General features: G+C 49.3%; 2 protein-coding genes across 2 annotated transcripts in view; one reads left to right on the top strand and one right to left on the bottom strand.

Moving 5' to 3' along the window:
- Window positions 1-18,752: 18,752 nt before the first annotated feature.
- On the top strand, window positions 18,753-21,785 carry ELFN2 (extracellular leucine rich repeat and fibronectin type III domain containing 2). The gene has a single exon (XM_058805823.1). The coding sequence runs from the start codon at window positions 18,753-18,755 to the stop codon at window positions 21,177-21,179; it is 2,427 nt and encodes an 808-aa protein (XP_058661806.1). The 3' UTR covers window positions 21,180-21,785.
- A 48,827-nt stretch (window positions 21,786-70,612) lies between these two features.
- The window catches only part of CYTH4 (cytohesin 4), a 20,385-nt gene continuing 20,257 nt past the window's right edge, over window positions 70,613-70,740 (bottom strand). The window contains exon 13 of the mRNA XM_058805060.1: window positions 70,613-70,740. This exon is cut by the window's right edge and continues 905 nt beyond it. The gene's annotated coding sequence lies outside the window, so the exon portion shown is untranslated.

Below are 70,740 nucleotides of genomic sequence, written 5' to 3'. Positions count from 1 at the left end.
ATGGAAACTAAGGCTGGTGTCTTTCTGTAATCCTGAATGTCTTGGCTGTTTTTTCCTCTATGGTCAGAAGAGGCTGATGATCAGTTCTGTTCTCCCATTGGATTTTGATCTTTTGTGGGTTTCCTTGTAAAGTTTTAGCAGCTGATGGGAAGTGTTTGGTGGTCTGTGAGATGGATGGAGGCAGGCCCGTGAGTGTCCTGAACTTGTCCGGCCTGGTTGTTATGTTTGGATGAGGCAAGGGTCAGTGATGAAGCTAAACCTTTCCAAGGCTGTGTCCTGCAACTGCATCTGAGACTGTGCCTACACCTCCTTGAGGCTGATCTATTTTCTTTGCAGATCCTAGCAGACCCCAGATGTTCCCAGCCCAGGCAGTTGCAAGACCTGCTGTAGGGCTCATTCTGGCATCATAATGTCTTTTTGCATCCAGCCCCCTCTTGGTTCTGCCTGCCTAGGAACCTGACCATCTCTTCTCAGAAACTGCTCAGGCTAGGCAGCAAGATTCACCATTTTCTTACTACTGCTGGGCATTAGTAATGGCATTACAGCTGCCATTAAGAGCTGCTTTGCACTGTCCTTCTTGCTCTGGGCAGTCAGTGGCTTCAGCCACACCTCATCCAGTTTCACCCCAGGTGCTTCTTCCAGGGTGAGCTTCTTCCCCCCTTGTCTCCAGTGGCAGGCACAGCCCTGCTGAACTGCTCTGGGCTGCAGGTGGCTGTTCTTGTGGCTGGGTGACACTGAACATGGGAGACATGGAGCAGGTCATCCGGAATAAACAGTTAAATGTGGGCTGGTGCATAGGAGGACAGTGAACAGGAGAGGGCAGAAAGGTTAGAAAAACTAGCTTCAGTTTAGCTAAAACGAAACAATTGTGGAGAAGCATTAGAGTGGTACTAAAAGCCTTCTGCTTCCCTTAGTTAAACAATGTGTACTTGTGGTTCACCGTGGCTGGACTGGTCCTGACTCCCAAAGTGCTGTGTACAGGTGACCCGTGTGGTGCTGAGACTGCCTGGCATAGAGAAGACAGCTCTGGCTGAAACCAAGGGAAGCTGTGGGGCATTGTGGCAGCTTGAGGGGTGGTGAGTGATGGCAGGCAACATGCTGTCGTGCAGGATCAGCGAAACACTGCTCATCTCTCAAGCCGTCTGCTTCTCTTGCTCTTTGTGAGCCACTTCTCACTTCTCCTTTTCATGTGCTCATATCACCTCTCTTTTCTTTCCCTCACTCACTGTGTGGTGCATGGCCCAGTGACTATAATCCACGATAACTCTCTATTCTCTCTTTTCTCTTCCTCGCCATCTTTCTCACTCATCCTTTCTTCGTGTCTCTCACTAACACTCTGTTGCTCTCCCTGCCAATTTATTCTTCTCTTTCCTCCCACACTGTCCCCGTTTCATCAATCTCAGCACAGTCCTGTTTCTCACCAGAGCTGCTGTTTCATGTTGACTCTGGTGGAGGGAGGGCAGGCAGGTGTGAGGGAAAGGTAACAGGTAGGAAGCAGGAGAGTTGAACTGAGACCTGCTTTGGTGACCATGGCTGAGTCACATCACCCATTCTGTGGCCTGGCTCCGTTCCTGTGACAAGGAACACTCAGCCATGGGTGAATCTGCAATGCTTAGAGGTGGTAGGGCCAAGGTCTGTGAAGCTCCTGGAAGTGGGTTAAAGCTCTTTGGGTGCCTGTGCAGTTTTTGTTTGTCTCTAGTGCCCAGCTAAGCCCTTGTGCCCAGACTGACAGGATGGAGGCATGTTCCCAGCCCTGCCCGCTTTCCTATTCTCAAAATCTGCCCCACCCACACTTTCCTATGAAATAACCCCATGGGTTGAAGTTGACAAGGCTCAGCTATGGAGTTTTGATCTGCAGTGATCCAGAGCTTTGTCCCTGCAAATCCCTGGAGACTAACGGCAACTCCTGTTGATATAGGTGCTACCTTTGTAATTACACCGATTTGCCTCCCCAGTTCCACCTTTTTCTTCTTTTCTTCCTCTCTGCCATGCTGCTTTTCCACCTTTGCATACTGGAGCCTGCCTTGCCTGCTGGCTGCTGAGGGCTGGCCCGGAGCTGCCAGATGCTTGCACCTTCTCAGCTCTCACGGGTAGGAGTTGCTATGGGAGACAGCGAGAAAGAAAAAGTGCCTTCCCCAGCAGCACTAGGAGCCAGAAGTCTTCCATTGAGTGGAGAACACCCCCCCCCTTGTGCTCCTTCCTCCCCTCAGCCCCCCTTTAGAGAGCACTCTGCAGAAAGCCGGCTTTGAAGCCCCTTAATTAGTGTCCCGTGTGTCCTGAACGGAGCCCTTCATTACCACCAGCAAGAGGCATAAATTGGCATGTGTTTCAGGTTTGGGCTCAGTGCCAGAATTTTGCTCCAGTCCCCTCCCTCCAAACCTCTCCAGCTTCCCCCCTTCTCAACACACATGCGTGCACACACTCACTCTCTTCTCACACACAGACACACACATGCACGCACAAGGGACCCTGCCAAAAAACACACGTCCCCTTTCCATCATCCCACATTTCAGAGGAAAAAAACAATGACAGAGGTTGCTCCGTTCCCTGCCTCCCCACGGCTTGCTCTTGGCTCCGCTGACCCTTCAGCATATGCAACTGCAGGTTGGGGGTCATTATCAGCCCCAGAGTGTCTCTCACAGCCTGTGGATGTGCTCAGAGGGTGCTAATTAATGAGAGAAGGGCTGATTAGGTTAGAAATTAAGTGTTTATTCTATCTTTCTTTTTTTCTTTTTTTTTCTTTTTTTTTTTTTTTTTTAATGTATGTGTGTAAAAATAGTGGGGCCAGATGGAGTCTCAGGAATAATGAGAGAAGAGGCAGCCAGGAGTCAAGGCGGGGTGAATCTGTATCCTGTCTCACCTCTCCTGCACACCCTGGGTGGACAGGCATTCTGCAAACTCACAGCATTCCTGCAGCCACCAGCAGCCACCACACATTCCCTGTGGCTGTCCTTGTTGGGATTGAGCTGGAAATCTCCTCTCTGCACAATGTTCTGGAGAAGCTTTTCATATCTGGAGAGCCTCTCATCTCCATCACCTCATCTTTTCCAGCTCAACCTTAGTGCCTTTGTTTCCCTCCTCCCCCACACTTTTTTAATCTCAGTGTCACTATTCACGGCAGCCAACAGGTTACTGGCATCACCAGCCTTTCAGTGACACCCCTTGTCTTTGTTGGTGTCTCACCACAAGTGTGCTGTCCTCATAGAGAAATCCTGCCTCACAGGCTCTTGCTCTGCCAGACGCAGGAAATTCAGACTATCTCTGCCATGGACTTTGCCCTTCCTTTGCAAAAGTTGCAACAGAGGACCCCCAAAGCTGATTAGGAGTCTTATTTCCAGGAGCTCCAAAGTCTCTATGCCTGAGCAAACCACGTGCTTGTCCTGTTACGTGGCCATTCTTCCCTGCACTGATGCTATGTTCAGCCTGTTATGGACCATGGGATAAGGAAGAACAGATCATGGTAGGGCTGAATAGCAACTTTGTCTTGCCACAAGGCTGTTCTGTGCTTCCAGCACTGCAGGGAGAAGCTCTGGGGCCATGAGGGGCAGTTAAAAAACTGCCTTCCTTCCACTTTACCTAAAGTTGGTCTCCGGGGCCAATATTTTGGATGCAGTGGACATAGAGCCTTTCTCCAGTGGCCAGTGTTTAGGTTGAAGATACTCAGGTTCCAGCAGGCTGGAGGAGAGGGAAGGAAAGAGGCTGTGCTTAACTGTGCTCTACAGCTTGCTTTCTGGGGTGGGAATTGGGCTGGCAGACTCATGAGTTCGCACAGTTGGAGGCTGGTATCTGCAGCAGGCCACTTCTGTGACCTGAGGGCTCACTCTGATGTTGGCAAGGAAGGCCATCTCTCCCAATCGGGGATATGAGTGTTGAGAAAGGGCTGAGTTTGTTTTGTTGATCAGCTTGGGGAGTGTGTGTGGGGGGGTAAGAACTTGTCACTACGATGTCCTGGAGGAGTATCTGCAGGGAGGAGTATTGGCTCAGTAACCAGTGAGGGGATTGTGATCCCTTAGAATCACAGCTGACTGGGATGTGTGGGTCTGACAGCAGAGGAGATTCTCTTGCTGAGACTAGGGGGGCCCTAGACTCTTAGCTGCCTTTCAGAGCCCAAGTACAAAGTGTCTGGTGCACTGGGGCTTTGTACCTATGAAATAAGAAGTCCAGCTTCTTTTAAGGGTGGGAGAGCAGCTGAGGACCTCCAGCTCCAGGGGTGTACTTGTGGTGGGAAGAGAGGCCACGTGTGTGCTGGTGCTCCCTGGGCTGTGTGCTTTTAGTAGAACTGCATGCATGACTGTTTGGCTCTGGCATGACAGGAGGGTGTATTTGTCTGGGTACAATTCAGACCTCATTCCCTTTTCATTGCAACGGTGTTTTTTTACCATGTGGCTCCTGTAACAGCCAAACAAACAAACAAACAAACACACACACACACATGGGAATCCAAACTCCCTATTACCACCACATTGCAGATGCAGCCTGGTTTGGCCTGTATTTCTCCCGTTGCCACAGCAACAGTAAGCCAGAGAGTAAATCAGAATATCCTCTCTGGTGCTCAACACCCCCATATGGCAAAATAAATGGCAGTGTGGAAAGCCTGGTCTGTCTGCCCTACCTCTGCTTCTCAACTCAGCAGAGACCCTCCAGAGACCTCTCATATGCCAGTCAGACCCTAAGGAGATCACAAGCTTCCTCTGCAGGGGATGAGGGAACACCACCTCTGCTGTGACCAGCAATCCCCCTTATTCCCTCCTCCAGCTGCTGTGTCTCCCATGGAGGGTGATTAGGTCGGAATCAATGTTCAGTGTTCATGGGTTCAGCTCAGCTGGCTTTTAACAAGATGAGTCCCATCAGCTCCACTAAGGACCAAACAGCATCCAAACCAGGCTTAGCAACCTGCTTCTTGCTTCAGCAAACTCTGCTTACAGCTGGGAGAAACAGAGCCTTTGGAGAGGAGCAGAGCAATCAAAGCACATTTAGGACCAGGACTCCTGTCCAGCTGAGCTCAGAAATATGCTCGCTGGGACAGCTGCCAAAAGGGCTCCACCAGCTACGCTTTGTGTTGGCCTTGGGCACTTCCAAAGTCAGCAATGTGCTTAGGAAAGAGATCTGTCTGCCCAGAAAGAAGAGTCCTTGGGAGGAGAGGAGGGACACTGCCCCTGAGAACCGGCGTGGTGCAGTCCCCTGGAAGCAGGGGAGAAACTGGGCTCGCATTTTCTACAGCAGCTCTTTCTATGCGCATCCTAGGTTGGATAATTCTAGCCCTGGAGGATGACCTGCATCCCCTTTTATTCCAGCAGCCGATTAGAGGGTATCTGTCACTTGTGCCTCCCCCAGCTTTGGCTGTGACTTCCTTCATTAGGAATCTCACTCTGTTCTTTGGCTGGATTTCCCCTGAGAATCCGATTTTTGGCTCCCCAGTGATTGCTGATGTGTAAATACCGTGTGCTTCAGTATGGCAATGTGAATGCCCTAGTGCATTGGAACTGTTAACCCTTCATCAGCTGAAGATCCTCTCTCTGTTGTGAAAGCTGCCTTGCTTGACAGGGAGAATCATGGGATCTCAGTCTGGCTCTAGGCATGCTTGCAGATCAGTGCAGGTGGGTGGACCATTGCAGGCCTCCTCAGGTTTCTGTGCAGGTGAAAGGATGAGGCAGGAGCAGCCCAAATAAAAGGCAAAAAGGGCCATTTCATGATTAAATGCTAGAGCACAGCAGCAGTGTAAAAATATACATATATCACAAGCCTTAATTAACACAGGCAAAGGGAAAAGGAGAAAAAAATCCACTTTTTAAAGGTTTCACAGAGACTATAAACTGGCAGCACAGAAAAAAAAATGTAATACATGCAAATTAATGGCATAAATTTAGGGTTACTTAACTTCACAAATGTTAACAAGCTCATAAAAAAAAGTTATTCTTTCTCAGTTTCCTGTCGCTGTTTGTTTAATTCTCTCGCTCTCTTTTTTAACTCTGTTGAGAAGATTATGTTTTCAGTATATTCCTCCTAAATTAATTCTGCCTCTCTCTCTTCCTTCTCCCTCCCTTGTCTCTGTCTCTTTCTCTGTACCTTCCTCTGTCTGCTTGCCTTGCTTCTCTGCCTATCTATCATATTCCGAATGTCCCCATCATCATAGTATCTACTCTTGGATACAGTACTGTCTCATTTCTCTCCCTATTTCCTTTCCTGGCTCTCCCCCGCTCACACCCCACCCTTCTTCGCAGCTCTCAGCCTGCTACCCTCTTCTGGATTTTTTTTTCCATTTTTTCTCATTTTTTTGTTGGGTTTGTTGGGTTTTTTGTTTGTTGGGTTTTTAAAATTTGTTTGGTTTGGGTTTTTTGGGGGGGGGCTGTTTTTTGGGGTGGTGGTGGGTTTTTTGGGTTTTGTGGTTTTTTTTGTTGTTGTTGTTTGTTTGTTTGTTTGTTTGGTGTTCTTTGTTTTTTTGTTTTTTCCTGTAGCAGTCTAGTAGTCAGTATAACTCCAGCCTGGTAATGCTGTACACAACACTGCCAATTTCCAAACTTGCATTTTTCCCTGCCACTGGCAGACAAGGAAGGCAGGGAGCAAATGAAGCGGTCTCGCGCTGAACTGCTCACTCCTCAGGCGTTTGCGTGGCTGTTTGTCACTGCAGACTGCGTGGCTGGAGGCACAGGTACGCCTGTGTGGGCAGGCTGGCTTGGTACAGCACAGCCCCCTCTGAAACAGCTGCCACAGCTCCCCCGACACCGTCCCTTTATTCCAGGCTCTGCCTCCGCACAATGCGGGATAATAAAGGGCACGGCAGCTCCTTGCTGAGCCTGGCAAGTCATGAGCCCCTGAGGTCACCATGTCTCTGCTTCCCACGTGTTTCTTGCTTTGCTTACAGATAAAACTAAGTTTAGAAAACTCAGGCAATTGCCAGTTTAGCTCTGCCAAAACTCATTTCTCCGGAAAGAGGACACACGCCTTTTGTTCTGCTTCTTTTTAAGCTACCAAGGACACCCCAAGTTGCATTACTTGTGACGTAACGTGTCCTGTCCATGATGCTACAGCGTTCTGTTCTTAGGCTCTTGTTCTCACTGCTTAAAGGGAAGATGGGTAAAAAAAAAAATCTTATTTTGACTTATGGACCAGACTGAGTCATAGGAAGACATCATTAAAAAAAGAGAGGGGGTGGATATCATCAGCTTTGGCCACAAGCCATCCTTGGAGCTTTCAAAGTCGCCTGTAAATATTGCTGCCAGCTCTGTTTCAATATCAGAGACAGCAGTCCTGGCTAATAGCTTTTCTCCTTAGTGGCCCAATTCAGTATTTCAGAATGCTGGAGAGAAGAGGGGAAAGTCAGTGTTTTATTCATAGCAATCTCAGGAACAGGGAGGTGAAATTACAAGCTGGACTCCCCTGGCAGCAATGAAAATAAGAAAATCCAAACAAACAAAGGAAAAAAAAAAACAGGCAAAACCAGAATTTCTCAAAGCAAGAGGAAGAATGTTGGTGAGTGGGTAACAGAGAGGTTAGGAAGAGGAAGCACAGAGGGAGAATCTGTTGTGTTTGGAAGATGTGGGAACCATCAACACAGATGTTGCAGAAGAATGCAATTGAAAAGCTGAATGGGACTTGCATGGGTTTACAGTTGGGTGCATGCTTAAGCGTGTTGCTAAATGGAGACCTGAATGAGTGAGAATGAGAAATAATCATGCGGGAGTCCCTGTGCAGAATCAGTCTCTGTCCAGATTGACATCACAGGCTTTCCCACTGATATAAAATGTTGCTTTTCCTGGGGAGGAAATGAGTCAGGGTGACTCCGTAATAGGGTTTGGCCTATGCAGATTAAGAGGAGTAGCAAGGAATAAATAAAATATGGAATATGCAAGGGTGACTAAGGACTCAAAGAGAAACAAAGAACTGTGGGGGAAGGAATAGGGCCACAGTGAGGAACAAGGAGGGGCTGCCAGATTAATTGCTTTCTAGGGCTACCTGGAGAGAGATTTAGGGAAATAAGCACCATTCCCTGGCCATGAAGTACCTATTAGGTGGGTTAGTGGGTAAGACATTTATGTGTCTGCATTAGCTGACACTTGTTTTTTTCGTCCTTTCAGCCCAGAAACAGTCTGAAGCAAAGTTTGTTTCTCACTGAAAATATTTTCAGTACCTATGAAATCAGAGGCCCAATAAAAATTGTAGCCTCCATCTACTCTGCTACTGACAGCATCGAAAGAGGCAGAGCAGAGAATAGGTGGGGAAATAAGATGGAAAACTGGACTGAGCAAGAACAAAGGAAAGGGTGGGGTGTTTTTAAATTGAGCTGTCCCCCATTTTTGATTGCATCATAGCCTGAATTAGCTTTGGCCTACATAATTAAAATGGAGGATGTCAAGGTATCAGGAGGAAAAAGAATTTTGCTGGGCTATTGGCACGAATGATCTGTTCACTGCACAGCTGCTGTAGGAAATGCAACGCCATGAGTAGACATATATAATTGTAGAGATGGGGAATGAATAAACGTGTTTCAAAGAACAAGGAGAATTCTAAATGTCAGCAAAGGGGTATATGACTCACTCATTGGGAAAATACTATTATTGGATACGTAAGTAGGACTGTACAAAGCACTCAGAAGAGGGATGCTACTAGAAAAAAGAAGAATTAATAAATGAAGGTAACATTTGGGTAAGTGACAGTGAATGAATGAGGAGATGTGCTATAAATGCCATGAGCTATCACAGGGCCTGGAGTGAAAGCAGAGAGAAAATGCAGGGTTGAGGATGAAAAGAGAGAGATCATGGACGATGAGGAGAAGCATTGCTGGAGACTGCTGAAATACAATGGAATGGATGAGTGTTTGTTATAAAACTACTTGGCTTTTGGCAGAATAATGGTGACAAAGAGTTTCTGTTCTACTGAGTTGGGATTAAAGAAATAAATGAGGTGGAACTCCATGGGAGGAGAGGAAATGGCTGTGCTGAGGAGGCAGGAGGGGGTCCAGGACCCAGCTGGAACTGATTTCTGCAGAGGTGTGTTAGGCTGTTATGGACATGTTGTATGGAGAAATCCCTCCCTGTTTTTCAGAAGGAAAAAGCAGTGTTTAAGTGTAACGGATGATATTGTATAGATTACAGACATGGCTGAAAGAAGCAGTGCAAGACCAAGGCATTTTGCATGAGTCCAAGCCAGGCATTGACAATAATTAACTAATGCTCCGAGTGCAGTCAACAACAAAGTTGCAGACTTCTTGAGTCCAGAACATAATGAACTTGAAACCATTCAGTTGCCAAATGCTGGACACCATTCCAACAGACCCATCCCACATGTCTGGCTGGTCATCCTCACAGCCTGAAACGCTGTGTGCTAGTGCATCTGCCTAAGCAGAGACCAAGGAGTCCAGCCACTTCTGTGGATGGATCAGTCCCATTTATAGCTAGGGCCAGGGGATCTCTAGTCCTGGAGGAGGAGATTTCCAGAGCCTCTAATTTGGGTCCAGCTGGGAGCAGTTCTTATTTTGGTTTTGAAACCCTGAATCCCCAGCAAGCTGCTTTTCTGGCTGTCTTGGGTTGATTGAGTTGGTAGAGAGACAGATGTAGGTGGATAATGGGAAAGGGGGTGGTAAGTGGCAGAGCTATTGCCTGAGCAGAGAGAAGGATGCCGTGTAAGTACTGCCAGTCCCCATTCAGTGAGCAAGTGGTGAGTCAGGGGCAGATACTGAGTCAGCAAGAACGCGGAGGGGTAGTGGGTGGGTAGAGCACCCTGGCTAACTCTGTGCAAACCACTCAGCTGCAACATTGCTCTCAGCTCCCTGTGGCAAAGTTGCAGGCAGCGGTTCAGGCTACTGCATCCCAGTCTCTCCCCTCCCCATGAAATTCCCTGGGGTGCTTTTCTGAACCAGTGGGGCTTCAGAGAGGGTCCCTGACCACTGCTTCTGGTGGGCAGGTATTTTCCTGATGTGCTTATGAACCTACTTGCAAGCACTACTTCTCTGTGATGTGTGGTAGTAAAAGAAGGGGAATGAAAACAGCTGATGAAGGCAGAGAGAGCCCTTCAGCCTGTGTCACCCCAAAGATACTGCTCATGCAGTCAGGGAGCTGGTGGAATGTAGGAGGGGGGAAGAGAGAAGAAAAAGAAAGAAAGAAAGAAAGAAAGAAAGAAAGAAAGAAAGAAAGAAAGAAAGAAAGAAAGAAAGAAAGAAAGAAAGAAAGAAAGAAAGAAAGAAAGAAAGAAAGAAAGAAAGAAAGAAAGAAAGAAAGAAAGAAAGAAAGAAAGAAAGAAAGAAAGAAAGAAAGAAAGAAAGAAAGAAAGAAAGAAAGAAAGAAAGAAAGAAAGAAAGAAAGAAAGAAAGAAAGAAAGAAAGAAAGAAAGAAAGAAAGAAAGAAAGAAAGAAAGAAAGAAAGAAAGAAAGAAAGAAAGAAAGAAAGAAATGAGGTAGAAACGAGAGTGAGAGAGAGAAAATATTTGAGAGATGAAAAGAAATTACCATACGGCAGGATCCTGTTATTCAACCTAATTTTCAAAGGACTGCAGCTGTCGCACTGAGATAATCTGTTAATTATAACAGTCATTGTGTTTTGGCAATGGAAGAAAAAATCAGGCTCTAAACAAGGCAAGGTAGTGGGGAAAAGAGAGGGGAGGCACGGCTGTGTCAAAATGCATGTCAGATGCTAGCTTGAAATCTAGGTGGGCGAGCTGGCCGGGAGGAGGGTCCCTCCCCTGCAGGCTGAGCTGTGCCACTGCCTGCGGGTGGAGGATGGAAGGAAGGTGGAAGCATCTGTGTGGAAACAGAATGCCCTGTCCAGTGTGAGGCTACTCCTCTTGCTGAATCTAGGCATGCATTGACCAGAGGAAGAGCTTTGAGGGGCTGAGAGTCTCATTGCCAGTGAGGGAATCTTTCTCAGGCGGCCACCCAGGACAAGGTTAGCTGGAGGGTGAAGGATGCTTGAATGCCAATGCCTGTGCCCTGCAGGAGTTTGCAGGCCTGGAGGTTTCCTACACAGGGCAAATGGCAGGAAGTGATTGCTGCTCCAGGACATATATGATTCCTTAGACTCTGAGGCCTCCCTGTAAGCAACTGTAGTGAGCTGTAATTCAAGGACCATGCCCTTTTCCTACCCTGCCTGCAGGGTAGCATGTTTGAGGGCCCTCTTAACTGGCACTGCTGGATTGATGGGGATGCTATTAGCATCCAGAAATACTGGAGGTATGCTTGGTTTGAGTGAGGGCATCCCTCAAATAGCTTCCTGCTGTTCATAGTCAGACTGCCGGGAGCCAGGACTTGTTGAAGGAAATAGGGCACCAAGGCCAGCACAGGACAGCAGAGGCATCGCAATGACCCTGAGGAGGTGGGGGATCTTCGCAGTGGTATCACATACAGCCCAAGGATTTCTCCTGGTCTCATGGCTGGACATGCTGCATAGGAGCACACAACAGCACCAGTGCTCCCACCCTGCTTGTTACATGCTCCCAGAGCCCCCACTCCTGGCCTGTTACCTGCAGCAGCCCGCACACACGCTCATACAGAACTCCCATTCCTGTCCTTTTACCCCTCAACAGTTCACAGACAGCAGAGGTCATTCCCTGTCCCCTAGAGCAGCTCCTTCACACGTGCACATGCACATGCACAGAGCCTGCCCTCACACCCTACTCCCTACAGTGATTCACGTCAGGGACACACACAGCAGGAGTGTTCCCACCCCTTTCCCTGGAGCCTTCTCCGGTTGTCTCCCGTGATCCCTGCACGCCCACAAGCAGCCTGCACTCCCACCCCGTCCCCTGCAGCGCCTCTCACACAGCCAAACACTCCCACCCCTTTCTCCGAGGTGCCTGCTTCATGCAAGCACACATGCACGCACACATAAACTCACAAACAGCCTTTGCCTGCTTCTCCATGGCAATTCCTCCCTCCCCAGGAGCCAGCACCGGTTCTCTGCTTCACAGAGTGACTAAACCACATCTAGCCCCAGCCCACACATCCAGCCCATCACCTACAGCGACTCCTCCGCACACACACCCCCTCCACCCCGCGCTCCTGGAGCCGACAGGGCCGCGTCTTTCCCTACAGTGACTCACACCCACACCGGTGCACCAGGCAGAGCCACTCTGGCTGGCACACTCCCTATGGCAGGTCCCTACAGAGCTTCACACAGACCCCATGCTCCCTCCCCATGACCAGCAGGAATTATTTCTAAGGCTTTCTACTGCCCCATGTCTGGGTTCATGGCATGAAAAGGGAAGTATGTTTCCCAGGTCTCCCTCCTGGCTCTGGAGGGAGAGAATTGAGGGCAGCCTTATCGGTGATAGTATTTTTTGTGGCACCTTTAATCTCTTGACATGCTCTTCTACCTGGAGCAGGCTGTTTCCCAAGCCTACCCCCATGTACATGCTTCTGTGGATTGCTGCTGCAGGCTGTCTGGGTGGAGCTGGCTTGATGCAAATCCGCCTTAATCTTCAATAATCATATTAATATAAAAGGTAACCATTTCACTTTGGAAAACAAAAGTGGCTTTCTGGCCTGTCAGGGAACCACAGGCATATGAAAGACCTTTCTGCCAGTATTTATCACTCTAAAATAAGATTTATGCTTCTAAAGCTCTCTCTTTCATGCTTCTGAGCTGCTTCATTTTTCTCCCTTGAGCCTTCCCATTCTCTCTCTCTTGCTGCCTAACAAATTAGGCATCTAATCACTGTTGGGAAGGCACGATGGGAGAGCAGGGGTTTTATATACAGCAACGTGTTGGGTTTTTTTCATGGTTAGTCTTTAAGCTGTTTGTCCCAGCAAAGATTTGGAGTCAATGGCAGTGTGTTTGTTTGAGCCTGGGTGTGTGAATTCTTCCTTCTGAATTTTTCCTTCTGAATTCTTCCTTCCCATGCCCCAAACTGGCCAAAGGGCAGGAGTGCAGAGCAGCATGTCCTTGGGGCAGTTCTGCAGCCCATATTTCATCCCTTTTCCCTTCCTCTCTGCAGGGTCCCATCCTTGCTGGCTGGAATTTGAGCTTTGTGAGTATCCTTGCAGTGGTGTCCTGTGAGAAGCAGCTGTGATCTTGTTAGGTTCCCAGTGTCCTGCTGGGATCCCAGTGGTTTGGGCTTCCAGATGTCAGGGACAGCTGGAGTTTGGGAGCTGCAATCTTCCTCCCCACTTACAGTGGGGCCAGCCCAGCTTTCAGAGGAATGAGTTTTCTACCCGCAGGCACTGTGGATTTGTTTAGAGTGAAATGAACCTGCCCAGAGTTGAAGCATGAGATTTCTCTTGCAACAACACTCTGCCAAATTCACAGAGCCTCTAAGGTTGAGTGGACACCCTTCAGCAGGACTCATTGAATTCAGTTCAACTCCTGTAAGGGATGAAGGCTTTGTCTGGTTAGTGACATGGGAACACATTTTGTCGCATGACTTTCTAGAGTGTCTGTACAGCTTCTTTGACCTCTGGAGTTTTGAAGCTATAGGACTGATTTTAAACAAATGGTACATTGGAATGGAACTGAGAGATAACTCAGTTTTTATAACTTTCTTAAAATGTTCTAATTTAAAAAATTCCTGCAAGGTGTTCTATGAAGATAAGGGATAAATTAGAGAAGAGAGAATGTGAGAAAGAAACCTTCATTGAGACCCATTAAAAGAAAGAGTGTTGTGGAGCTCAACCCTTGGTGAACATCAGAGAATCTACAGTAGAAGGCATTCTCTCTCTCTCTCTCTCATGCATGCTCAAATGTCTTCCATGCCACAAACCACCGGCCATCAGGCTTCCTGCTCCCTCTTCTCTTGGTCCCAGACTTGTCAGAGCTTTTGGAGCACCTATGGGCACAGTCACAAGTTCTTTGCTGCATGACTTGAAGGTAACTCCTGCAATAATTCCCTAGAAGCCGGGCTGAGAGGGAAGGGACTGCTATCCTGTGAGTGCCACAGCTGTGCTTCAAGCTTCTCCCATGGCACAATGCTTCCACTAGAGCCAGATGCAAAAGCAGGGACAATCTCTGGGTGGTGATTTAGGGTGGCTGCAGTGATGCTTAGAACACTGTGAATTACAGAAACTACCCAGCAGACAGGGAGAGTCCCTTCAAGTAAGGCATGAATTTTGAGTGCCAAGGACCCCTGGGAAAGGCTCCTCTTTAAGAAAGTAGTTAGAGAAATCCTGGAAGGACCTTAAAGCCAAGAAAAGGATGCAGAGTCCCTTGGAGATGGTGTTTGTGCCCTGAGGCCTGCCAGGAGCAGGCAGCACACTGAGCTGGGAAGAGGGATGATGCTCAGCTGCAGCATGAAGCTTAAGAAAGCAGCAGGAGCTTTGGCCTGGTTTCGGGGTGTCCCAAGAGGAGTCAAGAGTGTTTGGCAGGTTTTTAATGCATGCATTTCAAATGGGAGGCTCTTAGCACCGTTTAAGCAATGGTAGAATTAAGTGCTGGTTTTTCCAGTGCATGGGGCCCCAAGAGGACAAGGTTGACAAGGTCAGAATTTTAGGCCCAAATTGCAGCTGTATGTGACTTTTCTGGTTGCCTTGTATTCTCTCTCAGTTTTGGTCCTTCCACTCCCTCAGGCTCCAGTTTGCCTCTCTGCCTCCTATCCTGCCCGTCCATACTTTCACGGGCTGTATTTTATGCTGCCATCTCACTAGTGACTTCAATCCTGTGTCTTCCCCTGTGCTACCTTGAGCTCCAAGTCAAAGGGATGTTTGTGGCCATTGGCACCCACCTCCTGACTCAGATTTGGAACTCTCCGCCCTCTGTTTCACTTTCCCTTCTCTTTTCTTTCCTTTGAACAATGGAACCATCCCTGTGGCCTTCTGCTCTTCTTCAACATGCTACAGATAAACACCAATAACATTGAGACATCCATTAATAGAGAGTAAAGCAGAGGGAAATCACTTGGGAGCTGATAGGCTGGCTGTGTGCCAGCCAAGGACAGCACAGCTTTCATGGGTGCCATGTCACTCCTGTTCCTTCATGTTCACACGTACACGAGGATGGCCAGGAGCCAAAGGCTTGCTGTAAATCTTGGGTGACACTGAAGAGTGTTGGAACCTTACAACTAAATAAGCCCAGCACATGGAGGTGGTTATCTGTACCTTCCTTATGAAACATATCCCATGTTCTAACTCTTTCTCTTGCCCATAAGTTCTCCACAACTATTGCATCCCCCTTCCTTGGCTCTCTGCTGTGCAGGATTTGTTCATTCTTGCTTTCCCTGTCCTGTGCTTTCTTGCTCTGTTGCCTGAGAACCAAGAGAGGGAAACAGCCAACTCCATTGTCAGCACCTTTTAGGACAGCAAAAAGGACAGAGTGTTGCTTCCTTGTGCTGCTGGACTCCAGTGCTGTGTGATTTATGTTCTTTTGGCTGTGGACAGTTAGAGGAGTGCAATAGTGCTGCCCCTCATTCCTGGCTTCCCTTTGACAATGGATTGCCTGGATCAGGGAGCAGCTGCTCCCTAGAGGGCAGGACATGGCTGTGGTAGAGTTGGAGACCAGCACTCCTACAGCAATGCTGTAGCAGGGTTTGATGGTGTTGGGCTGAGCTGAAATGGGGTGCTGGGCCATGGGCAGGGGTGCAGTAGGCCATGGATTGGGCTGGGTTCAGTGCCCTCAAAACCAGCATGATGGTGGGGTGACAGGAACCATTGGGAGAAGAATGTCAAGGTCTGTGTATTTCTCATACATGGTTACCTTGGGGACCCAAGGGGACCAATGAGTTTGGCTTGAGGAGTGGCTTGATCCTTCCTGTGGCCTGTGGCTGAGGCAAGGCTACACAGCCCAGGTGGAGGTAGGCAGGAGGCAGGAATTTCTGCATGGTCCCCTTGGTTTTGGCAAACAGCAACAATAAACATCACCTTTTTTCCTATCTATCCCTAACCCATCTCTTTCCTTTCCAGGCTACTAGGACATCTGCCCTTCCAAACCCTCTGTCCTGCCTGAGTGCAGCTCCTTGAGTGGGATGGGGTGGCTCTCAGGGATTGCTGGGTTTGCTGCAGAGGATTGTGGTCCTGGCCATGAGCTTCTCTCTGTGCATGTGCACCATGAACAAGCTACAGCAGGCAATGGTGACTTCAGCACACCTCTGCCCTAGCAGAAAGGGTCAAGGCGAGTGGGCTGGGATGTTCCTGTATAGAGCTGGATATTGTGCAGAGTAATTGGTGAGGTGAGACAGGCAGGCCAGAACATAATGCTCAGAGAAGGATGGTGGCTAAAATCTGTAATCTCTAAATCTTTCCACTCCCTGCTTAGGGGGTGCCCCTGGCCTCTGCTTGGGGTGGACATACTTTGGGCACCAAAGTGCAAAAAGCATGATAGCAGAAGGCACTGCCACTACTTTGTTCAGTGGAAAAAATCAGGCAAAGTGAAGGAACAGTAGAGATGAAGATAAAGGGACAGAGATGGTGTGGGGAATTGGCTGTGTCTCTGCATGGAGTCATCTCTGGAAATGGAGGAACAAGGCAGGGACTGATGCTGAGGAATATCAGAGGTCTGTGGGTCCCAGCCTGTGGAGAGCCAGATGTGCCTCCTAGCTGGCATCTGGGGGAACAGCATCAGGAAACGATTTCTCATTGGATTACAAGACTGAGAAACAAATCAACAGACTGTAAAAACCTCTGCCTTCTGCTTCATTGCTGGCTGAGGCAAAGCTGAGGCAGCAGCTGAAGGTTATCACGTGACAATCATAAGTGACATGAGTTTGGTGGCCTCAGACGATGAGCTGTGGGGAATTCAGGGTTTTTCTCTGTCTTTTCCATTGGTGTAGCTCTTCTCCCCCTTCCCTTCTCGGTCTTGGCTTTACTTTTTGGATTATTGAATATTTAAGTGTTTCTCTGTGACACTATCTCTGATCCCTTAATCCAGCTGGCCTGGTAATTCCACAGACCCAAATCAGCTCAGATTTCTCCACAGACGTAAGCCTTGTTCCTCAAGGGTTCACTCCTCCTTCATTTATCTTCTTTCATTTTATTTCTGCCCTTTGTGTCTCTGTGCTAGAAATTGGTTCAGCTTTTGCAGCAAAAACTTCAGCGATATCTTTAGTGAGCAGCCTCCCCCCAAAATAAAAGGGGCAAGAGGGGATCTTTAGTTTTCATTAACCAAGGATCCTTTTCTCTGTTTTTTTAGTGTTTCCTTTCTCCTCAAAATTAAAATTAAAAAAAAAATAGCAGAGTGCCCACGTGTTTTATCTACTGTATGAAATTATTTCCTCTGTGCTGCCTGAGGACACCCCTGCCAGGCTCCTGTCTCAGCACAGTGGGAGAAGGGTTGAAGCTGTAGCTGGAGAGAAAGGTGCTCCAGGCTGTGTTTTGCAGTCAGAACCAGGAACTTGCCCAGAGCCCAGAAATACATTTGTTGTGGTTTAACAGGCAAATGTCACTTCGTCTGCAAGGTGTGTTTTCTTACAAAGGGGCAGTGTTCATAGCCCCCAAGGAGAGGTAGTAAAGTACAAAGGTGTGAACTGTGCACCCCTCTTTGAAGGGGGGGTAGATGGGTGATGTGCTTCAGATTAGGAATTCTGGCATTGTTGGGTGAGAGACTGGAGGCTGGTATTTGACACACTGCCTGCTCCCCACCCCCACCCACTGTGCTCAAGCCAGACTGGTTCACCTCAACAGCCTTGTCCATGCACCAAGAGTCAGGAACAATTTTTAGAGCAGAAGTGGTTACACGTGGTTTGAATTATTTATCCCTCTTGCATCAAGGAAGGAAGGAAAGAAAAAAAGTGTTTGGCTTTTTTGGAGGGGGTGGGGGGAGAAGCTTGTCTGCATTTTCCCTGCTTCATGCATTCTGTGTACATCATTTCCAGGCAGCTGAAATTTCATGGCTTTGGCTGTGCTTGGGGCTTGCCTTTGTTTACACTAGGGGTTTTGAGCCCCTGCAATAACAGCTTTATGTTTCCCACTCTCCTTTCCCTTCCCTTCTACTCCCACGCCACTGCCTTCCCCCGGGTCCCTGGCTGTGATCACACTACTTAAGGGAGCCCAGATACCCTTCTGCATATCCCTGATATGACATTATACATTGTGAGGGTTCCCTCCTCAAAGGCTTATCAGCATGGCAGGCAGTACCACACCTCTCTTGCTTGCACCCCCTTTAAGGTGTCTCTTCCCCATCTCCCTCTTCTCATGAAACATTGCTGTCTATACACTTATCTCAAAGACCTTTCCAAATGATGCCTCTTCTTGTCTTTTGTGTTTTCTTTTCCAGATTCCAGTGACAGATGGATCTCTCTCATGCACACTTGCTCTTTCCTTCTCTGTATTTTTGTTTTCGACATGTTTGATCCAAAGCTCTGAAGCTTCTCAGAGGGAACCCAGGAAAGAAGGAAGAGAAGGAGTAGAAACCAAGGGAGCGTGAGCGACACGGGAGGCAGCCCTGCCTTGTTCTTCCAAATCACACTGTAGAGGGGCGGGGGAAGACTAGAGAGGGAGGACTTGGGTTTGTTTTGGGGTGGGTTTGGTGTGGGTGGGGGGTGGGTGGGAGGGGAGAAAAGGGGAAAAAGTGTGTGAGTCGCTCATGAGCATCAAAGAAGATTCATTATCCTCGGCCTGAATTTTTGTTTAGAAAAGAAGCACAAGGTAGTTCCCTTCCGGACCAGACATCCATGGTCATAGCTTTTGGGTGTTCTGGAAGAATATTGCATGTGTTCCCCTTCCTCTGTGCTCCTGGATTGACCCAGAGGGCAAGAAGAAATAATGGTGATGACATCTCATAGGACTGGGGTGCTCATTCCCTTCCATTGTTAAACCCCCGTTCTTGCCCCCTAGTTTCTTTTTGCCATTGTTCTGAGATTTGGCGTTGGTTTTTGTTGGGGATTTGGTTTCCCCCATCCTGATGAGGGCACCACTGCAGACCATGCTGTGCCTGGGGTTGTGGGCAGCTGCCCTGCTCTGCTTGTTTTCCCCTGGCACCGTGCGAGGAGACTGCTGGCTGATTGAGGGGGACAAAGGGTATGTGTGGCTGGCCATCTGCAGCCAGAACCAGCCCCCGTATGAGACCATCCCCCAGCACATCAACAGTACGGTGCACGACTTGCGTCTGAACGAGAACAAGCTCAAGGTAGTGCTGTACTCCTCCCTCAACCGCTTCGGCAACCTGACTGATTTGAACCTGACCAAGAATGAGATCTCCTACATTGAAGATGGGGCTTTCATGGGTCAGTCAAACCTCCAGGTCCTACAGCTGGGCTACAACAAACTCACCAACCTGACAGAGGGCATGTTGCGGGGCATGGCCCGCCTCCAGTTCCTCTTTGTGCAGCATAACCTAATTGAGCTGGTCACCCCTACTGCCTTCTCTGAGTGTCCCAGCTTGATTAGCATTGACCTGTCATCCAACCGCCTCAGCCGTCTGGAGGGCAACACTTTCACCAGCTTGAGCAACCTGATGGTGTGCGAGCTGGCTGGCAACCCCTTCAACTGTGACTGTAGCCTCTATGGCTTCCTTAACTGGCTGGCTCTCTTCAACAACGTCACCAAGAACTATGACCGCCTCCAGTGTGAGACTCCACGGGAGTTTGCTGGGTATCCACTTCTGGTGCCGCGGCCTCACCACAACCGCAATGCCATCACCATCTTCCAGTCCATGTGCAGAGGGGGCACCATCCCCTCCCTCTCCAGGGTCAACCCAACTCCTTACACCCCTGACTCCCAGCGAGATCTGGATGAGGGGTCAGCAATCAGCCCTGGGGATTTCCTCTCAGTCAAGCCTCCAGCCTCTTCCACCACTGACTCCTCCTTCAGTCCCAGCATCAAACTACATGACGTCACCATCACTTCAGCCATCCTGATGGTCACCATCCCTATGCCCTACAGTAAGATGTATGTGCTGGTCCAATACAACAACAGCTACGTTTCTGACATAGCAACACTAAAGAGCAAGAAGGAATATGTCACTGTCAACAAGCTGAAGGCCCACACTGATTATACATTCTGTGTGGCCTCTATCCGCAACAACAGGCGTTACAACCATACTTGCCTGACTTTTGCAACCCGGAGCAAAGGCAGGGAGGATCCTATTTCCAGTACTTCCACCACTACACACTATATTATGACCACCCTGGGTTGCCTCTTTGGGATGGTCATTGTTCTGGGGGTGGTGTACTACTGCCTGCGGAAGCGGAGGATGCAGGAGGAGAAACAGAAGTCACTCAATGTCAAAAAGACCATTCTAGAAATGCGCTATGGATCAGATATTGATACCAGTACCATGGTCCATCCTTCCCAGAAGCTGGGTGAGCCACCTGTCATTCCTGTCTCACGGATGTCCTCCATCCCTTCCATGATTGGGGAGAAGTTGCCCCCATCGAAGTCAATGGATGCTGGGATGGAGACTCCCAAAGTCACCACTAAAGGTAACTACATTGAGGTGCGGACAGGTGGTGGGGATGGGCTGGAGAGAACCCAGCGAGATGAGGACCTGAGGGAGCTTGACAATGGGCAAGGCTCAGCTGCTGAGATCTCTACTATAGCCAAGGAGGTAGACAAGGTCAACCAGATCATCAACAACTGTATTGATGCCCTCAAGCTGGACACAGCATCTTTCCTGGGTGGTGGGACTGGTGTTGACTCAGATATGGCCTTTGAGTGCCAGTCCATCCCAGCTGGATCCTCAACTGGGCTAGAGCGGCCCAGCTTTCTTTCCCCATCCTACAAAGAAAGCTCCCACCACCCTTTGCAGCGCCAGCTCAGTGCTGATGCTGCTGTGGCCAGAAAGACCTGCAGTGTCTCCTCTAGTGGCTCCATCAAGAGCGCCAAGGTCTTCAGCTTGGATGTGCCTGACCACCCACCACTCAGCAAGTCTGACTCCAAATACATTGAGAAGGGCAGCCCACTAAACAGCCCTTTGGATCGTCTTCCCTTGGTGTCTCCGAGCGCCATCCACCACTTGGAGGTCAAGCCTTCTTACCATTGCAGCGAGCACCGTCACTCCTTCCCAGCCCTGTACTATGAGGAGAGTGCTGACACCTTGAGCCAGCGGGTGTCATTCCTCAAGCCACTGTCCCGGTCCAAGCGAGACTCCACGTACTCCCAGCTCTCCCCGAGACACTACTTCTCGGGCTACTCCTCCAGCCCCGAGTACTCCTCAGAGAGCACCCACAAGATCTGGGAGCGATTCCGGCCTTACAAGAAGCATCACAGGGAGGAGGTTTACATGGCAGCTGGGCATGCCCTGCGGAAGAAAGTTCAATTTGCCAAGGACGAGGATCTGCATGACATCCTGGATTACTGGAAAGGAGTCTCTGCTCAGCAGAAGCTGTGACTCTTCCTCACAAGGAAACAATACAAACCAAGACCCCCCCGCCCCCTCCAACAACCAGAAAAAAAAAGCCACTTGACTGTGAAAAATAAACCAACAACAAAATACTCCTGACAAATACAAAACTGACAAAACCTTTTCTTAAAGTTTACAACAACTCTTACACAGACACACACACTGACACACACACACACACACACACACACACACACGCCGAATTGTCTCTACTGTGTTACGGGGACCATTGTTCTGCCCACAGATGGCTGGGAGGAGCGCCCTGCACTGACACTGTGGTAACAACGTTGGAATGTGGGTGGGTGGGAATGGCCTGGGAGTGGGTGGCAGTGGTGGTAGGAGAAGGGCAAAGATGGACACTCACTGGGCATGAAACTCAGCTGTGAACTATTAATCTTTCTGTTCCTGTTGAAGGCTGTTTTTTTCTTTTGGGTGGGAAGGAAGGACTTTGGTTTAGAAAGATTCCTTGTCCACCTTGTACACCTGCTATGCCAAATCTTCCATCACTAACTTTTTCCCTCATTTTCTTTAGCAGTGGATGCTTTTCTCTTTCTCCTGTCCCCTTCCAAAAAAGACCGGAATTACTGGAAGAAGTTCTCTCCCTTCTTTTCCTTTGCCCTTCCCTATCCTCTCTGTTAAGGGTCCCTGGACTTGAACTTCTTGTCCAGATACTTCACAAACCTCCGTCCTCCTCAGAGGAAGGAGAAGAGATGTGAAGGACCAAGGTGGGTAGGACCTGCTGTATAAGAGGCTCTGTGCCCTTGCTGCTCTTCCTCCTTCTCTTCTCCTGCCACATTGCTGCTGATGAACACCAGCAATATGGAGGGACAGGCATTCTCCAGGCCTTCTCAGAGCCAGTTTTCTGCCAGTTGGTGGGGAGAAACAGGTTGTGAATATTCTCTTTGGCATGGCAAGCCAGGTCCTCAAGGAGTGGTGGAGGAAAAGGCAGGAAGGTCTGGTCTGTCAGAGGTGTATGGGATTCCCATTTCTCAGTGAGTGTTACAGGTCAGAGTTCCTCTTCACCCCACTTGCCTATGCTCAGTCTGCCCTTGTCTAGTCAGTTTAAAACTCTCTGTTCATGTCCCCTCTACTATGAGGAAGGGACTTGGGGAGGACCTCAGCAGAGCAAGTTCTCCTTGAAGCCTCTGCAGCTCTTCCCAACTGATTTACACCATGGGCTGTGGGGTGGGTGTCCATGAGAAGAGTATCATCCAACCTCCTCACTTCCAGGTGAATGTGAAGAACAGGATTTCAGCTGCTCACCATACTGGGTTGGCCTCACAAAGAGTCTTTCTCTTGTATAGGCTATGGACGTTCTGGCATGGATAGGGGGCAGCCTAGGGTGAACACAGGAGCATAGGGAACAAATGGGATGTGAGAATGGGGCCTGGGAGTAGCCCAAGAAGGATGGCCTGGAAGAAGCTCCCTTAGGTGTGCAGCCACACTGTGTGTGCCAGGATAGAGGAGGACTCCAGCATCTGGATGGCAATGTTCCTTTGACTACTTAGACGCCCTCGTGCGAGTGAGAACACCACATCATCTCCTAATCCTCACAGGTGTGACAAACTTTTCTTAGGGATCCTGTCATGTCTTGACAAAATCCCAGTTGCACTTGCTAGATCCCAGCCTCTGCCTTTTGCATAGAAGATCTGTCACAGTTGACAATAAGCCTACTGCCCTCTCCACCTATTCCCATTTTTGAGCGACGCAATAAAGCACAATCTTGGCACCATCTCCCCCAGTATTTTTCTGTCAGGCAGGAGGGCTGCCTGCTGAACTTATCTTTATGCAGCACAGTGAGCCTCCTTTCCATGATCTGCCCAACACTTGACCATAGTTCACCTCTATCAGGATGAGGATGAGGGCCTATGTTTTGTTGGCCCTCCCTGAGTAGTTATTTCCTCTTTGAGGTGCTCCTCAGAAGACCCAGTGTTTTTGGGGGCCCTGGGAGAAGGATGAGGGTGTAGGAGCTTCTCTAGGAGGGATTTACATTCTGCATGCAGAGAACTTGCCTGCCATCTGCCAGGTAGTAGCAATGCCAGCTGTGAGAGCTGGCTTCTATGCCACACATGACAATTTCACTGTCTGTGAGGTAGGAGCAGTAGGCAGCGTCTGATGCATGAAAACCAGAGCAGGTATCCCCAAAGTGTAAACCTATGAAGATCTGTGGAGTTTCTTCCATGTAGGGATGCTGATGGTAACAATCCTAAGCCAGGTCCTGACCCCATTGCCTCAGACTTTTCACTGTCAGCCTGCTTTCCCACAGTCAAAGCATTATTTTGCCTTGAGTCCAGAGGTGTTTGTGGGACTGACTCCACACAGTAAGAGCCAATCCAACCCAGAGGAAGGGATGTGAGTGCACATGTGTGTGTGCACCTGGATGCAGGAGGATGAAGGGAAGTCACAAATCGAAGTCACATCACTGCTGGCAGCTGTCCCTCCATGTTGGGGCTGTGCAGCAAACCAAGACAGGTAAATGCTGTGAGAGATGCTTAGGCACAACAGAGAGATCCCCAGCTACCACACAGGGCAAGCTCAGTGGTCTTCCAGCACGGCAACCATCCAAGCAGAAAAGACTAATGGCTGGGGCACAGAACTGATCAGAAAAAGGATGACAGGCTAGGGGGGATGGAGTCTGGTTCCTCTCTCCAACTCTTCCCTCCCTATGCTTCTCTGCCGTGTGGTCTTGTGAACAGTTCTGCTCAGTCAATACTTTAGGGGGAGCATTAACTTATAAAGGTTTCTGCTTTTTCCCCTCAGCACCTCAATGAGGCAGAAAAGAAAGGTCAGGGATACAGCTATCATCAGGCCCTTCTTTTTCCTCTGGTGGGGGTAAGGCTGGATAGGAGGGAAAAGCCATTTCTCTCCCAGCTGTAGCCCCCATTTCAAACCATTGGATGAAGTTTGCACAAGATGGACTGTTCTGTGGGAGGAAGAGGGCAAGGAAGGGGAACAAAGTGTCTCACCTTCCTTCCTCCTCCCTACTTCTTTGTCCTGCTCCCTCCCTCAGGATGAGGGCTCACAAAGTGATGCCAGCCCTATTGGAGGAAAGCAGATTTAACGTTCTATTTGCATGACAATTTTACTGTATTTTTCTGAGCAAACACCTGTTGTGTATGTGCCAGTTTGTTGGAATTTAACCTCCTCCCTCCAAGTCTCTCCTGTCCTTGTCCCTGTTTTCTCTGCTCCTTTCATTGATCTCTGATGTGATTTTATGAGAGACTCCTACCAGTTTGAGATGGAACATACCCCAAGGAGAACCCAAACCAATCACCCCATAAACCTCATTCCTTCTTCTTTCCAGTGTCCCCCTTTCCCTTGCTCCAAACATGGTCTCTCAGCTGCTTTTCACAGTTATGTGTGTAAAGGGGTAGGTGTTATATACCAAAGGCCTGCTCTTTCTAGTGGCCATCGTTTCTCCTTGTTATTGAGGAACAGGAGTGAGGCCTGTCAAGATAGATCTTGTAAGAGAAATGGTCACCACCCTCCCTTTGCCCTGGTTGCTTTTCCCAAAAAGCAAGGTTATTCTTGAGGGAACGTGGAGTGCTTTAGCTGAAGAGAAACCTCTGATAGAGTGAAAACTTGATGTGCAGCTGATTACAATCACTTGGAAGATCTCCCACCACCTTCCTCTTATTGGTTGCATGGACCTCTGAATTAGGTCTATCCTATGCATTCTCCGCCGTGGCTGGCCTGACAGAGGGAGGGGCCTCAAAAACCTCTTTGTTGGGAAAATGTGGAGAGACTGCCTGATGTTTCTAAGGCCTCTGAGGCTTGGCTTTGGCAAGTCCCTCAATGCTGCCTTCTCCCAGGGCAAAGTGGACTTCTGGGGCAAACCAAGACCAAACCCTTTCATACTTTATTTCTGGTTTGGTGACTCTTGGCAGAGAAAACAGGGATTTGGTTCACCTCACTGGACATTGTGGAGGGTGAGGAATGAGGTTGGGTGCAGCCCTGCCCTCAAGTCCCAAGAACAGCCTTGGCGAGAAGCCTGGGCTGGGGTCCTACACCCAGGGGAGTGAAGGTGAGACTCTGTTCCTCACAGTAGGGCAGAGATCTTTCCCATATCTGCTGGTGCTGCCCCAGTTTATGTTGCAGTACCATGTTCCCTTCTCCCCCTCCCCACTCTTTCATACTGAATAAATCCCTCTTGAGGCAGGTGTGAAATATTCATGACTGACAAATGAAGAATTATGTCGGGCTGAGGAGGCTTCTGTGTGTTTGCAATGCTAATCAGCCTTCTTGGCTGGAGGAGGCTCTGCCTGGCAGGCTTGAAGGAAGGAGGGGAAGATGCAGGAGGAAGGTGGAAAAGGAGCTGAGAAAGAGATGAGGGGCAGACACAGTAGGGGTGAATAAGGTATGGTGAGACCAAGGAGTGGTGAGACAAGGAGGTAACAAGTAGAGGGAGATGGAGAAGGTGTAGAAAAGGGACAGGCTGAAAGACCTGGGGAAGAGATAGCTACAGTGGAAAGAATGGGATGATAAAGGGACAAAGGGAACAGCAAGGAAAAGGATTGAGTGCAGGGGTGAAGGCTCTCTGAGAGGAGGTGGGGAATAAGTCAGCAGTGCCTGGAGAAAACAATCTGAGCAGACTTCATGATGAGCTGTGACCCCTCTCGGTAGGGCAGAGCTCAGTGCTACAGGGTGGGCAGCTGCCATCTGGGTAGGAGCTGGACCCAAGCCCCAAAAGCACATCTGCCATACTTGTTGCTGACTGGAAAGCTCAGCTACATCAGGAAGGACACACAGCCTCCAGGAGCCTGGAGAACATCCCTTCCACCATCACCACCTCCTTCCACATGAGATGCAGTCAAGAAGAGCCTCATGGAGCTGTGTCCTCTTGCTGGAGCCAGCCTGCTGCCGTTCCACCATCTGAGCAGGAGGGAACCTCCTCAGGGTGGCTTGGTGAGGGACGGACACTTTGTGCCACCCCCCCCCACCGGGCTATGGGGGTTTCTTGTAGGGCTGGTGGACCCTGCCCCACCTCAGCCGTGCCCTGCCCACCCTGTCTGAGCAGGTGTTCTTGGGTCCTTCCCCGGAGAAGGGACAGAGGGGAGCATCTGTTGTGTCCCCCCTACACACGCACGCATTCCCAGCCCTGTCCCTCAGCCGCTTTGGCCTTGTACTGTGAGGGGCGTTCTCAGTCTGCCTGCCCTTGGCTGTCCCCCCACGCGCCCTGGGGAGGTGTCTCTGTCCCTGCCATCCTACTAGGATGGCTCTCTGCAGGGCTGCCCCAACCCACCCCGTCCCTGAGTGGAGAGAGGGCATCCTCTGCCTGGCATCTCCTTGTCCCTCTTCTCCTGCTCCTTCTCCTCCCTGCCCCAGCAGGGGTCGAGTTCCCTCCTCCCCCTGTACGGCCCCCTCCGATTCCCCATCCCCGCGCGTTCGGCTTGGCCTTTGCCTCCCCGTAACTACCACCGCCACTGTGAGGCCTTGCTCCTGGCTGGCCTGTCCCACCTTCCTGCTCTCCACCTTCCCAGGGGGAAGAGAAAGAGCCTCTCCGGGTCAGGCCAGACCCTCCAGGGCTGGTACGGCTGGTCCATCCACAAGCACAGCGTCTGGGGTGAGGGGGTGGGAAGGGGCGGGCAGCTGCCGGGCACAGAGAAGGGGGTGTCAGCCCGTGAATGTAAGGAAGGGCCTGGGAGGCAGCTGCTGGGACTGGCTCCTTGTGGCCTCTTTGGTGTTCCTCCTTCCGTAACAACCCTGTGACCCCCCCGGTTGTGTATGGACAAATTTAAGTTGGAGTTACATTCTTTACTTTCTTCTTATTTTTTGAATTTATTTTCTTTTCTTCTTTTAGAATTGTATTTCTTTCTCGTTCTTTTCTTTCTTTTTTTTTCTCTCTTTCCTCTTTTCCTGTTTTAAAACTGAATGGCACGAAATCGTTTTTCCTCAACTCGGAGATTCCTGTATGGAGAAAATCAATTTCTATATTTGCAATAAATTTCTTATTTAAAAAAAAACAAAACCAAGAAAAAACCTTAAAAAAAAAAAATCAACAAGCAAAAACTATAAAAAACTGCTTCTGAGTCCATTTGTTCCAGATTTGTCTGGTAGAGAAGGTGGGATGGGATGGGATGGGATGGGATGGGATGGGATGGGATGGGATGGGATGGGATGGGATGGGATGGGATGGGGTGGGATGGGGTGGGATGGGATGGGACGGGACAGGACGGGACAGGAGGGATGGGAAGGAATGGGATGGGATGGGATGGGATGGGAGGAAACAGGGTATGGGTGAAACTGAGAGAGTTGGGTCAGGGCATGGGAGGATTGTCCCAGGCACCCAGTGGTCACTTGCTTCTCCCAAACCCACTGTTTCTCTTCCCTTGGCTATTGCCTGGTTTGGACACCAAATTATTTTCACCCAGTTGTCAGTTCTGTCATGATAGCAGCCCTTTCCTGCACCAATCAGCACCCAGGTTGTGCCCCACCCAGGGCAGGCAGGCAGCTCTGCCTGGGTGTAAGGCAGAGCTTCCTTGCCCATGACCTAGACAGGAAATCCTCTGTTTGAGCTCCAGAGCTCTCTGGAGGAAGGCAATCCAAGGCAGGCGATCCAGCCGTGGGTAATGACTGAGCAATCTGTAGCCTAATCCACCAGCAGATATCCTGATCTCAGCTCTTCCTAAGCATCAATATTTAAAGTCAAGAATACAGCCAGCAAATCCATGCCTATTGGTGCATTTATACACATAATTAGGCCAATTTGTGTATGGTGACATAGCAGCCATTCCCTTGCATGTCTTGTCTCTTCTCTGCCTCCTGTTTCTTAATGTTTCTAGTTTCTCCTGAGAATGGCATGGCTCCTTGGCTCAGAGGGTTTCTTTTTTTTGCTCTTGCACATCCAGCTCTGATTAGACAAATCTAGCCATGGCTTCTAGGCTTTGTTATTGAGTGTACTGAGCTCACAGTCTCTGCTCCTTGTGTAGCAAAGGACAGGAATTAATGGTTCTAGGGAGTTGTGACTATGGACACAATTGCTCCTGGATATATATGCTGCAGTAGCTGATGACTCTTATTAATGCTTTAATTGATATGAGAGCAAACCTAGGAGCAGATGCTACTACAGACAGATGTTTCACAGTCTGACATATTCTCCACTGGACTTGGGAAGAATGATTGAGTTTGGGAGGGAATGGTGGTGGGCTGTGTATCTCTGGAGGGTGGACAGTGGTGCATAACAAAGAGGAGCTCTTCTGGGGTTAATCAGAGCTTCTGCTTGGTGGAAAGGTGGATGTTTCAGTCAAAGTGATGTTCCTGGCATCTGCATCTCTGCAGTGCAGGGATTCAGGCCTTCTGAGACAGGGAATCTTCAGACCTTGGGAGGAATTAATGCATAAATTATAAAGAGGCATAATCTAATCAGTAGAGAGCCCCCATGCTGTTTATTTTGTTGCTAAATTCGATTTTGTCTCCACAGTCCTTGCATTTCATTTGGTTGCTCTGCCACAGGGATGAGAAAGGACAAGACGTATTTGCAAATGCTGTCTAGGGGGAGCAGGAAGCTTTGGGAAGGGAAGACTGTCAGGGCTGAAGACATCATAAATGTCCTGAAGCCAGGTGAGGGCTGTTGGGCTGAGGGGACGTGGAGGAACTGTAGCCAGCCCTCTGGGCCAAAATGATTTGTGGTGAAAGAGTTAAGCAGTGCTTGTATTTAAACAGCCTTTGGTTGATTCCAGTCAGAGAGCTTAGGAGTCCTCTGCTCTGCACACGGTTGTGTGAGATGGTGTGTGTCCAGAGAAGGCATGAGGTGTGAGCTGTGTCTGTGTGTCTGCATTATTCTCTCAGGTGCCTTGCATGTAACTGTGTCCAACAGACTGCAGTTACTGCAGCACACCACATTGACCTTTGTCTCCAGAACCTACTTGGTGGACCATGATGTCTGCATCATGGAGTGAGAGAAGGGCCCAGGGCTGTGGACAGGGAAGTGGCTGCAGTGTGCAGTGTGAGGGTGGCCAGAGTGACTTGGGGAAGAACAGGGGTTCTTTGCACAGCCTCATTATTTGGTTGCCTGCAGACTGAGGAAGACTGCTTTGTGTTTTCTTGTGGTTGGTTTGTGCTGATGTAGTTCTTTTTCACCCTTATGAAGTTCAGTGACTTATCCAAGCCATAATTTGCTGCAGCACAGATAGACCTGACCTAGCCCCAGAGCCTTTTGCTGGAAGTCATGTGGGAGAGCTGTCATCTCTTTGCCCGTGTGGACGCGTGCATGTGCCTCTGTGTTGCGGTACCGACAGGCAAGTAGCAACATTGCCCTCTTCTGGACTGACTGTAGGCACTGGAAGAGCATCCCTCATGGAATGGCAGAACAATCCTCTTTCCACTGCAGAGCTAACAACCTTTCTGGGTCTTGATTTCCCATCCAGATCTTGGTGGCTTTTACAATAGCCAGCTTGGATTAGAAGATACTTTTCTGCAGCACTAAGTGCCTGGGCATCTTGAGCCATCATGACTCCTAAGAGAGCAGAGTGAGGAATGTCTCCTCTCCAGATAATGTTGACTCCAATGGAACCAGTAACCAAGAGCTCTGAAGGGCAGTGAACATTTGGTTGAAGGTGTGAGGGCCATGCTGCTGAACCTTGTCCTGAGGGCTGTCTCTCAAGGGGATGAGAGCAGTGCTAGGGAATGGTCAGGCTAACATCTTTCCCCATGTCTTGGATGCCTTTTCAATTAAAACACAAATGTTTGTATTGCACAGAGCTGGAGGACAGACTGAGAGCTACACAGAGCCCAAGGGAATTTGGGATTCCCAAACTGGGATTCCCAAGTGCACAGGCCATGCTCACCTGTAGCAGGGGAGCAGAGGATGTCAATGAACAGCCTCTACATTTTCCTTCTGACCCTTGAAGGAAACACAAACTGAGAGAGAGAAAGAAAACCCAACCAGCCTGAAAGTGAAATATTTAGGAGTGAAAGGATAACAGAGAAGAAATGTAGACTTGAATACTTATATGAAGGTTCCCTTGCACCGTTAAGATGATGGGTAGATCACTATCACTGCTGGTCCGCTACAGGGACAATCCTGAGATTCTGCCACAGCTTTGGTGGGACTATGGCAGTGTGCAGAACTGCTCCGTTCCTTGGCTTCCCAAATATTCAACAGGGATCTGTGTCTTCCCTTCCCTTGTCAGGCTCCTTGGAACAGGGTCTGTCTCTCACAACATGGTTATGTGATACCTCTTACAGTAGGATTGCCAGGCTCCTCAGGGACTGGCAGTTAACATGCATTCCCAAAGGAGAAACGAATGGCATCTAAAATGAGTCCGAGGAGCTGTATTGGTGACTCCTGCTAAGCAAGACAGAAGTAAGCAGGTGCCCAGCCAATGCTACTGTGGAAGATGAATCAAAGGCTTCATCACTTTTTAAATAAGAAACACTTCAAAAAAGAAAAGTATTCTGCTCCATCCTTCTGTTGCCAGAAAGGGCATCATTAAGAATTCATTGCAACTTCTGCACCCAATTTTCCGGCCCGGTGCCTTGTCCCACTTGTCTTGCTCCAGCTCCAAAGACAGTGGAGGCTCTGCCATGAGTATCGAGGCACAAATGGAACCTGAATAATAAGATGAAACCTGAAGAATGGCTGGGGGGATCTGGGGACCTCTGGGGAGAAGTGGCTGAAGGAGGGAAAAGCATTGCCAGGTGTGGAGCATGAGGAAGAGTCAGACTTGCCCACAGACTTGCCAGCAAATAGGCACAAACCTGCCTCAGCTGCCTGCTGTTGCCAGATCCCAACACAAACCTGGGGATTTCTTTCTACTCTGTTCTTCCCCTTCCTGAACATCTGGAGTTGATGACTGGGGATTCCTAACATCCAGAAATGGCATCGTTGGACCAAGATCCTGAGCTGCAAGACAGTGATGCAGCTGACAAAGGTGGCCAAGCCAAGCCAAACCAAGCCAAGCCAAACCAAGCCAAGCCAAGCCAAGCCAAGCCAAGCCAAGCCAAGCCAAGCCAAGCCAAGCCAAGCCAAGCCAAGCCAAGCCACTCCATGTGTCATGGAGTGGATTCAGCAGGACAAGGAGGTGCAGGTTAAATCTATAATGGCTGCAGTGACTGTGCCTGTTGTGTGGGAGTGCCTTCAGATAAAGAAAGTGGCTGCTTAATGTCATGATACCTGCTTGTCTGGAGGAAAAGGGGCTTCATTTTGGGCTTTGCTCAAATTGAGCATTGGGCCAGAAGACACATGAGATTCCAGCTTCTCATCCCTTTATGATAAGTGGGGAAAGAGCTGTTGCCTCTGTTCTCTGCTGTACATTTTCTGTCTTGTGTCACTGTCAGCCACAGTATTTCCTACCTGTGACACCTGTTTCTCTTTCTCTCTGCTTCTCTAGTGGCAGCCAAGGAGATAATTGGTGTTTTTGACTCTGTCTGTTGAGCCTTTTGTGCCAGGAGCTGCCAGATGAAGCTGTGAATTATATAATAAGGGTTAATTAGAGGCTTTTCAGGGCCATATTAGCATACCCCATGAGAGTGGTGCCCTCCTTTTTGGGCCATTTCAGGAAACAGTGCTTATGGGGAAGAGGAGCAAGGAGGTGTCAGTGGCATTGATGGTGGTTGTGGTGGCCAGGAAAAGGATATTCTGGCTCCTTAGTGGCACTAGAGGTGCTGGGGTGGAGCACACATCTCAGGAGAGAGAGAAGCAAGGTTGGACACAGAGTGATGGGGTGGAAGTGAAGGGTTTTTAAACTCCTGTAGAGCTGTGAGCTGGTGTTGGAGGGGTAGCTGGGTGCCAGATCCCTCACTGGTCCTTCTTCCTCCCTCCACTGCTGCAGGGAGCTGAGCTAGAAGGTAGAACTTGCCAGGGCAATGTCCAGAGAGAGCAAGGCTTGAGTGACCTCTGAAAAGCCCTCAGCACCCACGGCTGCCAGGTAACAGCTCTGCTCCTGGATGAACAGTCTGCTTCTTTAAGAAGGCACCATGGGCCCAATCCTGCCTCTCCAAGAAGGTTGTCCTGCCTGTGGCTGAGTGTGCAGCACGGGGAGAGCACCAGCCCAGCGGTGGAGTGTGAGAGGGAGAGAGGGGATGCTCCAGGTTTTGCTGTTCCTGTTGTCTCAGAGCTCCTCTGTCTACATCTGCCTTCACTCTGCATGTGCTGGGTTTTGTGACCTTGGGGTTGATGGGGAGACCCTGCTCCCTCAGCCCCTCCCAGATGCTGTGCAGAGAAGGGGGCACTGATTTCCCCAGCCCTGAAGGTGAAACTGCCTGAGGCACCTCAGCCAGCCCAGAAAGAAGATTTAGATGACAGATCTCCTTCCTGCTTTCAATTGTTGCTGTGCAGGGATGCTTTGAAGTGGTTGGATTTGCCAGCACAGCCTCTCTACACCCCCATGCCCTCTCAGAGGAATAAGAAACTCGTTGCTTGCAGGCCTTGGAGCCATCACTTTGGCATATTATGGAGTCTTTCCACTGAAAAGTGTAATCTGCAAGGTCACTACATCTGTGAATTCACACAGCTACAGCATAACACACCATCCTGGGGCTGAGGAAACTGAAGAACTCCCCTCTGGCTCTGAGGGAGGAGTGGACTTGCCTGGTCTCTTGGTAAATGACATCCCTTGTTCCCCAGATAGAGTTCATGAAACACCTTTGGGAAATGGAAGAGATTTGTCTCCCTTGGTTTCTCTTCACACCACGAAGTCCCAGGTCTGGTCAGTGTGGTGGATGGAGGGAAGCAGCACATGATGGCAGCCAAACCTCTGGGCTTCTTCTGCCTGGCTACCTGTGAGAACCAGCCAGTCACCAAAACACTGTCAGAACAGGACACAGGGTCTCCTCTCACCTCTGATTTACCTTCTAGGCCATCAGCTCCCTCCTCCTTTCCTGCAAACTGTGCTCTCCTCACAATTTTTAACTACTCCCTTCACACTCTCCTTTTTTCCTGTTTTCTCTGTTCTCCTTCACTGACCCTCACCTCTCTGTTCACTGGGGAATAATGATTTATTCTATCTCTCCTCCCCTCCCCCCCCACTTTCTTAATATTTTCTCTCATCATCTTCTATCTGTTATCCTTTTCCCATTTCTCCATTTCTTTCCTTCCATTCAACCTCCTCTGTCTTCTCCCATATCCACATATTTTCCCCTCTCATATAATGTCTAATGTAATTCCTCACATCTTGAGTCATCCAGACCTGCAAGGAAATGATTTCCCACAGAGAAACAGAATGTGAGAAATATCTTTATTCACCAAAAATTAAATATTGACCATATGGGGCAGGAAAAAAAGAAAAAAAAAGGAAAAAAAAAAAAAAAAAAAAAAAAAAAAAGAAAGCAGCAAAAGCCAGCTCATTGTTCAGAAAGGGATGAAAAAAGCCCAAACTTGGTTTTTTTCATGAGCAATATTCATAACTGAATTCAGAGCATTTCTGCATCAATGTGCACTGAAAATGCTGCTGAGGTTCTCAGGCACTGCAGTGGGGCCAACCTTCACAGCACTGGGGCAGACAGAAGGGGGAATCTGGGGGAATCTGAGATACAATCAGTGCATGAAACTGACTTAGTGTGTGAGTCAGCTGGATATTCTCTGCTGCAGTCATTTCTGAGGTGATGTCTCTGCCCGAGTTACTCCAGCAATGACTCTTTCAGAAATGGCTGTGGCTGTGGGCTGGAAGGGCAGGGGGCCTCTTCTAGCACGGTGCCACACCATCAGACATAGGAGCCTGGTGAACACTCAAACCCTCTGTGGAAAGTACTTCCAGGAGGGATCAAGCACCTTGCCCTACAGACACATTTCCCTGCTGGATCTCCAGATCTCTCATTGAATGTTTTCAGCTGTAACCAGCTTCTTCCACACCCCGACCCCAGAGATGACCTACTGCAGTGCCTGAGCATCACCCACAGGCTGGAATTTCTCAACAAAGACTGCAGTACAGAGGAAGTCAGTTTTGGGCAGAGGCATCACCTCAGAAATGACTGAAGGAGAGAAAGTAACATACTGTTCTTGCAGGCAGGGGACAGACTCAGCACCACACAGAATGACTCAGAGAGCAGCTTTGGTGGGCAGAGAAAGAAAATATCAATGAATCCCGCAGGCCTTTCTGTTTCAGTGATCTATTAAACAAACCATACCTCTATGTACAGCAAGTACAGCCTTAATCCCATGTGATCCTGACATTTTTAGCAGCTTGCTCATGGGACTTTGTGCTTCACTAACAGGAGCCCTGAAGCCAGACCCCAAAGATTCCTAGTTAATAGGTAGATCTCAGGTGAAAACCCAGGTCTGCAAGTGCCGCAGTGAGAGACACAAGATGTTTGATTACAAGAAAAACATCTTGGGATCAAGTTGAACCAGCCATTCTACAGCTGGATTTTAGGCTAAATCACTGTGTAACCCTGTTGGGATCCATGGAGATGGGGAGAGGTTGGAGAGGCAGGCATCTGCTTCATCAGTGCTTGGGACACGGGTGGTGGGGCAGAGCTGGATCCTGATGCACACTGAGGCTGCACACAGGCAGGAGGTTGGGAGAGGAGCTGGCAGAGTGCTAGCAATGGGATGTGCCTTCCAGCAGAGACCTTGGGAGGCTGTGGTGTTTCTCTGCAGGGCACCAGGCCTCTCCCCAGCTGATCCCAGGCCAAGCTGAGTGTTCTGGGGCAGTGTGGGGCAGTCTCCAGGCCCTGCAGAGGCTGTGGCTGTGCTGCCTGTGTGAGGATCTGTGACCAGGCTCTGGGGCTGCAGCTGGGCCCCTCTGCTCTGTGATGTGGAGCAAGGGCTTCCCACCTGCTGTTATAAATGAGGGGATTTGGTGGGCAGGAAGGGATTCCCCTCATGGGTCAGCTTCTTCTACTGTCACCACCTGGAAGCATCTGCACAGAAGAGATTCCTTGGATCTGCATCAGGGTTCCTTGGACAGCGCACATCCAGAAGGCTCTTGCCAGAAACATTCCCTGCAGACAGCCATGGCATCAGGGTTTCTCATCCTCCTGATGGGGCAGCCCTCACTGCTTACTCCTCATTGCTGGGATCTCAGGCAGGAAAAAGGCCCACTGGAGGAAGACACAGGTTTGCTGGTCTGTATGATCATCTCCAGGTGACCACCAGGCAGAAGCAGCAAATTTATCTTCACAGGTATCATGACCTTTCTTCAAATGAAGGAAATATTTTGTGGAAAAGCAGCAGAAAATTTGCCATATCAGCATGAATCAAAGCTGTCTGCATTTTCTCCTCCACTGAGGATTCTAAAATTACAAATGATCTGAAGAAAGCAAACAAGGCAAAAGTACTGGCTACTCCTTCCCAAGTGAGAACATTGAGTATCCTTGAAATTATTAAACATCTAGTTTAAGAAAAAATCAAGAAAAAGTATCATAGTAAAGAAATAGCTGATGAATTTCCTCACCAAAATGTGTAAACCAAATTTCTGAAAGTCTTTGAAGAGCTGTTGGTCAGTATTGAGGAGAAAGGGAGAACACTGGGACAGATGGACCTTCACGACAATCCAGTACATCCGTTCTTCTGCATTATTGCACATCTTACCCAACCTCTGTCAGCCTTGTGCCAAGGTCTGCCCAGCAAGGCTGCTGCAATGCTCTGACATGCCAGGTAACTGTTAGCCTGATACTAAGATCATCTGACAGACCTGAGGGGAAAAGAGCTGCATTTGAAACTTCCCAGCATTGCAGCACTGAGACTCAGAACGGAGTTTCTGCAGCTGCTGTTTCCAGTTCTCCCAGCACACAGTTTAGCAATGCATGAAATTCAGATCTTAAAACTATTTGGTGTGGTCCAAAAGAGCAAGTGGGATGTACAGGTAGAAAAAAAGTTTAAATGTACACAGCAGCAATCAGACAAATGAACAGGAGAAGGGACTGTGTTTGGCTTGGGTTTCTTGTCAAATGAAAACATACAAGGCAGCACACCTCTGGAGACGTGCTTGCCTTGGGGACCACAGTGTCCACATAGGCAGGTGTTGTCACCAAGATCAGGCACACCAGATGATGTGAGAGAGGGACAGGCATGGCACCAGGGCAGTGAAATCCTCTAAGCAGCAAAATTTGCCTCATGACAAGAATGTTGATGTCAGTGATTGCTGACACAGGAGTACATATGGGAAGTGGTAGAATAGAAAAACCCCAAGATTTTATTGGTGAAAATAGACAAGGAAAAAGTTGAATCACATGGCTTCATGACCTAAAGCCCCTTCTGAAGCAGGATAGGTGTTGAGACAGGGAAGTCCCTGTGGGATTGATCCTGGGAGGTGTCAGGCTGTACTGGATCTGCTAATGACCCTGTTTGCAGTTGGCTGCAGGTCCTCTCTCGAGCAGATGGCAGGCACACTCTGCACTGCTCACCCGTGGGACACAGAGCTGAGAGTCTCTGAGTTAACCTCCAGGTGAGCTCCCCATGACTGCCCAGAACCTTAAAAATCACAAGAATACAAAATTATGGGAGGCAAAAGGAAGGCCTGGGAAATGCTGGCCAAAGAGAAGAGAAGCCACTCAATAAAGCTCTGTCTTTAGTAACAGTACTGGCCTTCAGAAATGCCAGGGCCCAGAGGCTGGGGGAAAATAGGGAGCAACTTAACCTGTGTGGAAGAGGATCAGAAAATACTTAAGTGAACTGGACATGTGTGAGTCCATGGGCCCTCATGGGATGCATCCAGCAGTGCTAAGGAAGCTGGCTAGTGTCATTTCAAGGTCAATCCAAATAACCTTTGAAGACTCGTGATGAGTAGAAGTGCCTGAGGATGGGAGAAATGTAAATGTCACTATGGAAGTCTCAGTTTATAGGAAGTCATGGAAAGTACTGTGCCAATGGGAAAGGATGGAACTGAAATTCCTCTGTGTTTTAATGGTGTGTTAGAACAGAGGGGTGATGCTGCATGCAGGAATCCATGCATTTCTGATTCCTGCCAAGTTGGAATGGTGTTAGTGAGGCAAGGTTTATAGAGGGAGATAAATTAATTTCTTTAGACAAGCCAAATTAAATGTAAAAATGGACAAGCTCCTTTTTGGACTTGCTGCATTTACCTCCTCCTGTGGGCCTGACAAGCTGTCCATTTATTTGTGCTTGTATCCGAGCTGATCCTTCACACAAACCTTGCTGCTCCTACCATCTTCAGACATGACACTTGAGCTTAAAATATAAATTCCTAAATTCCTATTTTCACAAAGGCCAAGCTGTAAAAGCAACGTTCCCTACACTCATTGGTGACCTGGGGAGAAAAGGAACCCAAAGATTAAGGATTTGTTTGATGATATCCTTGCATGCGAGTACCCACTGTGATAATCCACACTTGCAGTAAGGAAGAAGAGGATCAGCTGTTCCTCCAGGATGTTGAACTGCAGTTCAACAGTTAATCTTTGAGAGATGATCTTTGCTACAGTATGGCTTGTTCTCACATTGAGCTCACATGGTGCTCAGGTTGACTCATGAGCCTGTCACACACTGGAAGCATTGCTTTCTGACAGGTAATAGAGCCAAACAGAGCAGGATCTAAAGCAAAACCCTCATGGATTTGCCAATGAAGGCATGTCTTGGTGAATCCTAGGAAATGGGGCATGTTCTTATGTTTCAGATAAGCCATAAGGGTTTGGTTCCTTGAGGGAAGGGAACTGAGTCCTGAACAAAGCAAATAGTAATAAAGCAAACCAAATGGTAATATAGAAAACCAAATGGTAATATAGCAAACCAAATGGTACAGGCTAGCAGGGAGTGAGATACTACAAACAGAGTGAATAAGACAGAGCCTTGTTCCTTGAAACTCCCACCAAGGCCAAAAAGAAACAGAGCGAAGAAAAAGAGATGTCTGAAAGCACAAGTGTGAGGGAGAGAGGGAGAGTGTGTGAAACAGACACTGGGGGAAGGGGATCCCATACAACACTTGAGAGACATGGGTCCTGCAGCCTTTGTGCTCATGTTGGAGCTTGTGAGAGTGTGAGACAGCCTGTGGGACAGAGCCCCAGACAGCTCCCGTGTGTGTGTGTGAGTGCGGGCGTGAGAGCCCAGCACAAAGAGGGGGAGACCAAAATGGAGCCTCTCCAACCTCTCCCTGCCTGGGAAGCCACTTAAGGGGCCTGGAGTTGTGGTGGGGTGACACATTTCGTGTAAGGATGGGGAGATGCAAGAGCTATGCACTGACTCCTCTGGCTCAAATCAATGATGCCACCACAACCTCCTGTCTGAACAATGCCTTCCCTGTTTTGGTGCTTACCCTCCATCCCCACTAAACCTGAAATACCACCTGACTGCTCTGCAGGGTTGAGGATGGAAGTGAAGGAGACTGGTTGACCCTTCCATGTACACTGGGAAGCCAAGAAGGACTAACAAAAACGCCCTGGCAGATGGCAGCTGCTGTCCTGCTCCCACAGCCTGTCCTGCTGCCTTTGTTTGTGCCATTTAAAAGCAGAGCAGGAGGCAGACAGCTTTCCCCTTGCTTGCAGGGGGCTCCTCCACAGAGCCAAATGGCCAGCACAGCACAGCCAGGCCCTGCAGCTGGCCAGACCCAGTCCTGTCACCACAAACTCCCAGTCTTGGAAAGATGGGAACATAGTGCTCCTTCCCAGCTCCTGTTTGGCTTGAACACATGAGCTGTCCTGCTCCTGCTGCTTCTGCTTGCCATCCAGTGCTCAAAGACCCCTCAGTTTTGGTCAGGGCTCAGGGCTTTTCAAGCCCTACAAGACTGAGGGAAACATAAATGTGTTGGCAAAACAAGGGTTTCTGCAGTGCTCATGCAGTGTGAAATGCAGCTCAGCTCTGTCAGCTGGAGAGGCAGCAGTGTGAGCCAGGTGCTGGGAACAGCCTCAGTGTTTGAGTGGCTGTCTTCAGAGAGACTAAAAGCTAGAAGAAAGGCATCCCAGCCAAACCCTGGAGATGGGAAGTGACGCCATTGCTGCAGGTCCTCAGGAATCTAGAGGGGGAGATTCTGGTTTCCAGAGCCACATTTAGTGACCTGGGTTATCCCAGACATTTGCTGAGTGCTGGTCAATACTAAACAGGACCTGTGGGAGATATTCTGGAGGAGAAGCTGAAGACAGATGGGTGACCTAACACCACACACCAGTGTTCAGATCTCTGATTCCCTCCTTTACCGACTGTCCTGGGTTGTAAGATGTGGTTTGGGGGTGTGTGTTCTATTTCCTGCCTGTTGGAGGTGGGGCAGTTATCTTCTGTTAATTGGGCAGTTTGCTTTATCTCTTCCACAACCAGCCCTCTCTCCAGGGAGATATCTGCTGTTAATGGGCCATTGAGTCTCGCTGCATGGCTTATAAAATTACAGCATCACACTGGGAGATGCTCCACCCAGGGGGAGGAGCCGAGCATTCCTACCTGGATAAAATCTGAGACTGGGAACAGCAGCTTTTGCTCACTGGATTCCCAGAGGAAGACCAGGCCCATCTACACCACTACAAGATCTCCGGAAGAAAACTGCGCCATTTACAAGATCACTGCTTCAACAGAGTCAGACCTGCCACTGCAGGGGGACTGCAGCCACCATTTAATGGGACTGCTACCAACACCCTGACCAACAGGGTGTCAGGTTGTATTCTAACTCTGTCAGTGTTACTGCTTTTTTATTTACTTTTTATTTTCTTCCGTAATAAAAAACTGTTATTCCTACTCCCATATGTTTACCTGAGAGCCTCCCTTAGTTTCAAAATTATGATAATTAGTGGGGAGGGGGTTTACATTTTCCATTTCAAGAGAGACCCCTGCCTTCCTTAGCAGACACCTATATTTTCAAACCAAGTCACTAACATAATTTGTGCTAGCCTTTAAAAGCCAGGACAGCATCAGCACTGCAGATTTTCCATGAGAAATCATCTGGCAGAGCTCCTCAAAGCCCTGGTGATGTCATCACTGCAAAGTCCTGATGCAGGGCTGTTGAGCAGGTTCTTTACAGGTTATCCCAGCACCTTTCAGCTGGCTGCACATTCCCACATACCTTAGCACTGCACAGCAATAGCGCAAAGTGTCTTTCAGTGCTAGTTGGGAATATGTTTTGTGAGCTTTGGTTGAGACTGATGACATAGGCATAGGCACTGGCCTGCACCAGAGGCATCTCTGGTGCTGCCCAGGTACAGGTCTGCTGAAAATGCCAAGTGTCTGTCCCAGGCTCGTGAGATCCTGCAGGCTGTGTACAGCCCGTGGGCTTTAGGACTCCCGCCCTTGCCTCAGATGAAACAATGAGGCTGTGTGTGCCAGCCCTAAGGGTGGCTGAGGAGACAGACCATTGGTGTCAGCTTTCTAAGGAAATAGAAACATGCTGCTTTCCTGCTACATTGAGAGACTGTGAGTAGCAACTTTTAACAAAAGGCAATGGTATTGCCCACATGAGCCTTTAAAAAGACTGAATGATGTCACCTATTTGTGGAGCAGCAAATTGTAATGTCACTTCCAGACTCTAAAGACTGCTGAACCACTTGAGCACGATGTAATGCCCAGCTGACCACTCTTAGTAAGTAGGATGTCCCTGCAGGCACTGATAAACACTTGTTGTGATTACTGAATCAGAGCTGGCTGGGGAATTTGAGCACAGCCTTCTCATTGTACTGCAGGGCAAGTGTCTGAACACACTTAGCAGCAGGAGTGCCTCGGGAGGCAGTTACAGTCCTAGATAAATGCCTTTTAAAGCCTTCTAGAAATCACTGGTCTATGTCAGAGCCATGTGGCTCTAGCTCAGCCACAGAGAACCATGGCTCTGGGGTTATCCCTTTTCATCCAAACATTCATGTTGCTGTTGTTTGTGGAGTGAAGGAGTTTTTCTTCATCACTGCTTCCATGAGAATGGATAAATATCCTTAACATCTCAAGCTGGGTTGTGGGTGAATTCAGCTGGACTGAGAACTTGGAGAGGCTCTAGGGGTGTGCAGATGTGTCTGAGTGAAAGCCATGCTCAAATCCTATGCACAAACAGCAGGCTATCTGTGTTCAACCCTGCCTAGTGTGCACAGGGAGGTGAGATGCTGCTCCCACTCCCACCAGGCTCCCCTTGGGCAGCACAGCACGGCCCGTGGTCCTTGCTGGAGTAGTCTGCCTTTCACAGCAGCTTCCTGTTGTGAGCCAAAAAGCAAACTGTGCTTCCAGTGATCCCTCTGTGCACGTGCTCTGTGGTGTCCTGCTCCACTACTTCTCTCTCAGTCTCCTGCCTCCTCCTTGGTCACATTCCCATGCCCGTGACCTCCGTTGGTGTTACCTGTCCATCTCCATCAGCCTCCGAGAACTGAGACAACAAACTGACACGCACAAGCCACTGCTGATGGAAGGAGGAAGATAGTCCCCACAGCCCTCTCATCAAGAAGCCCCTCTAAAACCATCCTAATGAGATCTTCCTTCGGGCCCCTGTCAGCTCTGCCTTTCTTTGCAGGCTCCTTTGACAGACGGATGTCAGTTCGGGGAAAGCTGTTTGATGTTCTTCATCTTAATGAAAGTGATCCTCCGGCAGGCACTGTCTCCTCTGCCTCTAGGCAACTGTGGTCTAGCAGTGTCAGGCTACTCTGTGCTTTGTCATACTGGATCCTAATTAGTGGCTGACTCCTGCTGTTTCTGAAGTCAACAGGGAAAACATCCCTCTGGCGGCAGCAGAGCAGAAGGTAGGGGATGGGAAAGTCAGTGCACAGAGGAATGGCAAGGGTCTGTGTGAGTCCCTTCCCATCCTCCTCCAATATCACTGCCATCCCTTTTTCTCTCTTTCCTCTGCTAATCCAAAGACAGGGGTGGATGTGTAGGCAGCTCTGTGTCTGCTCCCTGGCTATCACTGACCTGTAGGGCACACACATATGCTGCTTTGGGTGAGAGAGAAAGGACTGAAGTTCCCCCAGGGCACTCACTTGGGGCTAAGCGCTGAGAAGAGATGAACCTAATGGGAGATGCACTCTAGAGTGAGAAAATATAGATTACAGGATCCCTGCTCCAGACTTTTCCACCGATAATGAGTTGCATCTTTTTGATTCAAGTGGTTGGCTGATGTTCAAACTCCTGTATTATGTTTTCCCTTAAGGAGACATATCAACAATAGATCTAGGAAGTTCTCTGGGGACACCCTGTATGTCTGTAAAGTGCTGTTCTGGTATGTCAAAAACTAGGAGGCAATTTCTTTGCTGCCCAAACCCCTTTCCTCAGGCTTTTCTTAGTGGTCCTTACTTCCTGTCTGCAGCTACATTGTTTTCTCAGAATACACTGCTTTCTTTCCTCTCTCAAACACTGCTGTTTTATCCCATACCTCCTACTTCTGGGAAATGGTGCATGCCTATGTTTAGATGATGCCCATTAATGCTGCAAAGAGGAGGTTGATCGTGTCCTGAAACCATCTTAAAGAAAGGCAGAAGCTAAATTCATCTGATTAAAGGGCATTCGATCGGTTTGTTGCAGAACTTATTCAAAATCCAGTCAGATCGTCCATCCTCATCCACAAGCAAATGCAATCTCCCAAGCAATCATTACACCTGCAGCATCTCTTTTATTCAGGGCTGTCAGACACTCACAGCCCTGTCCTGGATTCCTCCCTGCCTCCCCAGTGGGGATGTGTGTGTGGCTGCCCAGTCCAGCATCTATTTGTGCTTGTGCACTGGAGCTGTTGAAGTGATCATTATATTGCTGTATGCAGTGCAGTGCAGAACTAGTTTCTTTCTGTGGCTCTCCCTATCATTTCTCTGGGATATCTGACAAAGCCTGGTCCCATTACAGCTTTGGAGGCAAGGGGTACAGTGAGCTGCCTCACCCTTCTGCCCCTAACTTGCAGGTCACTGTGGGCACATTCAGGTTGCAAGAAGATCAAATCTGACTGTGTTGTGGGCATGTGGCCAGTCAATCAATAGGGAAGGCACTGCTCATCTCTGGTACTTCTGGGCTCCAACCTGGATAGCTGGAAGGGTTTTGTAGCACTGCTGTAAAATTCCAGATTTCTGGAAGCTACTGGAAGGCATAAATAAACCTCTTGGGAAGCATGTGACAACCCAAATACTGTGGTGTAATGAAAAGTCTTTGGGTTAATACAACTGAGATACGGTTATCATAATGAATTTTAAATTATATTTTGAATACTTGGTGGTTTTTGTCTTTGAGCTTTGTTTGTATACAGACTCCTTAATTCAGCCAGAACCTTCCTTTTAGTTTACAGAAGCACATATACTTTCATACATAATTCTCAAACCTCAAAATTGGGCCCTCCTAATCTGACACCAATAAGTGGTTCTTTAGGGGAATAGTGGTTGAGAGACCTGGAGGCAAATTGCTAGGCTTAGCAAGGGTGGTAGAGAGGGGAAGGGTAGAGAAGATTACAGAACAAAATCCAGAGCTGCTATTTGGAGGAGATGGAGGGAGCAGGGGGGTGTGGAGAGAGGGAAGTGGTTGTCCTTAAAGAAGCATAGAGTCAGGGAGCTGCTGGCCCCTCTCTGGAGGGCTCTGCTTGGCTGGGCAGCTTATTAACTGAAATTGAAAGAAAATGGAGAAGGATCAGGGCAGTGCAGCAGATAGAGGGGCCAAGGAAGGCCTGACTGATGAGGGAAAATTAAGCCCTAAATGTGTTTATCTTTGCTAAGTGATGACTAAGAGGATGTGTGATAACCATCTTGCCATCTGAGAGTCATGAATAACTGTGTGCAAGTGTGTGTGTGTGGGCATGATCTAGGGGGTGAGAGGGACAAAGGATTTCAAAGAGCCAGACCCCAGTGGTCACCTTGCCCCTACACAGGCTCAAGGGCAGGCAGAATCCTCCTCACAGAACCAAAGAGGGACCAGGCATGCTGGGAGTGAGGAAAGGTGAGGGTAGTGGGTTTGAGTCAGGTGGGAGATGGGATGGGAAGGAAAATAAGGAAATCTTGTTGTTGCTCCATCTCCAGATACAGTGATGTCTCCTGCCCCTCCATTTTTCATGCTATCATGAAAACCTACCCTTTAGTTGCTCTGCCTCAGTCTCCTCACTTCAGACTCTTCATGCTCCTCACTGCCCTCTTTTCTTTGTGTTTCCTTCCTACGTTTATTCTTGCTCACTGCGTTCATAGTTTTTTCTCTCTGTTGCACATTCCCTTCTCCTTCTTTTTATCTTCCTTTGCTCATTTCTCTCTCCCCCCGCCCCTCCACCCCTTCTTTTTCAGCAGGTAGATCTGCATCTGTGGTTGAAGGTTCATTTTCCTTTCATTCTGTAGGTGACAAATTCTGACTTGGATAATCACTTGTGAAAAATCAAGAGAGAAGCCAGCTGCTCCAGTGGCACAGGATCTGGCTGTGATGTTCATGAGGACCGATGGCAGGCAGGGTGAGGGATGGAGGGTGCTGTGCAGGGCAAGGAGATGTTCTTCTTTCCCTTCACAGCATGGGAGAGTGGACTAGGGGGGGTTGACATGGTTGCTGAACATGTCTAGGACCCATGGGAAATTTCTTCCTCAGGCAATTTTGATCCAAATGAGGAAAACTGGAATGCATTTCCTAAGCTCTGACCTAACAGAGAAAACTGAGTTTTGACCTTCAAGTTGAGGAGAAAAGATGTTAGAAGCATGCAGGGGTTTGACTGCATTGGGAGGTGTGGGGCAGACTGTGTACGCCCACATTGCTGGCTCCAGCTCCAGTTGATGTGCCCAGGGAGTGCTCAGGCAGAGCCCCACCTTGGTGTCTCTGGTACACTATGCTGAAGTGAGCATTTGAAGAGGCCTTGCTCATCCAAACTGTGTGACCATGGGCCTGCTAAAATGTTACCACGCAGGTGACATCCCTTCCACAGAGCACCAGCAACCTCTTAGCAGTCGTATGAGTAGTTCTGAGGTGGGCAGTGTTTGTGCTCACTGAACTGGCTTTGTCAGGTTTGCCCTCCCATCGAGCTCACAATCACTGTCTCTGAGGAAATGGCTGGATGTGGAATCTTCCTTCTGCTTGTGGGAGCTGAGTCAGTGCTGTTTACACAAGAGGGAACTGTTTGTGTCCCACAGCACAGTGGTGCTCACAACAGCAGCCATGGCCATGACACTGGGGTTCTATCAGATAGAAGATCTGGGTTTGCTGGTATAGCACAGAGAGCCTCAGTTTCCTCATGGAAGCACTTCTGCCTGCTTCTCTGTTCATGTAGCCCATGTGGAGTCACCAGGATGCTGCCAAGTTCTCAATGTGAATTTACCCACTGAGGTGAAATGTGCTTGTTTCTCCCACAGGGGAATCCCTTTTGCTTTTAGGCTTTTGTGCTTTCAAAGGCAGAGATTCACCATCTTGCTGTTGGTGAAGAAGAGTCAGGTCTGCTGTGGCATTAGGAAACCACAGCAGATCCAGACTGAAAGATGGCATTGGCCCACCCAGCTGTTCTTTTGTTCTTGGCAGCTCAGTCCTTGGAGTCATCAACCTGCAGGCCCCAATGGCATGGTGGCACTTATACTCTCAGCACTTCTATTTCTGTCTGAGAAGACATTCCCTTTGCTCTGGAGGAAACTTTCTTCCTGGGACACAGGGGAATGAATAGTGGGTAAAGACAGATGGTAGGAACAGGCAAACCTTTGAGCTAACCTGCACTGTTCCACCTGGACTTTTCTAATGCTTCTCTCCAGTGCCATGAAATTCACTATACACAGATGTGGGAGAACAAAAGTGTTGGATAAAGAGAAAGAGGAATCTGGGGGTAGAAGGCAGCATGACTAAAAGAAGTAGATAGAAGTCACATCTGATTGGGCCCAGAGGTGACTGTGGGACTTGGGCTGGTACATGGGCAGAGCTGTGGCCAAGCAGAAAACAGAATTAAATGAAACATGGCCCTGAGGGAGCCACAGGGGAGAAAACTCTTGAAGTCAGAGGCCAGTCTTTCCTGCAAGGGACTCCACAGTTTCACTGACCTAAGAGATCATTCTCCTTGCTCCCCTACCTCCCTCTCGCCTGAGCTGGCCTGCCTATGGCTGTTGGACAGGTGCTGCTCTACTCTTCCAAGAGCAGCACATTTCATCAGCCCAAGCCCCTCTGGGTCTTCTAGGAGGAGACTGAGGGAAGGAGCATCTATGTTATTAGGTTATAGGGTGTGTTGGCACTTGGGGCAGTGAAAGTCACATATTTGATGTATTCCTGGGCACCTAATGAGAAATACCAGCACACAAAACACCTCCTGTAGGAGACAGAGGCTGGGAGTCCAGGTGGTGGGAAAAGGAGGGCTGGCTGATTGCTGAGGGTACCAGAGCTGTCCAGGCAGGGGCCAGGGAGGAAGAGTGTACATGCACATGCGAGATAGGAAAAAAGGCAGAAAGGCAGAAAGAAAGGCAGAAAGAAAGGCAGAAAGAAAGAAAGAAAGGCAGAAAGAAAGAAAGAAAGAAAGAAAGAAAGAAAGAAAGAAAGAAAGAAAGAAAGAAAGAAAGAAAGAAAGAAAGAAAGAAAGAAAGAAAGAAAGAAAGAAAGAAAGAAAGAAAGAGAAAGAAAGAAAAAGCTGTGTGTCTTTGTTCACTCTCCTTATTGCTTTAATAATGACAAGCAAATGACTTAATGCCGCTTTCCCACCCCGCTGACTGCTTGGCCCTCTGCTCAGCAGCTTCCATTGATAGGGGGGAGCAATGCCACTGAGGGTGCTGGAAGGTGCTGCCTGGGCTGCCCTGGCTGTGTGGTTTTCCTTCACTCCTTCAGCCTCCCTTCTTCTCAGTCACCAATATGACTTCAATGCAGCTCAGCGAGAATTCCCATTTATATTTCAGCCTTGCCTGTGACACTGTCCCCGAGTCCCTGCAGCTCTGCCGCATGATTTCCCGCTCTCCCAAACGCTCTGCTTGGCTCAGCTGCTCGCTCTCCCCAGCCTCTTTCCCATTCCTCATCCCTCCATGCAATGTTCCCCTCTCCCTGCGGGCGTCCCCGGTGCCGCCGCTGGCGCCTGCTCTGTCAGTCGCTCCATCTTTCCCTGACAGGGCTCAGCCCCTCTCCCTGTGCTCCCAATTAGCACAGGCACCAGGCTTAGCCAGGCAGCTGCTGCATCCAGGGCTGCTCGGGGAAAGGATGGGGATTTCTGCTTCAGAGCCAAGCCACATGCAGCCTCTCCGGTACCTGAGGCTGCTCTTAGGAATATTCAGCCTTGGGCCTTGCCTTGCAGGCAAGAAGTCACAGCCCAGGCTCTGAGGGGGATGGCAGACTGACCCCCACATCCCTGTTCAGAGCTCCCCCCAAAAAGTCTGTCCCACACAGCTACAAGGTGACACTTTTGGTGTCCCCTGCTCAGGCTGGCTGGCTGGGCAAAGGTTTCCCCCAAGAGACTTCAACAGTGTAGATGTGACATGTGTAGTAAACCTGTGTCCCCTAGATTGAATAGGTGGGGCAGGCCCATACTTCCACGGGCTTTTGAAGTGTACAGGCTTTGAAATAACCTCTGGAGGATTATTGTGACAACCTGAGCATTGGAGCTCCAACACCCAGAGTTTTCTGAGTCTCCTACACACGTGGCCCTGCTCCCATCCATACCAAGAGAGCCACTGCAGTGGTTCCTCCCCTGCACCCAACATCCTGACTCGAGAGCCATCTTCCAGTGATGGCTACCTGCCCTTCTTTGCCAAGCTCCTGTTGCTCTCCCTGGGGGACGATGCTCAGGGATTCAAATCAGGCTGAGAAGCAGATGTTGCCCTCATTAGAAGAGAAAATGTAACACATAGAAAAGGAGAGGAGGAGAGAGGGGGAAAGGGACGTGCAAGACAAATACTCTCACTGTCAGCAGGAAAAATTGTCTTGGTTTTGGGAAGGGGTGGTGTCTTCCTGCCCTGCTCCTCTTTTTATTGGGATTAGAGGGGAGAACAGTCCAGGCAGGCAGAGCCTTGAGAGGCAGAGGGGTGAAGCAGGCTGTGCCATCTGATTTCACATGGCCAAAGGCATCAGGAATTCCCACACATGGCAGGGGCAAGCGTCTCTGATGGCTGGGGGAAGCAGGAGCCACTCTCTATCTGTCTCCATCCAGCCCTCTCCCCTGCTCCTGTTTCTTGTAGACAGACACTTGTCATACACAGATGGTTTAGCTTTGGATGGAAAGGCTTCCCTTGCCTCAGGAAGCAGTCCCAGCTCTGAGAGGGGGACATTTGGCTGGAAAGAACTGCAGATCTCACTACCTGCAGGGACCATGTGGGGTCCCTCCCTGTTCCCCCACCTCTCAAAGCAGCCACCCAAGCAGAGAAGATCAAAGTCTGCAGTGTTTTAAAATCAATTCCTCTTCTGTCCCAAACTGTGGTTCTCCTTCACTTTCCCCTTTCCAGCCCCATGTACAGTCTGTTCAGAGGGTAGAGCTCATGGGAGCAGCCCTGCTCATCAACATAGGCAGCATTTAGAGAATACCAGAGCTGAAATTACCTTGTGCTCAGGCCCCTTCATAGGAGGACTGATGTCACTGTGCCTGCCAGCAGCCAAGCAGGACACATGCCCTCCCCAGGACTGCTTCCACTTCCCACCTCCAGACCTCGGCCTTTTGGTATCCAGCACATCTCACTGCTCTTTTTAGCCTACCTTCTGTGAGGTCTCCAGGAGTCTTACAGGTTCTTTTTAATCCCTTGAAGTGCAGGTTGTATTCCAGTGCTTCCCTGGCACATGAAGAGTCTCCCTTCCACCCTCAAGTTTGCATCTCAGTGACAGGAGAGGGCAGTGAGTGTGGGAGCTCCATGGTAGAGATGCTGAACTCCAGCTTTGTGTTTCCCCCAGAGAGTAAAAGAGGGAGTGAGAGTGGCCCCCCAGAGCTCCTGTGGTAGAGGACAGGGCTGATGCTGAGTCAGTGCCGAAGGTGAAAGGAGAGAGGACTGGCAGCCATGCTGGGAGCTGGATACCAAATTCACAGCAGGATGCTTTTGAAAGCCTCAGTCAAAACACTTCTGCACCTCTGAAGGGGGCATCTGATTTAGAGATTTTGACAGTTAAAGAGTAAACTTGGTACCTAATGAGTCCTGCACCTGCAGGAAAAATGATATGAAGAACAGGAGACGATTTCCCTGGGGAACATCAAGAGGAAAAAATGTAGTGGGAACAAACTTGGAAAAATGCAGTGCCTGGGAGGGGAATCTGAGCAGGTGGGGAATGCAAGGTAGAGGGGAAAGGCAGCACTTGAGGAGCAGTGGCAGAGCCGGGGACAGGGTTCTGGGGCTGTGAGGAAAGGTGGCTGGGTCAGGTGGGAGGAGTGGAAGACAGAGGTTGTGGCTGTGAGGTAATTTACAGCGTTCGTGTTTGGTGCTGTGCAGACAAAGGTAAGCAGTGTAGTCTGAATGCCAAAGGATCTGATCTCAGAGTGGAAGTAAAAAATTGATGTTCACAGGATTGTGAGATGTTCTGACATTGTTTTGCACTTAGATCACCACAGGATAGGAAATAACACCAAATCAGTCAGGTATCTATAGAAATCCCTTCTCAGTAAATTAGGCTGAGAAGGGATGAAAACAGGGAGCCAAAGAAAGGCTCTGAGAAAGGCTTAACCTGATCCCAGCACTGGCTGCAGTGAGGTCAGAGCCCTGCCTCGGGATAATCTCCCACAATCTCCACTGTGCTGCACTGGGAGCCCACTCCTTTCTCTGGAAGGAGTGAACATTATTCTCTTCATTCATTTTAGAGGTGGCCTTTTCTGAGAACCTCCATACTCATTCTGGCCAAGGCTGGCTTGGCCTTGGGCTTCTCCTACAACTCGATGGGCTGTTTTTGACAGTCCTGACAGCTGAGGAAGCACAACCCTTCTTGTATGAACACTCTGAAGAAGACCCTTGTGCTTTCCCTCCTTTTGTCCTCTCTGAGTGAAGAGCTCCCAAGCGGAGCACTGCTGCCTGCAGGTCTCCCTGCAGAGTACCTCCGAGTGCCTCAGGCAGTCACCTGGAGAGCACTTGCTCTCTGATTAAAGAGATGAGGCTCCATTAGTGCAGAGAGGGAGCAGAAAGTGAAGGAGAGCGAGAGGCCTGCCATCAGCCAGGGTCCCTGCTCAGCACTGTAGGCTGTCCCTCTCTCAGTGCCATCCATCAATTTAACCCAATACGATGCCATGGTTTTAAGTGACTCCAGCATTAGAAACTCTGTCAGGCATGAGATTTATGGGGTGATGTGTGACAAAGCTGCTGCCTCTGCCAAGTCACACATTTTACTCTTTTTCTTTCCTTCCCAGTACTTGTGGAGCTAGAAAATTAGGTCTTCACTGGCCTCTCAAACTCATTTGTGAGACAGGAGAAAGAACCAGCTTTTCTGCAGAGCATTGAAGGAAGAAAGAGAGGCTATGGAGAATGGATCAGTGTGGGGCATGACAGGGCCAAAAAGACTCAGAATAGACTCATGACAGTTTTCAATAATAATTCAGGGCATTTTTTTTTTCATTTTCCCCTCCTTTTCTTTGCTTGCTCCAAGCTCTCTGTATCCAACACTTATCTACAAGGATAAACTTTATACTGAGGCATCCCAGCCCTTTTGAGGATCTCCTCAATAGGCTCAAAGCTGTTAGGGTTTTCTCCCTTATTCACAGCAGGATGCTCAGCAGTGCTGTCAGGAGCCTGTTGGTCCAACAGTGTTCTGTGATAGCTGCCAACCTGCCTGCCTCTGGGCCTCCCAGGATGGCTGAGGCCATGCATGCCAATCAAAGTGTGGCATCAGCTGACAATGACTGTAGTCGCCTCTCATGTTTTTTTTTTTGCCAAAAGATATCCAGAAAGCCAGTCCCAATGACAATGGAAGCTCCAGCTTTCCCAGTATCTCGACCGGGTGCTCAGTAGGGTCACAAAGGGAAGGTACTTTGGAAAAGGATGTGGTGGAGGTGGGGAGAAAGGGGAGGAGCAATGGAAGACAGACAGGAAGAAGGGCCTGGAGAAAAGCAGCAAGCATGAAATTACTGTGTATCAGTAGCATGTGAACCAAGAAGTGTGCAGCTCTGGAGTGCTTTGCTTTCCTGATGCTCTTCTGCTTACTGCACACTGTGCTTGTCCCCTTAGATCCCATTTCTGTCGGATTTAGCAGTGGCCTTGTTAGCCTCACACTAGGTAACCAGTTTGTGGTGAAAACATGAAGAGAGAAGCCCCCAACCACCCCTGGCAGAGCAGCTGTCAAAGTAGATTGGCTTCCAGCCCCTTGCCAGCTGCCCCCAGCGCCGGCTGTCCGTGCGAGTTAAGAGGCCTCTCCTGAGCTGCTGAGAAGTGCCAGAGCCAGCCTGTATCATTCCCAGCATGCAGGAGCATGGAGCTGCTGTCCGGAGTGCAGCTCCCCGGGCTGTGCTCAGCTGGTGCAGGGGCAGCAGAGGATGTTTGTGTGCACCAGGGGATGTTGGCGTGCACGTGTGCGCACTCACGCGCCTCAGCCGCGCAACTGTGCAGCTGCAGCCCGCGCCGCCACCTCGCAGCCACAAACCCAGGCTGCCTCCTGGGCTTTCACAGGCTCACATGAGCAAATGGGCACGTGGGGAAGGAAGGTGGGCATAGGCAGACACAGGCAGAGAGCCTGGGCACATGGGTGATGGGAGCTCTGGGTGTATCGGGGCACACGAGCACAGAGCCCTGCGCACACAGTGAGCAAACGTGCATGGGCACACCACAAAGTGTGTTCCCTACCCCTCCACCCAGTCACTGTAAGTAAAGCCTGTTTTGTGTGGTATGACATTGTGTCTCCCCTTGCCACATGATGGTTTTTATCATCTACTGTCTCCGCTGTATGAAATGGGTTGATTTGGCCCTCTCACAGCAAAACCTCCTGCCACCTCTATATGCCATGCACATGGTTCTGTTCCCCTTCCATACTCCTCATCCCCATCCTCTTACCTTCAGCCAGGTGTGTGCCTATGGATGAGAAGACCTGGCTCTCTAGACCTGGATGGGGTTGTTTATTCCTTGTCAACCAAAAGCCCAATGTCTGAATTCATCTGAAAGAGCAAAAAACTCCTTATGTGCTCCACTTCTCTCCCTGCCTCACACCCCTGCATTTCTCACTGCCCCTCATGGGCTCTAGCTGATGCTCTGGGCTTGAAGGTGTTATTAACATTACAAAAAGGGCTGTCACTTCACAGCAGTGAGGCGAAAAACAAAAGGATGTTGCAATTATGAATTTGTTAGGGAAGCCAGAGGGAGGATATACCTATAGGGTGATGGAGAAGCAGCGGGCTGCCCTCATTGCCCTGCCTGCCCTCCCCTTTCCCCACCTCTCCTGCCCTCCCTATTCTTACACTCATGTCTCTACCCTCTTCTCTTTCCTCCCCGTGTGTTCACTCCCTGCTGCTGTCCTGCCGTGGCACGACCTGCCAGGGGCAGCATCACTGCACGTTAATTAGGTCCTGCACGGCTCTGCGGATGAATGCCGCTGTCAGCGGGAGAACAGCTCCAGCCTCCCCCACCTCTGCACACCCAGGCTCCTGCTTCCTCCCCTTCCCCTGCTAAACAGACCTGTCACACGATCATTTATCCATAATGGCCCTCTGTGATTGCAAATTTTTCTAATGGGTGCACCAAGGAAGTAGAGGCAACAGAAATGGATGACCCTGTCTGTGGGGGATCTTTCTGGGAGAAAGAGCATCAGAGTAAGGGTGAGTGAAACACATGGAAGGCCCAAGGGTTTGTCTGCTGCTGAAGCCAAACCTTGTCTGACTTTGTCAGGAAATGCAGCCTTCATCCCCCAGACCCACTCTCACAGCCTGCTGGTGTCTTGCACAGTGATGGAGGAGGGAGGGAGCAGGGCTGGAAGGTTTGGGGGGAACTCCCAGGGTAAGTAGGAGGCAGGAAAAATTGTGGTTGTCACTAGATGAGAGGGTTGGGCATGGAACCAGATGTGAAAGGCTCAGGAGTGTTGATCACCCACTGATTTTGCAAAGGAATTCCTACATCCCCCTGGTCTTTCAGTCTGGCAATTGGTGAGGATACTCAGCAAAAGAATGACATTGGGATTTGTTTCTGGAGACCATAGACACAATAATTTGGGAAAAGCCCTGGATGGCTCCGGCAGCCATCACAACAGCCTGCTCGACATGGTGGGTGCTTGTTCTTGCTTGCAGTGGAGGCAGCCTGGGTGGAAGGATTTCTGCTCTCCCTTGGCTGTCAGCTCCCCTCTTCTGCCCTGTTTTGACCCAGATAAGTTACAGTGTAATGAATCCCTGGCTCCCCTCGGGATTTCACAGTTGTTGCCGTGCTGCGTCGCACAACTGCTCACAATTTCATGGTGGTGGCAAGGCTGACGCTCGCGCCCTCCTCCCCTGGAAGGGCCCTTGGGGACAAAGGAAAAGCTCTTTAGGCTAAATTTGAGCTTCAACACGCCAGAGCACATCTCAGTTCCGCTGTGCAATGTGCACCTGCCCTGTGCTGAGCCCATGTGCAGTGAGACCCCACCATCCATCCGTGCGTGCCTGACGCGGCAGGGCAGGGGCGCAGGTGGGCAGGCAGCCGTGGCACGCTGCCCTCCCTGGCTCCATCCGTGAGGGGTGGGACCAAGGCATGGGCCAGCCTGTCTCTGCAGCTCAGCCTAGATGTAGAAGGGGAGCACAACTCCCATGGATAGCATAACTGACTCTCAGAGAGGACACAGCCTCGAGCCTTCAGAAGAGCCTGGGATGCACAAAAACCACAGCAGGCTTGCAGAGCCTGTCTCAGCCCTTATACTGAAACTTTCTGTCCCATGAGCTGGACACAGCTGGGATGGCTGTGTTTAGTTTAAGCTGGGCTCTAAGTGTGATCCCCTAAGTATAACATGGCTGGTTAAGTCAGAGATTAAGCATGACCTAGCATAATCACGTGGGAGCACAACTTTTCTTTAGGGTTAAAGGTTATCACTTGTGTACTTTGCACTCCTTAGACCCCATTTACCTCCCATAGAGGATCAGTTTCTCTTTTCAACCTCTGCATCCCTCCTTTGTCCAGACCCCACCTCATTTAACTCTGCCTGCCTGGCCCATGTTTTTGAACCCTCCCAGCCTGCTGCCCTGGTCAGTGCATCAGCACTGGCTGAGGACAGCAGCCTCACAGCACAGGAGTGCTTCCTCCTTACAAATTATTGACACAACTCCTTGCCTTCACATACCTGTGGACTCCTCACACCTCTCACTGTTTCTCCTCATGCTGACTGTGCTTGGCAATTACCTCTTCATCTAGTCTTTCTTTTCAAAAATTCTTTTTCATCTCACAGAAGCTTTTTATGTTTTCTTTTCTTCACGGGGAAGGGAGTAGGCAAAGAGGTGTGCAGGGAGGGCACTACCCCAACTACTGCTAGAAATACAAAGGCAGCTTGTGCACAGCCTGGCTCTTAATTGGCTGTACTCTGGGGCTTTGGGGCTTTTCCTCAGTGATGAAACAGAGATGTGCAGTTCCCTTACAGTGGAGGACATTGCAAAACCAGAGATTCCTGTTTAAGTGGTGGGAGACAGGGTTTGAGAGAATTTGTCCAGAAGCCACAGCATGACCCCAGACAAACCCAGCTCTCTTGTCCTCCTTCTTCACTGGAACCAGCTGTTTGCCTTCCTGGGACTTTTCACTGCCCACCCCATGCATCTGGTGAATTCTCCCAGAAGGCATCATCATTAAGTGTCAATGTGAGAACGAACAGAGAGCTGTTAATTGGCTTGCTTGTAAAAATAGCTTGGTTTCAGCTGGCAGGGGAGGCTGGACCCTGCGTCTTGAGTGTCCAGCCCTGAATTTTGGTAAAGTTGTGGGGGAAGTGGGTCTGTGAGACCTAGTTCCAGATACAGCCCTGGACAGAGTCAGATTTGCCTCCTGCTGCAGCTCAGCTTGACCAGAAGCTTCTAGTGATGGACAGAACTGCCCAGGTGCTGATGTACAGCAGGGATGGAACCCCCAACCCCCACAGATGGCAAAAAGCTGCAGCAGGGCAGGGTTTAAGATCCCCCTGCCCCTGGCCATAGGTCCTGGATAAGCTCTGCCCTGATAACTGACTTGTGTGAGATAAAACTCCCACTCGGCTGTGATGCAGCACATAGCAAGATTGTGACTCACAAGCTTCCTTCCTGCTTGTGAGAGACAGTTTCCCCTCACTCATACAAGTACCCCTTTAGCTGCTCTCCCAAGTCCCAGACAGGAATCCCATGTAGAAGCTGCAACATATCCCCAAACCTTCTTTTCAGCAGCATTGACTACCTGATGGATACTATGGCAAATCCACTATGCAGCTTTCTCAAACCTGTAGTAAATGTTTTCAGGGAAGTGACTGAAGCATGTGACAAAAAGCAAAGTGCTCTTTTGAGGCAGTTGCACACCTGAAATGGAGAAATGAGCATTGAAATACTTGAAGTGTGCCTTCCAGCTGAGAACAAGAACGAGACAAGCTGTGGGGGTATTGTCTCCCAAGGCACATGAAGTTAATCTGTACGTTGAATTGTGAGGGGGGGCATTTGCAAGTGGGAGAGGGTGAGGGGCTGCCTCAGGAAGAGCGAGTTAAAATCTGTGGAAAATAAACAAACAGGGTGCAAGAAGCAGGTGGGAGTTCACACCTCAGGGGATCAAGGCTGGGGTGTTTATATCAGCCCATCTTGCCTGGATTTTATTCTGGTGATGAACGTGTTCTGAAAACAAACAGAACGTTGAGGAAGAAACTTGTGGAGCAAATGACTGTTTTTTTGGTTGCTAAGCCATCTGTTCTGCTCCAGCAGCTCACTGAGGGCTCTGTGCGTGTGTTTCTGTGGGGGTGGCTGGCGCTGGCTGGCGTGGCAGGAGGGAGTGCGGGGCGGAGGGGAGGCTGTGTGTGTGTGTGTGTGTGTGTGTGTGTGTGTGTGTGCGCGCTGGGGAACTCGAGTGCTTCGAGCAAATCTGCTTGGGAGGGGAGGAGGGAAGTTGGCTGTGACAGTGTATGCAAACATATGTGGCAGAGGCCAAGCCTGGGAGCGTCTGTGTGTGGCTGTGCCTTCTGTGCCACACTGCGAGGCGCGGGCATGTGGCCGGGGCTCCAGGAGCGCGGTGGGGCTTGCATCAGGGTAGGGAGCCACAGCTGCACAGCTCTGCAGCTGTGCACTGCACACCTGCCTGCAGCTGGGGACAAAGCTGTGTCTGTGTGTCCAGGAGGGGCTGTGAAGTGACTCTCACGGAGAACATCTGCAGGTGGGCAACAGCCACACGTGACCCAGGAGGCCAAGGAGGTGAGGTGGAGGTGCAGCCACTGGGAGAGGATGTGGGGCACACTCTGTGAACGACGTGGCTGAAGTGCAGAAGGAGATGAAGCCTGTGCATGTGGAGTTTATGGCCAGCCCATCACTGTGCAGCAGCCCAGCTCTCCTGTCCTTATGCCTGTCCATCCTACAGCAGCCTCCTCCCCTTCTGCCTTGCAGCCTCATTTGTTTTGCAGTGATGAAGGATGATGAATGCATATTGATTATCTTGAACCAAGCTGTGGAGATCTATCACCACACCCTTTCCCACCCCTGCCCTCGTTCTCATCCTTCCCCTCTCCTTGCCAGATGAGACCGGGTTGCCATAGCAGCTGACAACTTGCACTCTCCTACCTCTCCCGAGGACGGGCAGCAGCAGTAAAAAAGAACGAGTTGTAGGAAGAAACCCATGGCCTGTTTGTGTTCCTTTCTCCTGGGAAAGGCAACTGGGATGCCTTTGGTGACCTGCTGAGGCTGGTGGCTCCCTCAGAGCATCCAGCTGCCGTGCTGGGGCAGAGCTGCTACAGTCCTGGGTGTGCATGGTGCTCCTCACCCAGTCGTGTCCAGCTGCTGGGCTGGATTTCGTGGTGCCCCTCCTGAAAGCCAAACTGTGCTACCACAGCACTGAATACAGAATGGGCCTCAGACTGCTGCAAGCTGGCAGTGCAGACATGCTCCACACTGAATCCCACCTCTCCAGGCATCCCATGTCACTCAGACACGCTGCTGCACTGCAGGAGCACACAGGGCAGCAGGTTCCACCCCAGAAGTTGCTGCATTAAAGAGTGAGCTGAATGTCTGCTCTAAGCAGCACCATTTAGAGAATGCAACTGATAGCAGAAAGAGAGCTGTTTGTACAACAGTTGGTATCTGAAAAGGTGACACTCCATTTTGAGGATAATATTTTGTATTTATGTGTTTTTAAGCATTTGTCCCTTAGGACAAAATTCAAGATCTTTGGCTTTTTTAGGCTGGGTCATTCTTACATTTTTACTGTGTGATTATGTCCTGATGCACCTTCTCACAAACGCTTCAGTGGCCTTCTTTGTGTGACTCAGGGCCTTTATAAAGGATATTTCCCCCCTCCAAAACTACAGACCCCACAACCTCCCATCACCAACAAAAAATCCACCAAGACCTTTGCTCTGCCTGTGGGGCAAACCACATCCCACAGACATAGAATTAGATTTGGAAGAAGGCAGTAGGAGAAGAAAGTAAGCGAGGGCTGCTGACAGCGACAGGAGGGGAAAATGGAAAAAGAGTTTGGAAGAAGGAAAGTCATGAGAAGCAGAGGGAGGTGAGGCATGCAATGTGATGGGTTCTTTGTTTAAATGGAAAGCGCAATAATCTCACCATATTTAGGTGGTGTTTGAGAGAACCTGTTTGGGATTTATTAGAAAATAAAAATGCCCTAATTGAAAGTGAGTAGAGACAATTTGTATTAATAATGGTAGAAATCATCAAATAAAGGAATTGTTCAAAATCTATTAGTTTGTTCCATGCAGTGAGAGGAACGGGTTGATTATCTCACAATAGGAAATATTAAAAGGAGAGCCCAGTCTGCTGGTCCTCTATGCAGATTAAATACATAATTTATTGAAGCAATTTATTTTCTGTTGGAAAAAAGGGGAAAAAATGGAAAAATATGATAAGAGCTGCAATCAAGTCTTGGATTCTTAATTTGAAGACCTACCTCTTATCTGCCTTTTTTCAGTCATTAGGAAAAAATTACTCATTCCTTCATTGGGTTTAAAGCTGCAGGAGCAGAGAGGATGGCTGGGGAAAAAAATGAGATCTCATGAGGGGGCCTGTTATTCACCTCTTGAGTTTTATATTATTGACAGCAGTTGCTTCAAATCCAAGGCAAATCAACCTTGGGCTGTCTGGAGAAGCAGTAGGCAGAGCTTGGAGGTCAGCTCTGAGGCGTTGCCTGTCTAATCCTTCCCGAGGACTAAAGGAACATGTTGCTAAACTAGAGGTTAATTCAGAGCTGCTTAATTCGTTCATTCTGTCTGTCTGTCTCTGGGCTACTCTGGCCTTTAAAAACCAGAGTGAAGGAATGACAAATTACTTTAGTTTTCACAGTTATACTCCCTTCCAATCAAAGGGAATTCAAGTGCCTAAAGAGGAATTAGGCACTCACAGAATCACAGAGTGTGCTGATCCTGAACATCAAGCCCAGCTCCTGGCCCTGCACAGGACACCCCAAGAGTCACACTGTGTACCTGAGAGCATTGTCCAAATGCTTCTTGAGCTCTGTCAGGCTTGGTGCTGTGACCTCTTCTCTGGGGAGTTATTCCAGTGCCCCATCACCATCTGGGTGAAGAACCTTGGGGGAGGAAAATTTTTGGTCTGTCCCAGGGGACTTGAGTATACCCATATGCAGAAGAAGCAGTTCCAGAATTTTTGCAGTCCCAGGGATTTTTCTGTTTGGTGCCTCAACACCATGTTGATAGGAGGCATTGCAAATACAATCTCATGCTCATAAGACAAATAGTTGGATTCTGCCTTTAAAAACAGTAGACAGGGTAGAATGAAGACATTGAATTGCAATTTCAAGTATTTTAAGAAAGCTGTCTTTGGATTCAAGATGAACTTAGTGCAGCAAAGACCATGGCTAAGAGACTTGTCTATAGAAATCCATTACATCCTGTAGAGAGGATAAAAGCCATTAGAGAAGGCATAAAGATAAAAACTAGAGGTGTGGTTGGAGTAGATTTAAAGCAGGGGAGACAAAACTAAATGTACTCTGCTAAGAGAGTTGTGCTGGGTGGAAATTTGTGGTGTGGGTCAGAGGTGGGATCTCAGTCCCAGCCTGAGCCACAAAGCAAGGCTGGGGTCCAGCCCAGAGCTGCCATGGTATTGGGGCAGGGATGGAGCTGCCAAAGCACTCTCTGTTCTGCCAAGAAATTTCTGTGTGAGATACTGATTTTTCACACCTGTGCTTTGCTGTGGAATTATTTCTAAATAAGAACACCTTTGAAAGACTTTGTCTAGATGCTCATTTGGTGTGTGCAGCTTCCAATCAGTTCTCCTTCTGTGACTATTATCCTTTCAGACATCTGTGCATGCTTGGTACCTTAACACACATTCATTTCTTCTCTTCATTTTTGCTTCTTTCTTTTACCTCTGATCTGCACAGGGACAAGGTGACAATGTCCTCTGCCTGCAAGGAGGAAATTTTTATTTCCTCTATTTCCCACTGTGAGAACTCCCTAGTATATCCTATTAAAGTAGGTCTCAGACAAAAACATCTCCCCATATTCAAGAAAACACAGTCTTCTTTTCCAACTTCCTAGCATGGCTGCAAACTCTTTAACCATCTGCCCAGCATCTTTATAACAGGGGTCACTCAAGCGTGTTTGTCCATTCTAGTACTTGCCTAGGTACACTGATGGACAGCTGCTTTGATTCAAACTCAGCCAAATACAACAGTTGAGACCAAAAAATTAAAAGGCTAAGGCTTGTCTTTCTGAAAAAGATTCTCCCATCATGAATTTATTTAAAATGGGACAATCAAAGTGGTAAAAATAACTCACTCATACTTTTAAGAGCAGACTAGATTACTGGGGGAGTAGGTTGAGCAGCTCTGTCAGCTGCAATATTTTTTTCCTTTGGATTCAGTAGTCACACAGCTTCATATAAGTATGCACAGATACATTGGGCATGTATAAATCTCTTCATCACAAACCCAGGTTCAAATATAATGGTGTAACTGCTGCCCACCTACCCCCAGTGACACTTGCAGTAACCAACACACCCAGGGCATGGCATTCAGCGGTGTTAGACAGGGTCAGGGCGCCAAGTGCACCAATGAGCCTCAACTGCTCTGCTGTGGCTTCCACTCACACACCCTCTGCCCAGGCCCCAGAGGTCTATTTCAGCTCAGGCCAAGGCACCCACTGGTGGGGCACTGTAGTTTTGTGGCTCCTGAATGGATCTGAGGTCTGCTTCATCCTCGTGGTTTATTGGAGTTTGTTAATAGTTCTGGTTGCTGCCACCACTCCCAGGTGACTGCCCTACCCATGCTTATGTTACTCTTGGCTCCCGATCCATCCTTTTTCACGGACTGTTGTTCAGCCTGGAGAAGAGAAGGCTCCAGGGATGCCTTATTGCAGCCTGCCAGCACCAAAGCAGAGACTACAAGAGGGCTCTAGAGGGACTTTTTTCAAGGGCAGTAGTGGTAGGACAAGGGGGAATGGTGGTAAACTGAAATATCTTCATCAGATATTAGGAAGAATTCCTCTACTGTGAGCATGGTGAGGCACTGGAACAGGTTGCCCAGAGAAAGCTGTGGCTGCCTCATCCCGAGCAGTGTTCAAGACCAGGCTGGAAAGGACTCTGAGCAATCCACTCAGGCCTAGTGGGAAATGTCCCTGCCCATGGCAGAGGGGCTGGAATTAGGTGGTCTGTAAGCTCCCTTCCAACCCAATCCATTCTATATTTTTATAGTTCTGTGATCCTGTTTTTGGGTGCTCAGTAGCCCAAGATAGTGGAGGCATGGCAGGGGTGGCTTTGACAACTCATTTTCACAGTGCCTCAAAACCAAATCTTGGCAGAGGATTCTGCTGACTCCTGCAACGCAGCCAGGAGGGAATGCCAGCATTTGTATTTCAAACTTCCTTCTTCCTTTGCTCCTTTTAGTGCTTCCTATCTGTTTCTTGGAGGCAGAAGAAAGCAAGTTTTGCCTTCTGTCCTTTTCTAGTATGTGTCTGGGTATTGGTCAACGTGCATTGCACGGAGAGATGCTTTCCTCAAGATACAAAAATCCTTGAAAATGAGCAGAGTAAAAGATGGAACTGACAGATTTGTTGAACAAGGGGGTTGGACCTGAGGTGACTGATGTTATCAGTACTGGGAAGAGCAGTCAGGCTGGGCTGGGGAGACAAAAGGAGGGATAGTAGGGCTGAGGCTAGGGATCAGGGATGGAACAGTCCATGTATCTTAACTAATGCTCTCTGGCAGAGTAGCAGCGCTAATGGATATTAGAAGTGTCAGCTTCAAGATTTAGCAAAATGGTACCTCTCCTGATGCATCTCATCCTGGCACACAGAGCCCAGAGCAGAGGAAAAATTAGGGCCAGCAGGCTGTATGCACTGAGCGCAAGGTTGCCCTTTCCTCTTGTGAGGGACCTTACTCCTGTGACTCCACACCTCATGATGACAATCCTGTGCTCTTTGCTAACAGCCTGCCTGTTTCTAGGTGGGGAACCACTGTCCAACACCCACACAGACCTGCTCCCCTCCTCTGTGCCCAGCGGTGCCCTTCCCTTGAGAAGAACAAAGGGAGACATGTCCATCCCTCCAAGGAAAGGAGGAAGTTTGTGTATGGAGCCATGTCCCTTGGCAGGAGTGGCTGGATGCTGGCTGAGCCCTGCTGGGCATTTCCAGCCTGTTCTGGTGGCAGCACCATCCTCAGTCAGGTATGACTTGCCTCTCTGCTCTGTGGCAGAACTCAGGCAAAAAGACACTGTCACCCCCAGCCCTTGGAGACTGTCTGGGGGGAGGCGGTGTGAGGAAGGGATTTACTGCCTTTCCTCACTGAGCAGATGGGAAATCACTGCACACGGGGTACCACAAGGAAAAAGGGAAAGAAAAGAGCTTTCAGGAAGAGGCAGAGCAATGTAGCCTTTGCTATTTCCACACACTCCCCTTGATCTGCTCTGCTGTTCCCTTGTATCTGTGGTGGGTCTTTTTTTGGCACAGAAATGGTGGCAACTGATGTCTGATTTGGCTGCTGGGAGGAAAGGCTAATGAAGGGGTAAGTATGATGCCCGGACCCTTTCCTGCTGATAGGAACATTAGGTTTCATTCCCATTTATCCATACTCCTGCCTCGCCCTCCATAGTGCTGAAGAAACGGAGTTCTGTCCTTCTGCTGCTTAGCAGACCCAGCCTGACCTCGTGGAGTTGGCCTCCATGTCCCTCTCAGGTTTTCCTTGGCTGAATTCTGCTTTGATCCACGTTTTCCTCAAGTGGCTGCCTGCCACACTGCCAGCACTGGAGATGGAAGACCTTGTTACCCAGCCAGCAGGGAGCATTGCCCCTGGGGCACACGAGCTGTCAGTGACCCAAGTAATGCAGGGTTTGCACAAGCTTACTCACAGCTCAAGAGCAAGCCCTCAGCTCCCTTCCTGCCTTCCTCTGGGCTAGGAAAGAACAATGTGCATAGAAATGTCTCACAACTTTCTTGACACAATATCCACTGTGTCAGAGGTAGTCACCCTGAAACCTCCAAATTACTAAATTATTGCCACTGACAAATCTTCCTTTATTTAACTCACATCTCTTCACTTCCAGTCAGGCTCTTCTGCACCTGAGCTGCACCCCGAAGTCAGCTCTGTGAGACAGAGACCACAGCAATGCCTGAGGTCTTCTGAGCAAAAACACAGAGAGAGGAAGGAACAGGTGCACTATCTGGGTTTCTCCTCTGTCATGCAAACCCTGACACTAGCTTTTTTCTCCTGATTCAGACGGTTCTCAGACATTTGCCCTGTGTGTTCCCCTGTGCCAAGTCTGGGTCTCACCAGGAGACTTGGGTGGCTGTGAGTGGGTCAGGACACAGGCCTAGGAGGGAGCCCCAGGCTTTCCCTGCCCTCACCCTTTCAGGGCAGCTGCAGAGCTGGGCAGCTAACACAATCCACCTGGGACTGTAGCACACAGACTTGGAGTCCCAGGCAAGATGGATGGAGGGCTCACTCTTGCATCCATCTGTATTTCTCATATTTTCTTCCCTCTGGGTATTAGAGCCTGAACAGGGGAAGGAGGCAAGGGATTAAGGTCTCTGCAACAGTAGGGAAACAGCTTTGCTAAGTGTTTGTCCTTCAGAAGGCATTTGACCTCCTCACCTCCTCCAGGGCAGATTTAACAAGATGAACTCTCTTAGGTGCTTTGCAGAGGAGAGGCAGATCCAACAGAGCAAATCCCAGATTCCAGATTACAAAGTGGATTTTTACAAAGGAAATATACCTTGTGGGAAGTGGTGCATATATTCCCTCTAAATGCCCACCACCCTCCTCATGCTCTCCTGGCTGCAAATCCTTGTACAATGCCGGTGCCTGTCCTCCCACAGCCCCATCTCCTGGCTACCCTTCCTCCCAGATCCCTCTCCACATCCTACTTATTCTGAAGGCATCCCTCCCCCAAACCATTCCCAGCTCTTTCCCTGGAGCATCCCTCTTTCTAGTTTTCCTCCATGCCCTTCATTTGTGTCCCATCTGACACTTGACCTCTCTCTTCTCAAGTGTCCTTTGACCCACCTTCCCACAAACTCACTTTCTTTTTCCTCTTCCCAGGAAGCAATCCTGCCCTCTCTCCCTTGCTGATGATGTATTCCCACCTATAAATGATGCTTGGTGCACTCTTAAAAGGAGCAGATGAAGAAGCAAATACGCCAATGAGACTTGTGTGGTGCCAAGAGATAAAGTCCCCTCTTCCTCCTGTACAGACAGACATTCTTCTAAAGCCTCACGGCTGGGACAGGCACTGCAGGTGCAGGGAGAGGGGCTGGAGCAACAAGAAGGTATTGAGAGCATCCCTGACAAGGTGACATGCTGAGCTGGTTTGGGTATTCTGGTCACAGCAGCATGCAAAATCCCATTATGGCTTTACTATGGCGAGTTTAATACACTGAGCCTTCATCGTGCCAGCTGCCCCTGCCAGGCATCTCTGGAATTCACAGCAACAAGTTTGCAATCTCTCAGCAATTCCTGTCTCACAGGAGCAGCCTGTCTGTCCTGAGGAGGGGAAATACACAACAGCTCCCAAGCCTGCCTAGAGGACAGAGGCTTTCCTCTTCTCCTTTTTCCCTCACAGCAACAGCCCCCTGGATGTGCAGAGGTTCCCAGTGCCCCGTGGATTCACCTGCAGTTCTCGCTGCTCAGGCCAACAAGCCTGGCTCTGAAGGGTTTGAGACAAATGTCATCATGGGGCAAGATAAACATTGACCTTTCCTTGAAAAAAAATACAAACCAGACCAAAACACAAAGGTATTTCTGTGTGTGATTGCAAAGGACTAAGCAGAGCTGCACATGGTACAGGGATATTTGGTGCAGGGGAACACAGGAGGGCAAACACTTGGGGAGATGTAAGGGCACACCTAACAGCAGGAGTAGAGCTGGCTGATGAAAGCAGTGCATGGAAATTATACAGATTCTCACCATTTTGTCCTAAGCATCCTAAAAACTAATAATTTCCTTAAAGCCCCAGCACCTGGAGTCAAGGTAATGAAAAAATAATTTCAATTCTCAGACCAAATATGAAAAGGAATGAGGGAAGCCAGATTCTTTCTCTTCTCCAGACAAACAAATGCTCCCAAAATATGACTAGGCAACATTGAAATAAAATCTTGGGATTTTTTAAACAGTTCAGTCTTATGTTTGTGGAAATTGATGATACTTTGATCTAACTTGGGAAAGATGATGGCCAAATGGCAAATGGATATAACAAAGTACTGTAGTGGAAAAAGAATATGTGCATATGTGCGTGTGTTCATAGAATGTTTTGGTGTGAAAGAGACCTTTAAAAATCATCTAATCCATCCCCTGTACTGTGGGCAGAGACATCTTCCATTAGACCACGTTGTTGAAAGCCCCCCCCCAGCCTGGCCTCAAACAACGGGCATCCCCAGCTTCTCTGGGCAGCCTGCTCCAGTCTCTCACCACCCCCATCACAAGAAGTTTCTTCCTCACATCCAGTCTAAACCTCCCCTCTTTCTGTTTAAATCTGCCACCTGTGAAGAGCCCTCTGGATGCCATTCCTTCCCATGGTGTGTCAAATGCACCACTCAGCTCAGTGTCACCCACACCTGCTGGGGCTGTGCTCAATGCCACTCTCTCTGACATTAATGAAGATATTAATTAACATGGGTCCCAGGACAGGGAAAGCACTCAAGACTGGCTATGGCTGGGTGACTGCTGGTGGTCCACACCCCCAGTGTGTTGCCTACCATGACCTGAATCCTAACTGCATCAGAGCAGAGGCACCAGAGCAGGGGCACCGAGCTGTGAGGGGTGCAGCTGTGCATGCCTGGGCTCTAGGGTCAGCTGGCATTCCCAGAAACCTGGCAGATGTGCACTTCTCCCCCACAGCACGTGGCTCTGAGCTGCCTGCTCCCTTCTGTCCCTTTCTACTGCCTCCCTTGAAGTCTCTCTAGCTTTTCTCTGTGCAAAGTACACTTTCTCCTGCTGAATGCCTTCTGGAGAGGGGACCAAGCAGGCCATTAGCTCCTGGATATTGAAATCACAGCTCCAGGTGCAACTGCTGAGGAAAGTGGAAGCATGCAGCAAGGAAAACAGAGTTTTACACAAGAGAGTCCCTGCTCTATGACAATGACTTCAGACTTGCCAACCCTCCCTTTTTTCCCCTCCCTTCTCTTTCCTGCCCTGTTACCATGCAGTTTATTCTGGGTCTATTATTGGCTCCCACTTTTGGGGCTTTTTTTCCCATCCTACCTGTATTCACTCAAGGCCAAGCGCAATAACACGAGAAGAAGGGGATATCTCTGATGAAAATTCCGAGGATCTTCTCCCACCCAGGCACAAAAATTCACAGGATCCTTTCCATGCAGAAAGTGAAAATGTGCAGAACTGTCTCTGTCCCTCTCCCTCCACTGAGGACTGGAATTTGGGGTGTTTTTCTCAGTCAGAAGGCGGCAGGCAACAGGCAAATCACTGTTATCTGTGTGTCTTCCTTTTCAGGGAGGGCTGAGTGCCTTTTTCATTTAGGTAATAACAGGGTTCTGGCAGCACCTCCAGCGCAAACCCAAAAGCTGCAGGTGAGCAGCAGGAGCAGAAGAGTTTGGCTGAGGTTTAACAGTTCACAGTCCCCTGGATAATAGGGGGTTTTCCCAGAGCTCTGCCAAGGCAGGCTCAGTCTGCCCAGGGATCAGGAGGGCAGCGAGGCAGCATCGGGAAAAACAGGGATTTGTTAAGGCAAGTTTATGGAGAGGGATGAGCAAAGCCCAGAAGGTGGAAGGTACCTTGGGAAAGAGAAGCCAGATGCAGAAGTGAGCTGAAAGGATTAGAGCAGAGAGAAGATAAAGGAAGAGAATGGAGGATTCTGGAAAGCAGCATAAATTTGGACAAAGTTGAGATTTCAAAATTTCTGATGATGACAGAAAGACCCCAAAGTAGTATTTTTTGAGGAAGCAAAATATTAGCTCTCTGCACACTTTATGCCATTTTGGAGGAAGGGTCAATTACAAGCTCTGAGGAATTCCTGACTGTTATGTGAGTTTTCACACAATTGCAGGGGTTTATTTTCTCTCCCATGTTGCAATAGAAGATAAATGAGAAATGAGAGAGCACGCACACAAAAAAAAACCTCCCAGCAAACAAAAAAGCAAACAACCAATTCCAACAAAACCAAAAGCAAACACCCAGGCTCAAACTCAGCCATGTGTTGTTTGTTAATATATTCAGACTATTTCAAGGTGTCTCTCCCTTGAAAACAAATCAATTTTAAAACCTCAGTTTTTCCATCTCTCCAAAAAAGGGTTGAATACAGTTTTCCATGTTCACAATGCACATGTGCCTCGCATGTGCTGCTGGATGGTGATACCATTGTGAGCTTTTGCCGTGCTGGGAGGTCTGTGACCCCCAAAGGAGGCTCTGACTTACCTGTGAATGTGATCCCAATCAGATGGGGCTTCACTGTCACTCAGAAGCTTGCTGACTAGCAATAAATATTCATAGAACTGATTAGATGTTAATTGCACAAATCACCACCTCTTCAGCCAACTCCAGGAACCTCACTGTCACCCACCCTGGTTAAAGAGGCAGGAGAAAATGTCTCTTCTGTAGGCCCCTTAAGGTTAATCTGGTGGCTCAGATGGAGGTTAAATGTGTCACCTTGCCATGTCCCTTAACACAGCCACAGCAGGGCTTCCCTGGTTCTGCCCCATGTGAAGGGCTGTGCTCCTGCTAGTGCAGCCCCCAGGGGCAGGAGCCCAGAGACATCTCTGCAGCTGTCCTGGCCCCCTCTCCCCACACACTGCTTGCTGTCCAAGCCCACAGGGATTGCCCTTCGCTGCTCCTCTGTTATCCCTGTTCTTCCCATCCAGACAGTTTTGCCAGGTCCCTTCAGCAAGGTACAGGAGCAAAGCATGCTGTGCTGGCAGGACATATGGGCCTGTCCCTGCACAGCCTGTGCCTTTGAGGGCCCATATGTGCTGGCCACCTTGCACCATCCCCACTGTCTCCCTGAGGTGTTGGGCTGGCACCTCTAGTGACACGACTGTCCCCATGGACAGCTGTCAGACATGAGGTGTCCCCCGTGGGGTGGCACAGCATCTGTGGCAGAGGGTGCAGGCTGCTCAGAGGGTGTTTGTACCTTGCATCCTCCTGAGGTTTGTGCTGCCCCTGCTCTGGAGCTGAGGTGGAAGCCCTGTTCCTGTCAGTGCCAGCCCTTCCTCAGTGATGACCCACAGAGACCCAGACTCCTGCACCCTCCCTTGTGCATTCCTTGCACCCCTCTGCCCCACCATGCACAGCCTCCTTGAACTTGGCCCACCAGCCTCGAGCAGCAAGCTGCTGTCTGTACACAGGCTCACACACATGGGAAGGTGATAACCTGGGACAGGCAACATTCATCTTCATTGCAGAGAGGCAGCAGGATTGGAAATGGCACGGCAAGATGAGACTGCTGCATGCCCCTGTCACAGGCACTTAGAGCAGAGACACTGCAGATGTGACAGCAGTGACACTCCAAGAAATCCTGGCCAGGTCTCAACCCCTGTCTGCCTGGGCTTCCCCCAGCCCCCCAAATGGGCCCTGTGCCAGGCTGGAGGCAGAACTGATCCACAATGAGGTGCAGCAGAGAGGCCACGGTGCCTTTAAGAGCCATCCTGCTCTCTACCTTTGTGTTCTGGCCTTTCTGTGTGAAATGCACACTCAAAACAAAAAAATTAAGAAGGAAGAAGTACCTCAGTACCCCTGCCTCAGTGGGTCCCTCACCGTCAGGTATTGAGTTGCTTTCTAACCACCAAACATAAGTGGTGGGAGATAGGAGGAGATGCTCCTGTTGGGGTCACAAATCTGACTGCACCATTCCAACCAGCTCCAATACAATGGGGCTGTGCTTCTTTCCATACAAAAGACTGGCTGCCATCCCTCTGAGGCCATTGCAATAGCCTTTCCAATCCTATGGATTTATGGTATGAGCTGACAGAACTGCTGTCCGCTCTTGGTGTCAATCCCTGCTCTGCTGTGCAGGGGTGAGGCACGAGTGCTCACACAGAGGGAGGCACAAGGCTGGCAGTCCTGGTGCATATAACCCTGTTTAGCTGACTGAAAACAGCTCCTTGATTTTCCTGTTGTGCTGAAGGCTGTGTGATGCACAGCTGAGCAGTTTCAGGCCTGACAGGAATAGTGTCTCTAATGGGTGCTCTCACCTTGCGACTGAACACCATCCTGACCAACTTGGATGCAGTCTTGCCTCCATTTGCTCCTGAGCCCCCATCACCAAGAGCCCTCAGCCCCTGGTAAAGGACAGGTTCAGCTGATGTCCTTTGATCACTCTCACTCCATAATTCAGTCCCATGTGCCTCCAATTGTACGCTGTCCTACCCCTCCACCTCACAGAGGTTTTCTCTACCTAAGCTCTACTGCAGGAGGCTGATGGCTCTCCTCACAGCTGCTCCATCTCCATCAGTGCAAACAATTTCTAGAATGCCTTTAAAAATGTATTAACCTTCCAAAAAGGAGCTGATAAACAGGGGATAGGAGGACGGGAAGGAGTGGGAAAGAGGCAAGATGCAGCAATGTGGTCTATTCCACACATCTGCACTATTCTCCTCCTAGCCCTTTTATGAAAATAGATGGACATTTATTATGAAAAAGAATGGCTGTGTGTGTGCAGGAATCCTTAGGCAGGCAGGGAATAAGTGTCAGTCTTCTGCATGTATGTCTGTGTGAGCCACACATGCTGGCTATGGGGAAGAGAAATACCTCCACCATGCAGAGAGCAATCTGTCAGACTGAGCACCTGAGGGGCTCTGGGTGTGTGTGCCTGTGTGTGTGTGCCTGTGTGAGCTGCTGCAGCTGCCCTCAGCACACAGAATGTGTGAGGGTGGTCAGCAGCACGTGCCCTGGTGATGCCATTTGAGTTGCACAAGTCTCCAATAAATGTCAAAGGGCTCCAAGAGAGTCTGTCAAAGCACACAGACATGAGTGGGGGCTCAGTTTTAGAAACCTGTCCCCTGACACCCAGGCCAACACCAGACACATGGTTACTCAGCAGAGATGAGGTCAGACCACACTCAGAGAGAGCACAAGTTGCATTTCTGTTGGGCAACACCACATGCCATTGTGTTCATGGCACTGAGGAGACCAGGGCATCACATAGCAAGTTTAGAAATGCATTTTCTCCACTGGAGTCAAGGAAAGGCAATGGAAACCCAAATTCACTGCCTGTCTCCCTGCCTCAGTTTCTAGGAGAAACAAAACATGGTCCAACCCTTCCTGACTCTTGTGATTAGCTTGACAGATGGAAGGTACACAATTGCCTGTGTCTGTGCATTGTTTTGCCTCTCTCAAGTTGTACTTCCCACCCTGTAACCCCTGGGAGTAATTTTTCTCTGTGGTGTGGGTATCTAGGGGAAGCAGGGAAGAGAAAGGACATATGCAGACTGAAGAGAATTAGAAGGGCTGGGGATGAGGAGGAATGGGGAAGAGCTTGGATAGACCCTGATGTAATAGGAATGATCCAGGTAAACTGTAGGGAGGGCTTAGCCTGGATTCCCACACCAAACACCAGGTAACTATGAGTAGAATAGAGACTCCAGACTAAATTTTGATGGCTTTTGTCACACAGGGTATAAGCCTGAGAAGCACTAGAACAGACATTTCTCACTCCAGTCCTGGGCTCTGGGGCGTCTCCCACCAACCAAATGCATATTTGTACTTCTCTCACATATATGGGAGATGTTGCCAAGCTAAGGGGCCATATTCTGCCTTCCCTTCCACCTCTGGACATGAGCCTGCCTCTGCACTGAACCCAAAGCAGGAGTGACTGTGTGTGGGCAAGCACGTGTGCTCCAGAGCAATGGGCAGCAAACTCACTCTGCATCACATCAGCAACAAAGAGATTCAGTGCAGGAGACATTTGCAGGCATGAGCAGAAGAAAACCTTCACGCTCCTTCTCCAGGGTGAGCGCATGCTTCAGCTCTGAGATACGCTCCCTGCCTCCTGAAATTAATTCAGCATTCCTGAGGCTTGGGCAAAAAGAGCTGGAATGAATAATTGGGCTGTGCTGGCCTTGCTGCAGATTGCCTGGTAGATACAGCCCTCTGCAGGAAGGAAAAAGCCAAGAGAATGCAGCAGTGCTCAGGCTGCTCTGCTGGAACGTGATACTCTTGTCTCACATCCTCTGACTTTATCATGAAAATGACCACGTTACCCTGAGTTTTGGGCTTGTTTTAACCTCTTTTTATTTCTCTCTTTACACAAGAGACAAAACCCCCAGGCTCCAGATGATACCATTGTATGAAGATGGGAATGAATGCCTCTGTGTGTGTGCTGGTGGGGAGGTAGGTGTATGTACCTCCATTTTTTCATGCCATCTGACTGCAAAACTTTCAGATACAAAACCCAGGCCTCAAGGAACCAACCT

This window comes from Ammospiza caudacuta, chromosome 5 (genome assembly GCF_027887145.1).
Source record: "Ammospiza caudacuta isolate bAmmCau1 chromosome 5, bAmmCau1.pri, whole genome shotgun sequence".
NCBI lineage: Eukaryota > Metazoa > Chordata > Aves > Passeriformes > Passerellidae > Ammospiza > Ammospiza caudacuta.
This window is presented reverse-complemented; position numbering and strand designations above follow the sequence as displayed.

Coding starts and splice junctions, on each gene's coding strand:
- ELFN2 (XM_058805823.1), top strand. CDS start 18,753: ATGAGGGCACCACTGCAGACCATGCTGTGCCTGGGGTTGTGGGCAGCT.